Source organism: Muscardinus avellanarius, assembly GCF_963383645.1.
Source record: "Muscardinus avellanarius genome assembly, chromosome: 18".
Taxonomy (NCBI): domain Eukaryota; kingdom Metazoa; phylum Chordata; class Mammalia; order Rodentia; family Gliridae; genus Muscardinus; species Muscardinus avellanarius.
This window is the reverse complement of record NC_137804.1, coordinates 23,973,498-24,045,586: the sequence shown is the minus strand read 5'-3', so window position 1 is coordinate 24,045,586 and position 72,089 is coordinate 23,973,498. Positions and strand designations below refer to the sequence as shown.

Genomic DNA, 72,089 nt, shown 5'->3' with positions numbered 1-72,089 from the left:
CTTCCTTCTGGTCCTATCAAAGAGAAACAAAGCCAGCAGTAGTTAGAGTAAGAGAGTTTACTCAGCACCACTGTAATAGAGCAGGACCTCAGGAGAGCCTGAGCTTAGCTCTACTAACCAAAGGATAGAAGGGGTGTGCTAAAGGAAAACACTGGGGCAGGCGAAGGGAAGAGTACTGAAGGATGTTAGGGGCGATGGGTGGTGTGACTCAGCCACCTGTGTTTGCCCACCGAAGCTTGTTAAAGTTGGGCTCCAACTTTTCCACTAAGACTGGTGGACAGGAAGACCTGTATTTCTTAATGTTTATACTTTAAAATGATGATGGCCTCCAGGTCCTTGAGAAAGACATTTCTGGGTTGTAGAAGATATATCACAAAGGGAGGCAGAAAGGATTTATAATAGCAAGGTGTGTGTGTGTGTGTGTGTGTGTGTGTGTGTGTGTGTGAGTGTTTGGTTGTTAAGTAAATGCTTCTAAGAAAAAGGAGGTCAGGGGCATATGACCAGGCTTTGCAAGAAACAGTATGTTTTTTAAGGCAGTATTGAGCTTCCTTAGGCAGACACTTGTTAAGAGGCCTGGGGTTGTCAACGTAGGGATGTGGCCTTGAACTGTTAAAAACAGTGCTAGTAGCCGGGGCGTGGTGGTGGGGCACGCTTGTAATTCCAGCATTCAGGAGACTGAGACCAGAGGATTGCGGTTCACGGACAGCCTCAGCTACTTAGTGAGGCCCTCTGTAACATAGTGAGACCCTGTTTCAAAATAAAAATAAAATAGGGCAGGGGGTGTAGCTTGGAGGTCGAGTGCCCCTGGGTTCCACCCTCAGACCCACAAATAAACAAAACAAAACAAAAAGCAGTGCTAGTAGCCAGGTGTGGTGGCTCACGCTTATAATCCCAGTGCTTGGGAGGCTGAGACAGGAGGATCACACAGGTTCGAAGCCAGCCTCAGCTACTTAGTGAGGCTCTCAACAACTTAGTGAGACCCTGTTTCCAAATAAAATATAAAATAGGTCTGGGAGTATAGCCCAAAGGTAGAAAAGCCCCTGGGTTCCACCCCCATTACCACAAAAACAAAAACAAAAAAACAGTGCCAGTGTTGGTTCAGGTGTCTTAGTGTGGCAGGTGGGTAAGACAGTATGTGTATCGGATAGACTACAGATGCTGCAGGCCAAGGCCACGCTTGGTTAAGAAGAGGGCTTGGAGGAGCCAAGTTCAAGTTTGGCTGAGATCAGAGTCGTTGTCAGTATCCATGAGACTCCCATCGCCCGCACAGTCAGGAAGTTGATTCAAGTATTTTCCCATAATTGTTACCATAGGTTAGGCTTCTTCTTCCCATTCTTACTGTGGCTGAAACATGGTTTTTATTCTACTTGTCATGGCTCTTCATTATGTTTGCAAACAACCTTCCCCAAACTGAATTTTAAATTGTTTGAAGACAAGAACCACAAATTACATCTTTTAAAAAACATTTCCATTAAACCTTGTAAGTAGTTGACTTGGTAATCATCTGTTGACCTGAATTCCAGATTACATCCCATTTTCAATGGTGCTGCCAAGCATTCCAGGGCCCTCATCCTATTTCTGTAACCTTCTTTGTGATTTTTCCCCCTGAGCCCTCTTCTAACATGGGAAGCCAAAATAAGACCCACTCACCTCTGTGTATTTCATGAACACGCTCTCGTTCACAAAGGCCCTCAAGAACTCAATTTATCAGACCTTTGCTGAGCACCCACTATAGGTTCTGAGTACCAGAGAAGAAGATATCAATAGGTCAGGGCTCCTGCTCTTGAGAAAGCTGGTCAGGAAGAGTGACAATTAGTCAAGCTCTGTGATGGAGGTGTGTCCACAAAACAGGGATCCTAATTTAATGTGGGTGAACAATGGCCAGAGAGTCTCCTATAAGAGACTATTGGCTTGGGTTCCCTAGAAGCAGAGCCTGAGAGGGGAAACCTTCTACAAATGATTTATCAAGGGAAAACCCCAGAAGAAACCTATAAAGAATACAGGGAAGCAGATGGGAAAGCTAGGCAAAGATGTGTTTTCTGCTGAAGTCTCGCTTCAGTCTGATCCCAAGGGGAGATCTGAAGTGTGGCTTGCACCACTGAGTTGTCCCACTTGAGTGAAGCAGGACAGGTTTCAGTACTCCCTACCCATCAGTCATTGGCTCCGGCTGCTCCTGGGGGAGGGTACCTAATGTCCTGCATATTACTGGGAGAGGAGGCTCCCCTGGACAGCAGCTGGAGGTAGGTGTACCTGCCCAGCTAACAGAGCTCTGGGTGGGTCAACACCAGCCTTACTCACTTTTGGAGGTGGAAGACAGAGTTTATTATTTAGGGTCAATGGGAGAGAGGATGATTGAGCAACTTAAGGCAAAGTTGCAGAGGGAAGAGAGAACATGATGTGTTTGGAAAGGGCAGGTAGCTTGATATAGGTTGCATAGGAAGGGTACAGAAGCGTGGGGGGTGGACTGGGCAGTGGTTATCAGTGGGCAAGGATAATTAATGTCTACCCTTCCCCTACTGAGCAAGACTGAGATATAGACAGTGGAGATACTGAACCGAAAATGGAAGAAAGCCGGGCATGGTGGTGTACACTTCTAAGACCAATACATGGGAGGCAGAGACAGGAGGATCATGTAGGTTCAAAGCCAGCCTCAGCTACTAAGTGAAGCTCTCAGCAACATAGTGAGACCCTGTTTCCAAATAAAATATAAAATAGGTCTGGGAGTATAGCCTGGAGGTAGAAGGCCCCTTGGTTCCAACTCAAGTACCACAAAAAAAAAAAAAAAAAAGGAATGGAAGAAAGCTCTAACTGGAATATATAGGGCATGACCTACTGAAGTTCTGTGGCATTTGAGTGGCCCCAATTCACACGGATGAATTGGTTTCACTTCCAGTGGTAGGAGATTTTATCAAATCTTCTCAGGCCCATTTCTTAGAAGAAGCATTTGATTCCTTCACCTGCAACCTAACATCAGAGAAACCTGAATACAGCCATCTATTATTCTGCGAGTGTTTGCACAGCCTGGCACTCACTTCTCAGGCTATCTGCTGGCTCTGCCTTAGAATCCATCTCCTTCCAGCCAAACCGATTGCTCAAGACTTCAAGTTCTGCCTGGTGTTTGCAAGTTTGATAAATTGGTGTTTCTTTCTTATTTTTTTCCTCTCTTTTTTTGAGACGTTATTTCTTCTATTTAAAGATGGACACTGTGGTACCCTTTTCCCCTCCGGGATCTCAGTCTTCCACATGTTCTTGAAAATAATAGCTGAGTATTTTGCAATAATACTTGTCAACTGGTTTGAATAACCACTTTGCTGGTAAATACACTCATCTTCCAACAACTTTTTCTATATGGAGTTTATTTAGACACAGACTTTTTTTTTCCGGGTCTGGGGATGGAACCCAGGGGCATTTGAACTCCGAGCTATACTCCCTGCCCTATTTTTTATTCTTTATTTTGAAACCGGGTCTCACTGAGTTGCAGAGGGCCTCACTAAGTAGTAGCTGAGGCTGTCCGCAAACCGTGATCCTCCAGTCTCAGCCTCCCGAATGCTGGAATTACAAGCATGCGCCACCACGCCCGGCTGACACAGACCTTTTCAATGATGGAAGGTGATACTTGTTTTTGGTATGTGATTATCTTTTAAAATGCGTTAACAAAACTGCACTGACCCTAACTCCCAAGGGCACCAAAAGATTACAAAGGGCTTTTGTTGCAACAGTGTGCTATGCAAAAGTGATTGAGATTACACTAACATATGGTTATAAACAGCCTCCTAAGCACTAGAATTACAAGTGCGGACCACCACACTCAGCTAGATACTATACTATTTCACATAGGAGATGAGTGCATCTGTGGATTTTGGAATCCACAGAAGGTCCTGAAACCAATACCCATAGAGGGATGGCTGTAGTTCAGATTACCTATTACTGCATAACCATCCCAAACTTAGTCTTAAACCAGTGTCAATAAGACTGCATGATATAATGGTCACTCACTCCTGCTCTCTTAATATTAGCTATCATGGCATACCAGCTAGACACTGGAATCATCAAAGACAGACTCATTTACCTGTCTGGTAGTTAATGATAGCAGCCTGCTGGGACTTCAGGTGGGGCTTAGAACACGAACGTATGGCCTTTCTGTGGATCTTGGGCTTCCCCATAATATGGTGGCAGAGCTTCAGAAGAGTAGAGGCCCAAGCCGGGCGTGGTGGCACACACTTGTAATCCCTGTGCTTGGGAGGCGGAGACAGGAGGATCATGGAGGTTCAAAACCAGCCTCACTGGCTTAAGAGACCCTGTTTCCAAATAAAAATATAAAAAATAAGTGTCTGGGAGTATAGCCCAGAGGTAGAAGGGTTTCTAGGAACCCCAGTACCACACACACACAAAAAGAGTATAGGCCATAGCCCTTCATGATCTAGATTCAAAGTCACACCCTGTCACTTCTTGTTACATTCTCTTCCAGAGTGCTATCACAAAGCTCTGCACAGTTTTAAAGGGAGGGGAAATGGACTCTACCTCTTGACGAGGAAATGGTGTATTGGGGGGATAGTATGTGAGAACAAAAGTATAGCTGTGGTGATTTTTAGAAAATACAATCTCTCACAGTGGCTACAAGAAAGCTAAGATCTTATTATACAAAGGCATGGTTTTCAATTTGGGGTCTAGAGGATGGCAAGTGTTAGCCAGATGAAGGGAAAAGAAATGGTGCATGAAGGAACATTCCAGACAGTGGATCAGGGCTCAGAAGGAGCTTGAAGGGAGCACTCATGGCATTCTATTGCCATATAACAAACCTTTTCAAACCCATGGGCGCAGGAGAGCAACATCACCTATTATTTTCTCTTGTGTTTGGCTTAGCTGGGCAGCTCTCCCTTGGGGTACGTCCTGTGGCTGTAGTCAGATGGTGGCTGGGGCTGCAGTCACCTCAAAGCCTTCCTCATGCATATGTTTGGTACCTGGGCTGTTTGGGGCTGTGACAGCTGTGTCTCCTACACCACCCATTCCCTCTGTCACTCTAGTCTCTCCACGTAAATCCCTGGCACAGCAGCTCCTGGAGCTCAGACTTGTCCTAGGACAGCTGATGACTCCCAGGGTAAATGTCACAAGACAAACCAGGAGAAGCTACATGACCTTTTCTAAACCAGACCCCTGGAAATTAGGCACTATCGATGCTGTCACAAGTCACATCCAGATAGCCACAAAATCTCACCCATTTTCCAGGGGAAGGGTCATAGACTTCATGTTAAGAGTCTCAAAGACAGTACTTGAGAGGCGGAGACAGGAAGATCACAGGTTCACAACCAGCTTCAGCTGCTTAGTGAGGCCCTCTGTAACTCAGTGAGACCCTATTTCAAAATAAATAATAAAAAATAGGATTGGGGATGTAGCTCAGAGGTAGAACGCCCCTGTGTTCAATTCCCAGTACCACAAAAAATAAGAGTCTTAAAGAATTTGCAGGAATGTTTTTATTTATTTATTTTAGTTTTTGTATTTGCAGGAGGACTTCATTTATTACATTTTTTAATATTTACTTTTTATTTTTATTTAATATATTTTTATTGGTGTATTGTAGTCAAACATCTCAATGGAATACAAGACTTGTGAGGATATCCAAGTACATATCATCCAATTAGCCTTTATCCAATCCCCATCCCACTCCCTCCCACTCCCTCAATCCCATGCTTGATTTAGTGATTGACTTTGATATATTTGTTTAAGTACATCGTGTGCTTTAAAGAGATTCCATCTTCCCCCATCCCATCCCCTCTGATTGGTCACCTTAATTGCTCCTCCATAGCCCTTTCTTCAACTAGATTTCCTCCTAATCCCCTTTTCTTCCTAGTTTCTGCATATTAGGGAAAGCATCTGATTCTTTATTTTCTGTGATATTTCTCTGTGTATGCCATATTGTAAGTTCTGATCCCAATCTTGAAGGCCCCGGCACCGACCTGGCCACTCAGCAGACTCTGATCCTGGCTTTGCTGGCTCCAGCACCAGCATTGCCTCACGGCAGGCTCTGATCCCAGGCTCGCTGGCCCCGGCACCAGCCTTGCCTCACGGCAGGCTCCAATCCCGGCCTTGCTGGCCCCGGCACCAGCCTCACCCCTCGGCAGGCATGTTTTTAACACCATCACACTGAGTGTGACCACATAAATCACTGTCCTCAGCAAGACACTGTTGGGAGTCAAGATAGGAACTTCTCAGGTGTGAACTAGAACTGTCCTTGAAAAACTGAGACATCTGCTCACCCTACTACAATCTCCACACAATTAGAAGTACCAACTTCTCTCAACTTTTTTCTTTTCTTTTCCTTTCATTTATTTAAAATTTTTCATTGAGGCATTGTATTCATACATCATAATGGGATAAAAAATCTTGTGCATACACATACATGTACACATCGCCCAGTTAGCCCCTACCCAATCCCACCCCATTCCCTCCCCATCCCTGCCTCCCATGCTTGGCTTAGTGGTTGACATTGCTTAAGTACATCATGTGCTTTAGAGTTTCCTTCTTCCCCTTCTCATCCCCTTAGTTAGGTTGCCTTATTTGCTCCTCTATAGGATCTCGTTTTTCATCTAGAGTTCCTCCTATGACCCATTTCTCCTTAGCTTTCACATATTAGGGAAAGCATCCAATTTCTCATTTTTTGTGACTGACTAATCTTGTTTAGCATAATGTCCTCCAGTTCCATCCATTTTCTCTCCCTCCCTCTCTCCCATTCTTCTTCCTTCCTTTTCTTCATTCTCATTATCTCTTCTTCTTCTTCTTCTTCTTCTTCTTCTTCTTCTTCTTCTTCTTCTTCTTCTTCTCCTCCTCCTTCCTTCCTTCCTTCCTCTTCCTCCTCCTCCTTCTCCTTCTTTTTCTTCTGTTGTGGAACTAGGGATTGAAACCAAGGGCATTCTATCTCTGAACTTAATTTTCTTTTGTTTGGGAACAGGGTCTCACTAGGTTGCTATGGTCTCACTATATTGCTGAGGCTGTCTTCATACCTGTGATCCTCCTGTTTCAGCCTCCCAAGTACCGGGATTACAGGAGTACACCATGATGCTTGGCTTAAATTTCTTTTCTTTCTGTTATCATTCTGTCAATTTTAAACCTAGTATTTACTCATTGAAATTTGTGATTTAAACACAAATTCATTTTGCCTAGTTATTTTCTGTTTCTTAATAATTTCTTGCTTTTAGATCTGCCTAGTTATTTTCTGTTTCTTAATAATTTCTTGCTTTTAGATCATGAGTATTACATTTGAGGTTGCTTTTCCTAATGAATCTGGAACTTGAGAGCTCTGAGTCTTGTCTCACAAAATCTTTAATGCAAACTTGGACAGCTGCTGGCACTGTGAATATATGTGCTTAGGGAACCTTCCTAAGATGAGAGAAAGCCAAGCAATGGAAGAATTTGCTTCAAAAAATCCTTTTAGAAACCTCATTTTTTGGCTAAATGGTAAAAAACACAGTGATGACTCATCAGTTGAAATCAAATCCCTCATCCCCTAAAAAGTGTTTTTATAAGAAAAAAAGTCGATGTTTTTTTCTTTCCCCAAAGGCAGACTGCATAATATTTGGTGCTTCTCTTTTCTGAGTAATATATTCCATCTGAGTGGAAAGTGACAGTTTCAGACTTGAGCCAATAACATTTTATTTTCAGAGCTGTGCATAGTACCTCCATATCCAAGGATCTGCTTGTGCCTACAGCCCTAAGGGGACTTCAGTCATGGGTTCATTTCACACTAACTTGACCCCCTTTGCATCCTTCCCTTTGATCAGCTATCAGCCTATTTTCCTAAAGACCCTGGTGTAGAATGTATGCCTAAAGAGAACATTTGGAAATACATCCAGGTACAAATAAGCATGGCATGTTGTTTATTGTCCTTCAAGTTCTCAACCACAGTCAATCCATCTCTTCTGATCCCCATTCTCCACTCCAGAGTCTTATGCTTTTTTAAAAGTTATTGGTGCCATGTAACTATACACCATAGTGAGATTCAAAGTGACAAAATGATATATTCATATGTGAACATAACATCTCTTTCTGGCTTTCTCTCCACACTCCACCCCGCTACCCCTCCTTCCTCCTAAGCATGCTAGTGAGATCCAGAGTGATACCTTCATCTATGAACATAACATTATTTAGATCAAGTATAGTATCTGTTCTTACCAGGATTCTTATTCTTTTCACAGTTCACCACAAAACATTTCTGTTGTTTCTTTCCTAAGACTTTCTGAAAGAAGGCAGTGTGATTTATTTCTTGTCTATGAAAGCAAATATCCCATTCTGTTCCATGTATCTCCTTGGAAGCTTCCACAAATATCTCCTTGCTAGAAAACAAAAATGCAAAACTTATGCTCATTTGTGTTCCAGGCATAAATACATAGGGAAAAAATATTGTATGAGACCTGGGCTATAGCCCGGGCTTCATGAATTAAGAGAATATTTAAGAGTGATACATCAAGAGAGTTAAGAATTGGGAACAGTTAAAAGAACTAGAAAGGGTGGAAACAACCACACTTGACACTGCTCCAGACAAAAGTGGCACAAAAAGCCCACGGGAACGTGTGCCTGTAATCCCAGTACTCAGGAGGCTGAGACAGGAGAATTGCAGGTTCTAGGTCATCCTAATCCACTTAGTGAGATCCTCAACAACTTAGCAAGGCCCTGTTTTAAAAAAAAATGGAGCCTGGGGATAGAATGCCCCAGAGGTAGAATGCCGTTGGGTTCAATCTCTAGTACCATAATAATAATAATAATAATAATAATAATAATAATAAGAAGAAGAAGAAGAAGAAGAAGAAGAAGTAGTAGTTGGACTTAGAGTGACCAACTGCTGTGGACTGGACCGCCCCTCTAAAATTCACACATTGAAGCCATAACCCCAGCATTTGGACATGGGCCTTTGGGGATGCTTAGGCTTTGGTGAGGGCCTCATGAAGGGATGAGTAAGCTTACAAGAAGAGATACCAACTTGCTTGCTATTTCTCTAGCATTCTTTCACTGTCTCCCTTGCCCTCTCCCTCCTTCTCTTCTTCTCTGTCCTCCTTCCTCTCTCTTCTGGAAAGTTAATATCAGCACAGAGTCTTCTCTCCAGGCCTTTTCTGTCTACAAGGAAAAATACTTCAAAAGTTGGGAAAAAAACAGACAAAAAGATGCATAAATTTCATTGTCAAGCTTGCCTGAGTGCTGTTCGACCTTCTAGAAAGATCACCATTTACTCAATTTGATATTTTACAACTCTCTAAGGTAAAAAATTAACTTGTTGAAACCATTAAGAAATAAAGTGTTTTTACCCAATATCAGTGCAAATAATCTTTGTCATAGAGAGATAAAAATGGCTTTGGTTTGGTAGGGAGGATAACCCTAAAATTATGGTTTTATTTCCATGAAGAAAAATCAGGTTTAAGTCTAACTTAGAGATCTTACTCCAAGTTTTTTCTGTTATTAACCACATGCACACTGGTTTCTCCTATGCAATTTGAACAACGCTGACAACTGCGATAAGACTTAGGCAGAACAAAATCCTTCTCTCTGTCTTTAAACTATCAGCCAAGAGCTGCAGCCAGGATTGACCTTGGTCAGCTAAGAATTGGCTGTTAGCCCAGCTGAACACTGTTAAAACCCAAACACCTGCGCTTAAGAAGTTTAAGCTGATGTGGTCAGTATGGACCAATCCCCTTGTGCCAGACCAACCTTGCTCAGAAGTCACCCAATCATGTAGCTACTAAGTAGTTCCCCCACCCCTACCCTAACCACCATAAAATCTTCATCTAGGTACTGCTCAAGGCTCTCTGTACAGATCCGCGGTATCAGTGAGGTCTAAGAGTCTGAGCTTAAGCCCAAATAAAGGCTCTTTGCTTTTGCATATGGTGACAGTCTCCCTGGTGGTCTTTGGGGACTTCTTGAGCTGGGCGTCACACACTTTATTTTCTTATTGATGAGTTAAAATAAACTCTGACAGGTACTCATTATGTGTTTGTCTGAGAATTATGCTTTTCTTAACGTTTTGGAAATTATATTCTTGGTAGCTCCCCCCATTGCACACCCATTTGTGGTTTCCTTTGGGCCCTTAAAAACGCAGGTTGAAGTCATGAATCCTCTGCATCTTTCTGTTCCTCAAACACAGAGAAATCCTGGCCTTTCCTCAGGACTATGATAAGTGGCATCTTTGGGTAAAAATTATTTTAATAGAAGAATTCCTCAATTACAGAATTATAGAAATATCTGGGCACTGAGCTGTCCATCAATAAATAGAAGAAAATAATGATACACCAATATTTAACATTATGCAGCTATAAGTATAATTATGATAAGAACTATGGTAGAAAAATGAACACTTGTGTTAACAGGTTTGTGCAAAGAACAGTACACACCATATGAGCCAGCAGGAATGTATCACGAGGAGGTGCTATTGGGAAGCATTCTTATTCTTGTTTTTCCAAATGACATTTAACATGGTTTTATAATTTCAGTGACAACGTAAAGAAGAAAGTTTAGAACCAGAGCAAGCAGAACATTAATATCATGTGATATTGAAATTACATTCACAGTTATGACCAACATAGTCAGAAAACTATGGTTGGGAGCTGGCCTTGAATAACTGCCCTGAACTCTCCCAACCCTCCATATTCTTTTGCCCTGAAGCTCTTTCTTGCTATATGATGGCAATAAGGAAAGGTGAAATACTGTGATATTAGGCAGAGCTGGGTGGAGACTTGGTGCAAGGGAGTGAGCTTCTGAAGGCTTTCCAGCACATAGAGGACTCCACCTCTCAGATCCAGAGACCCAGCTCTAGGCAGTTCTGCAGACGGACACCTGGGACCCTCTCAGCTCCCCTGGAGGATGTTCACACCCAAGCCCCCAACCCTGATGTTATGGCGCTGTTCCTGGTGCCAGACATTCTACCTGACCTTTGCAAACCCACCGCTGGGCCTGGGTGCTGGATATGCAGCCACCCGTTCCCAAACTGGGCCCCCCCAGGGTTCCCCTCTGCCCACTCTGCTTTGCCTGGGCTGGTGTGGGGCGCCCCCCCTGCTGTGGACACGGCGCCTCGCTGTCCTTTAGAGGACAAACCTTGCCCTCCCCACCCTCTGGGAGGAAACCACAAAAACAAAGCTGAAGCCAGCTTTGTTCCGAGGGGAATGTTTTCACCCAGCTTCCACTTCGTGAAGCTCTTTGGCTCAGAACACGGGCCACGAAGCGTTTACGAGGCTTCCCGGAGGTGCCCACGCAGCCGCCAGCACCTGCCAGCTCCGAGCTCGCCGGAGGTTGCCGCCGGGTCTCTGGCAGCAACTGCGTTTGAGCTGGCTGTTCCTCTCAGCACGTCTATTTATCAACACATTTTACGGATGCTCCTTAGAAACTCCTCCTCTCCGAGCCTCAATTCAGTCCCTGTCCAGTGAGTCAGAATCATGTTTTGTTTTACATGTTGGTGACTTCTTAGCTGTTTTCCAAGCACAGGTCCCAAGCATACATGCCTGAAGGGTAAGGACATATTTTACATTTATTTATTGTTCAGCAGCTAACAGTGCCCTGCATGGAATGAATGTCCTTTGCCAAACTGAAAACAACACAAATGTTCATCAATTGAAGAATGGATAAACAAATTGTGATTTATTGGTACAATGAAATATTATTCGGTAATAAAAAGGAACGAACCACAGGTGCATGCAACAACATAGATGAATCTCAAAAATACTATGCTGAATCCAGGCGTGGTAGTACACATCTATAATCCCAGTACTTGGGAGGCCGAGGTAGGATGGCAGGTTCGAGGCCAGCCTCAGCAACTTCATGAGATTCTCAGCAACTTAACGAGTCCCTGTTTCAAAAAAAAAAAAAAAAAAAAAAAAAAAGTTAAATAAAAAGATCTGGGATGTAGCCCAGAGGTAGAATGCTGCTGAGTTCAACCCCCAGCACAAACAAAACAACAAAATAATAGGCTGAGCCAAAGAGCCAGGCAATAGAAGAGTGGGTGCTGTATGCTAGAGGTCTGTTGAGGACTGATGCTTGTGTTCCCTCCCAAATTCATTTATTGAAGCCCCGGTCCCCAGTGAAGCCTAGACCCAGTTGAAGGAGGTAGGGCATGTTGGGGAATAATTAAAGCTGAGTGAGATCATAAGGACAGGACCCTGATCCAACAGGATTAGTGTCCTCGTACTCTCAAGAAGAGATGCCTGAGAGCCACACTCCATCTCTCCACAAACGTACCCTGAGGAAAGGCCACAGGAGAACAGAGAGAAGATGGCCACCTGCCGGCCAAGAAGTGGGGATGCATGGGACGACTTGGCCGGCACCTTGACCTTGCACTTGGAGCCTCTACAGCTGTTGTATCTTGTTATGACAGCAAGAGTAGACCAAGGTCAGAAGAGTGGCGCCTTAGGACGGGATGCCGCAGCGGAAGAGCAGGGTGCAGGGGCAGGGGTGTGGTGTGGTGTGGTGAGGTGTGGTGGGGGCTGCAACAACATTTACTCCTCACAGTTCTGGAGGCCGACAAGTCCAAGAGCAAGGTGCTGGCAGGTCCATTGTCAGGCAGGGCTTTGCTTCTGGTTTGTAGAGAGCTGTTGTCTGTTGGAGAGAGACAGAGACAGAGACAGAGAGACAGCCAATATAAATGAGAACAAGCAAGCAGCAAGCTCTGGTTCTCAATTCCTTTTCTAAGAACATAAACCCTCTCCTGACTCTGCCCTCATGATCTCTTCCTAACCTAATTACCCCCATAAACCTCTCCTCCAAATGCCCCCACAGGGATCGGGGGCTTCGGTGGACAATCTCAGAGGGGCACAAGCAGTCCATAGCAAGTGCTTGCAGAGGAGAGGTGTTACTGACTGGACAGAAAATGTTCTAGGATGAGAACATGTTCTATATCTCGACAGGGCGGAGGTCACACGGGTCTTTACATATGTGCCTCAAAAGCCAATATTTCAATTGCACGCCAAAGATGGGTGTCGCTGACTGTATGTAAATTATACCTCAATAAAGAACTGGCGGTGGGGGGGGGGGTCTGTGGGAAAGAATGATTATTTCCTCCCTATGACTCACACTTCTGTAACCAAACAAATTGGAAAGATTTATCAAGCACCCCCGTGTGTAGACTCTAGCACCACAGTAGAGCAAGGCAGGGGTGGGGAGAATAGCAACTCTGGTCCCTAGGTCTTAGGGAGCCTTTTTCCAGCTCCAAAGGCAATGTCTGGAAGTCTTCAAGTCACAGCCCCTGAGCCAGATTGTACCAAATGCTCACAGCTCATTAAGAGACTTTTTGACACTTGGGAAAGCCACGTTAACTCCTTCATGTTTCCACCCAGGCAGCTGCTGCCTGGTTCTGTTGGGAAGGAGCCAGAACCCAGATCTGCTCAGCTGTTGGCAAATACCCCCAGGAAACACACAAAGATGGGCAAGCCAGTGCGCAAAGCCTTCGTGAGATTTGAAACTGCGCTTCTGACCTTAAAGATCCTCCACACTCAAGCAAAAGAAGCCGAAAAGCCATTTACTCCCACGCCCGGAGACTGGCCTCTCCACGTTGTGCAGTGTTTGTGGAGCTGTTGGCACCTTGGGACGAAAATGAATTTTCCCCAGGTGGTTCCCGCTCCTTTCTTTCCAGGACTTGGGCAATGCTAATGAGATACAGTCAGGCACCATCTCAGAAGCATTGTAAACTGAGAGTAAGATCTGCAAGATCTGCAGGTTCCTTGCCAGAGAAAAACATGCCATCCCCTTTGGTGATACCAGGTTGTTTGCAATAAGAAACCCTAAAGGTTGTTTGCATAAAATCAGAGCTTTCTAGAAAAGGTAATAAGCAGCACGTGTACCACTTATCTTCCTCCTGTGCCCTGAGCAGACACTGTTCATTGATCACAGACCCTGCTAGTCATCACTAAGCCCAGAGCCAGGGCACATCACTGTGCTGAGCAGCTGGTCCTTGCTTCTAAGAGTCAATTGTTAACATTTTAAAGCCTGTTAAACACCCCCTTTATTGAAAATTAAATGATATGAGATGAAACTTACATATTATGTTCAAAGCAAAGGTAATGGATACTCAGAATTTATCACTCCCTCGCCATTTACAATATTTTATTATCATCTATGATCCTGAGTTTACCTAAAAATACTATAAGGTAGGATGTTATTGTACATCTCTGCCCAGCTCTGTATTCAGCCCATTTCAATTGGTGACTTAAAATAATCACAGTGCTATTGTGAGTGTTTGTATTGCAGAAATTAGCAAATGCTGAAACTCAGGACATCCCCTCTAATCCCCACTGAGAGCCATTGTTAAACCTTGACTAGCACACTGCCAATTCAGGTGGCAAGAGATACCAACCATCCAACAGAGCAGGTCAGCACCTTTTCCATCTCCAGCCCCATTCTCCTCAGCGTTCCAGAGTCTACATCACACACAGTCACACACAGCCAGGACATCCTACAACTATGGCTGTGGCCTGTGGTGGCTAACACGTCTGCCGTGCCCTGGGCAGTGGCCCTCATCACCATCTCTCCATGCACATTAGAATCCCCTGGGGGCTCAGCTGTGGCATCGTTCAAAGCTCCTGGGTCATTCTAGGGTTGAGACCTAGAATACAGGCACTTAATTGTCTCTTTTTTCAGAACAACAAAATCATGGTCCTGCCGATGGCCTCCTGCAGCCTATCTCCCTCCAAGTGTGGGGTGGGTCTAAATCCTGGTTTAAGCAACTTTTTTTTTAACCTGAAAGAAAATAAGCCCCACAATCCATTTTTTGGATTGCCCAAGCATTTGGCACTGCCCTTGCTGATCAACTTAGAGTGTTGTTTTTTTTCTCTCTAGTTTCTTGCCATTTAAAGACAAAAACCGTAGGCTTCATGGACAACAACCAGAAGGATCAAATGACTATTCAATCAAAATGATCTTGTTTTATGAATACTATGAATCTAATGACTAATCATGTTGCTTTTCGTGCATTGGCTGCTAGGAAGTCAGAGTCGATTTGCAGACAACACAGCAGTTGTGCAGACTTTATGATATATACTTTGAGTGCAAACTTTACTTTTGGTTTCCTCTTACTTTCTAAGCTTACTTCCCCTTCTACCCAGTGTCCTTAGCCATTTGTTCTATCCTATTGAATAGAATATATACACAAACTACCACAAATTCTTTCAGAAATGAAGAAGGGCATGATATACAAACAAATACAATGCAAGTGTTAGTGGCAATTAGGAAGAGGCAGAGAAGAAAGGAAAAAAAAACCCACTGGAAAGACTCTACAAAGATCTTGCTAGCCGGGCGTGGTGGCACACGCTTGTAATCCCAGCATTCGGGAGGCTGAAACCTGGAGGGTCGCGGTTCGCGGACAGCCTCAGCTACTTAGTGAGGCCCTCTGCAACTCAGTGAGACCCGGTTTCAAAATACAGAATTTAAAAAATAGGGCAGGGGTATAGCTCGGAGGTCAAATGCCCCTGAGTTCCATCCCCAGACCCGCAAAAAAAAAAAAAAAAAAAAAAAAATCTTGCTGACTCATGTGCCGTGAGGTTTCCAACTTTTAATGCAAAGTCATTCCCCAGAATCGATGGTTTTCTTTCTGATTCATGCAGAAAAGCATTAATACTCAAATCCCCAACCCAGAGAGTGCCCTTCAGCCTTCTCACTAAAGCCGCCTGGCCTCTCCATACAGTTGCAGTAAGGATCAGACAATTACTTTCAACAGCGCAGGGTCCTCCCCGATCAAGGATGACATTGTCTTGATTGGCTTGCCAGCTCAGCTCTGCCTTCTGGAGAGTAATTTCGCTGCTGGGCTGGAGTGCCGCCAGAGTCAGCTCTCATTTATCTTATGGCAGGGTTCTGAGAGGGCTTTTTGAAATCAATATGCAAATGTAATTTAGAACTTAAATCAATATTTTGAGCAAAGAGCCTGGGCATTTTTAATGGGAATGCAAGGTATCTTAAACACCTGAAGTGATGGCTTTCTGTGGGTGGTGACTTGGCTGGCTGTGGAGTTATATTTGCAGGTGTGAGGCAATTGGTTATCCCAAGAACTCTCTTGATTGGAAAGCAGGGAGGTTGTGTAGAATGTGCAAGTCTTCTTCACTTTCCCCAGATGCATGACTATTTGGGGGTTCTGGGGTTCTGTACAGACAGCCTATGAGCTGTATGTCTGCTTTCCATGAGTGAGTTTTAGTGATCTGGGTGGAGAGGTCATCATCTAATCCAGCCCTTTCCTTTTGTGAATGGAAGAGGTTAAGGGATGTGTCCAAGATCACCCAGAGAATGGGTGGCAGAGTTTGGACTGGGCTCCAATTCCCATCACAGTCCTGACCAAGCTAGAATGAGGAGCAGAAACACCAGTTCTAGTCTCCTAACTCAACTGCCCAAAGATTTGGAATTGGATTTCTAATCCAGCTCTACTTCTAACATACTCAGTATACTCAAGGTTCCCCCATAATGCCTCTTGACCTTCTTGGTTGCACAGCCTTCTGAGCACATCCTGGAACATGAGGACTAATCGAAGGCCCCCATGGGCCATGAGTGGGAGCCCAGGCCGGCCTCCTCTCTTAACATCAGAGGCGGCCTGCACGAGAATCCCTGGGCTCTGCTGCAGTGAGCTCTCTCTCTCTCTCTCTCTCTCTCTCTCTCTCTCTCTCTCTCTCTCTCTCTCTCTCTCTCTCTCACACACACACACACACACACACACACCATCATTATCATCTCATATTTTCAAGAAGATTACATAAGGATTTCAAATTCTTTAGAGACAGACCCACCCTTGCAAATGGGGACAGAGTGCACAGAACATCCAGGGAATGAAGCCCGCTCCACTCCACCCTTGGAGGGGTGGTTGTCCTCATTGTCTTCCTTTTATTTATTATTATTATTTTTTGTACTGGAGATTGAATCCAGGGGCATCTACCTCCAAGCTATATACCCAGTCCTATTTTATTTATTTATTTATTTATTTATTTATTTATTTATTTTTGAAACAGGATCTCACTAGGTTGCTGAGGCTGGGCTTAAATCTGTGCTCCTCCTGTCTCAGCCTTCCTTCCAAGTACTAGGATTACAGGTGTAAGCCAGCACAGCTGGCTCCTACTGTCTTCCTAGACCTGGGATTTCCTACAATAAGGCATCCCACCCATTCTAGACAGACAGGTGTCTAGAATTGTGGGTTGGTATATTACATCTTTAAATGTGAGGCTGAAAGGACTTTCTAATCTTTTCAAGAGGGCTATGCCTTGAGTGCTGATACATTCCTCTCTCTTCCCTACCCACTCAGATCTCACACTGTAAATGGTCACAGATTAGCTCTTTCCAAGGCCTCCCCCTCTCAATGGGCAGCTGAAAACAGAAAAGCTAAGGCCCTGCCAACTGCCAGGCAGGCGCATGCTGTGGGCGTGTGACCCACTGTTTTGGTGTTCAAGATTCTAGCAAGGCTGGCTGGAGTGCACTTCACATATCCACCCTGCTATCCCCGGCTGGGATCCAGCCTACAAAAGGGAGGAAGAAGGTTTTGTAAATGATGGTAAACAATGAGGTCACAGCCCAGAGCAGCCCAGCCCTCCTGGTCCCAACCAAGAGGAAGCAGTGTCAGTGGTCACAGAACACTCTCAGTCAACAAATCAAGGCTGGCGGGACCAACCAGGATGGGACTCTCAAACTGGAAGATTCACTTAACCCTTGAAGTCCCAAATTTTCAATTCTGCAACAATCGAAACAATTCTGTTTCAGTGCAATTGATGCAGATGCAAAGTTACCATGAGTCTTCTATTTGTGGCTTACTTCAAGGTTTTATAAGTGTTCCATGTCTGGGATGATGGGACAAAATGAGTTAAGAGCACTGAGTGGCTTAGGACTGAAGCATCTCACACCTGCCCAGACTGTCTTCTACCCTAGGCTGCAACCTCTAGCACCGTATTCAGTGCCCAGCACATAATAGGTGGTCAAGAACCCCAGCTGTCTTCCCCACTTTGACGTGATTCCAAAACCCATCACCTGGAACCTAATAGGTAGTCAATAAATGTCGATTGAATGATCACATTCATAAATTAATAACTGGATAGCAGAGGTGCAGGAGGGTAAATGCATGGATGTTATTAAACCTCTGTTCTAAACCACTGAGTTGAAGCCGGGCGTGGTGGCGCACGCTTGTAATCCCCACACTTGGGAGGCAGAGACAGGAGGATCGTGCAGGTTCGAAGCCAGCCGCGCTGGCTTAAGAGACCCTGTTTCAAAAATATAAAATAGGTCTGGGAGTGTAGCCCGGAGGTAGAAGGGCTTCCAGGAACCCCAGTACCACCATAAATAAATAAATAAATAAATAAATAATAAATAAATAAACCAGTGAGTTGAAAAACATTGACTCAGTTGCTCACAAGGCAATTCCTTCCGTTACTGAATACTTACTCTGCTTGTCACAAACTCTGCCACTGATTGAGCCAAAATGGGTCACTTGCCCTTAGCAGTTCAGTTTTCCCCTCTGCGTCCTCCTGCTCTTCCTAGAGGGACCTCCTGAAGATGAGGTACAACTTCCCTTCTCCATCCTCAGTGTCTTTATTAGCACTGGGACCAAAAAGAAACTCTACACTTCTAGCTGCAGAGTCAGGAGAGAGCAGGTTTTTAATCAGTAAGTCTTTATTTCCTCAAGGAGTGTGTCTGCTCTGATTTCCCTGGGCAGCTGAGCAATGATTTCTTTGAAAACCCCCAGGTCTCGTTCCTATACCATAAGCAGGACTCTCTATGCCAACATGGCAACCACAGAGCACCCCGGCCCCTGGACACTTGTGTGACTTTGTAATGCACCCATCAACTAGGCTGATTTTCTAGAATTTTCTCTCTTACTTGTTTTCAGTTAGGGTGGGTATATTGTTTTCCCCACTTGACTCCACAGAGCATATACATACAAAACTTTTATCTAAAAACAAAGGATACAGTGCAGGGAAGCCCCATAGGTGGACAGATTCTGCAGCATGAAGGCCCGACCTATGTGCGCATAGACTCTGTTGACTCTCTGGCTCAATCTGCCAAGGTCTGTATTAGGAACCTGGCTTTAAGCAACTAACTGCAGAGCAAGGTGTTTCTTTAGGCAAACCAGGCTTGTCAACTGGTAAGGCAGACGCAAAACACCAGTGAAGACGATAATGCTGGGGTTGGCCAAGAGAGCTCAGGATTTAAATTGCATGTCCTGCAGGGCATGGTGGCACATGCTTGTAATCCCTGTACTCGGGAGGCTGAGACCGGAAGATCTTGGTTCGCGGTCAGCCTCAGCTACATAGTGAGGCCCTTTGCGACTCAGTGAGTCCCTGTCTCAAAATGAAGAATAAAAAATAGGGCTGGGGGATGTAGCTCACAGATAGAATGCACCTGGGTTCCATCCCAGTACTGCAGAATAAATAAATAAATAAATAACATGTCCCGCTGACCTTGTCTTAGGAGTAAACCAAACAAAAACAAAACAGAACAAAACACAAATAAACTTTCAGCCATTCCTAGAAAAAAATACAGAGCTTTGCCAGCAACCCTCTAATGACTCATGAAAGATTCTCAGGAGGATCAGAGGGCTGAGGGCATAAGAGCTGTGTCAGAGGCAACAAGAATTGACATGGGTTTTACTCCATCCCTGTGGGGTGCCACCTTGTACTTAGGGTTCTAGTTGTTCTTGTTCTCTCCCCTTCTACACCTACCTTTCCTTTCCAACTGCCTGCCCCATGGACTTAAGACTCCAGCATCACATGTGAAGAAAGCAACCTACGGAGGCTACTTCACCAGCTCCTCAAGCATGTAAGGCCATATATTTGCAACAAATACCTTAAAAAAAGATAAATAATCTGGGTGTAGTGGTACCTAGTAATCCCAGTACTCGGGAGGATGCAACAGAAGGATTGCAGGTTTGAGGACAGCTTCAGCAATATAGCAAGACGCTCAGCAACCTAGCAAGATACAGTTTCAAAATAATAACAAAATTTTTAAGGATAAGGGTGTAGCTCAGAGGTAGAATACCCCTGGGTTCAATCCCCAGCACCATACACACACACACACACACACACACACACACACACACACACACACACAAAGAAATACCTAGGTAAATATATATAGTCATGCACTATATAATAATATTTCAGTTAGTGATGGGTGGCATATATAGTGGTGTTTCTGTAAGATTAGGTCATCTAGTGATATCATAGCCAATTTAGTTTATGCAATATTATGATGATGTTTACATGAGCATGAAGACACCTAATCACATCTCTCAGAATGTGTCCTCCCTGTTAAGTGATGCGTGGCTATATATGTATATGTGTGTAGCTATCCATCCATCCATCTATCAGTATCCTAGTCATTCTGCTTCTCTGGTTGAACCCTGGCCCCTGACTAATACAATTATTCTGCTACCCTCTGGGAATCCAGCCATTGGTATCTTTCTCCTTGTGTGTTGTGGAAAGTTTCAGATGATGGCCAATTCCCTACACTTTGCTTTGGCAAACCACTTGACTTTGCAAGCTCCTTCTGATTATCTGTACTCTAGGTACAGGTGGAAGACTGGGCAGGCAGCCCTGTTCTCCACTATGGAGCAGGCCAGCCAGCTGTGCAGACTAGCAGATGCCAGATGGACAGACCAGTAGGCTCAGCTGACTCCTCACAAGAGGGAAAATCCCAAAGTAGTAGCAAGAAATCACTGGAGAGTCTCACTAGCTGCAAAGCATGGTGACCCATTGTCACGTGGATTTCAGGGCCAATGCTGGGCATCTCCCAGCATCCCCAGAATGCCCTTGTGTGCACATGAGGAAAGATATGTATTCTCCAGGCTTGTACCCAGCAGGTGGAGTTTTGCCCATCTCCTGTCAAAGAAGTTGTACACTGACAGCCCAGGGGCCAAAGCTGGGTTGCCAACATGCTTTGTTTAGCCTTAACAATGTTAAATTTTTTTAATGTGTTGCTAATTTTTATAAATTATTCCAGGTCTTTATAAAATCCAAATTTCCAACTTTTCTTGAAAAATCAGAATATTTGGCAAGTATACACATTTTCCTGCATGGCAAAAGCTGGCTGTGGCTGAGTAACAGCTATTCCTGCTAAAGGGGTAGGAACACTCCAGTTCACGCAGCCCCACCCCGCCTGCTGCCCTTGCTTATGTTACCTGCCTGGCTTCTGGAGGCATCTAAGTTTACAAGCCCTGGTCTTTCCATCTGTGGCCAGTGCCATCTGGAATTCTCTCCTTTCCCACTGTAGTAGAAACCCAGGCTGGACGTCAGACTGCCGGCATCTACACTGCTTTGCTGACAGCTTTCTTTGGCGGCCAGTCCTTGCTCTCTGCTTCCCAGCTAGTCAGATGTGCCCTTTTCTGGTAGTCCTCAACTGATGAGAGTTGGCATGTAAATATTCGACTTTCCTCTTCCCTAGGCTAGGATAAATCTGAGACCCACATTCTACATTTGTTCCCCCAGCTCCTCAATGATACTGGACTGTAGTTACCCACAGTGGTAGCTGACTCGACTATATGCTGTATTTATTTATTTATTTATTTATTTATTTATTTATTTATTTATTTATTTATTTTCTATTAAAGAGTCTCACTAAGTTCCTGAAGGTCTTCACTGGCCTTGATCCTCCTGTCTCAGCCTCCCAAGCGCTAGGATTATGGGCATGCACCACCACGCCAAGCCTATATGTTTTTTAGGGTTACTGACCTTCCCTATCTCTCTTCTCCTCTACTGGTGTTTTTTTTTTTCCATCACAGAATAAATTTCTTGTATAGTTTATTGTACAATAATGGGAATTTATGGTAGTTATATTCTATAAAATTGCATGGACAATAAATTAGTGAATACTGAGCCATTGATCTCAGGATATAGAGGGTTAGGTTCTTATGAACTTCTGGTCATAACTTCATCACTAAATAATCAATACATGGCCATTTTATGTGTTTCTATGTTTAAAGACACCTAGTTTATATAAATTTATATATACATATATACATACACATACATATATATGAATTAAGTGTCTTTAAACATAGGAACACATAAAACCTATATATACACATATATAGGTATATTTAAACATAGAAACACACACATACATTTGTATAAATTAGGTGTCTTTAAATATAAGAACACATTATATATATAAATATATACATTAGGTGTCTTTAAACATAGGAACATATAAAACACAAATGTTTATGTATACATATAATGTATATATGTGTGTATATGTGTATACATAAATCAGGTGTCTTTAAACATAGAAACACATGTATATACATATATATTACATATATATAGTTAATATATATATGTACATATATATGGTGTGTGGGTGTGTGTGTGTGTGTGTGTGTGTGTGTGGTACTGGGGATAGAATCCAGGGGCTTTATATCTCTGGGCTACATTCCCAGACCTATTTTATATTTTATTTGGAAACAGGGTCTCACTAAATTGCCACTTCCCTATACTGGCACAATGGCAGTAAAATTTCAACATGAGTTTTGGAGGAGACAAACATTCAAACCATAGCAGACCCTTCTGATATAATACTAAATATACCCTGAATGAATGCTGGGTTCTACAGAAATGAATATTAAAGCCTCCATAAGATACCACAAAGCTTTTAAAATCATGACCCCTGCCTCTCCCACCTGGCTGGGAGTGGAATTGCTTGTCTCTGTGATGCGCCTCCTCGCCATAGGCCCAGGGGAAACAGGGTCAACTGATCATGGACTGAAACCTCTGAAACCATGAGTCAAAAATAAGCCTTTTCGCCAGGCGTGGTGGCTCACGCTTGTAATCCCCACACTTGGGAGGCAGAGACAAGAGGATCACGCAGGTTCGAAGCCAGCTGTGCTGGCGTAAGAGACCCTGTTTCCAAATAAAAAAAGTATAAAAATAGGTCTGGGAGTGTAGCCTGGAGGTAGAAGGGTTTCCAGGAACCCCAGTGCCACCAAAAAAATTAATAATAATAATAATAAGCCTTTTCTGTTAATCAGTTGGTTATCTCAGATATTTGTTATAGTAACAGGCAGCTAACATACTAGACACCCGGTAAGAGGAATTTCCCTCTCTTTTCTTCTTAATTATCTATTCTTGATCCTTTACCTTTCTGTAAGAATTGGAAGATAGCTTGACAAGATCTACAAAAAGCTGAATTGGGATTTTAAACGTAACAACAGTGACTTTCTAGATGAACGTGAGGAGAGCTGACATCTTTATGACATGAGTCCTTCTATCTCGGGTCATACTCCAGCTCTCCAGGTTTACTTTCATTCCTTCAATAAAGTTTATAGCGTTCCCCATAAACTTTGTGAGATTTATTACCAGGCACCTTAAAGTTTTTGTTGCTGAGATGCCATTTTTTACTTACCAGATAGGCAGAAATGAAAAAGGTCAATAACACTTTCTTTTGGCAAGATTATGGAGAAACAAAACACTCTGGTATTTTATTAGGGAAAGTGTAAATTAATACAATCTCCTTGGAGTACAGTAACTTTAAATCTTTTTTAATGTGCATGGTAATTGATCCAGAAATTCTACTTCCATAAATTATTCACAAATGTATGCACATATATGTGAAATTTTGTATGCATAAGGATATTTAGAGAAATATTGCCATCAACGCATAAAATTGGAAACAACCTCAATGTGCATCAGTAGGAGACTGGTTAAATCAACCAATGATTAATTTATTCATTCAGTGAAATATTAGACGGCTATTAAGTAGAGTAAAGCAGCTTTATAAATACTTAGAAAACCGTGCATGATTTTTTTCTTATTATTTGCTTTAGCCTTAGGGATCTTAAGTCCCAGTGTCTTAAGGTGATAGGTTAGTTTTTTTTTTTTTAATTTCTAGTCAGACCTCTCTTCTTTTTTGAATATATGCATTTATAACTAAATTTACTCCTAATTTTTCCTTTAGCTCCATTCCATAAGTTTAGGCATGTCATTTCTTGATCTTATTTGTTTCAAAGTATTTTCTAATGTTCTGATATAATTTCTTTTTTGATTCATTGCTTATTTAGGTACATGTTGTTTAATTTCACATATTCGAGAAGTTTTCAAATTCTTTCTCACTGGGCGTGGTGGCGCACGCTTGTAATCCCAGCATTCGGGAGGCTGAGACCAGAGGATCATGGTTCGTGGCCAGCCTCAGCTACTTAGTGAGGCCCTTTGCAACTCAGTGAGACCCGGTTTCAAAATAAAGAATAAAAAATAGGGTAGGAGGTGTAGCTCCGAGGTCGAATGCCCCTGGGTTCCATCCCCAGACCCGCAAAAAAAAAAAAAAAAAAAAAAAAATCTTTCTGTCAGTGATTCCTATTTCATTCAGAGAACATGGTATATTTTAAATTCATTTAAATTTATTGAGGCTTGTTTTATGGTTTCTATCCTGAAGAATTGATTCCATGTGCACTTGAGAAGGCTGTGTATCCTGCTCTCTGTGGGTGGAGAGCAGACATCTCTTAAAATCACTTTTTTCTCGGTAGAGAAGTCTCTTCCCTACAGTTACTTCAGAGCATCTCACTTCAAATTTGCAATCTTTCTTTCAGGCCTAGTTCAGAAGAAATTTTTTGTCTTTTCTTTTCCTTTCTCCTTTCTCCTTTCTACCTCTTTATCATATGGATCAACTTAGCTTCTCCCACTGGGACTTTTCCTTTTCCTTCTCTTTTTTTTTTTTTTCTATCCATCATTCAGATTCTCCCAAAACCAGCAGAGCCTAAGAACTGACATGAAAACAAGAATTCACCGTCTCTCGACCCCTTTTCCCTACCCTGCATTACAAAAGTCCCCAAACCAGCTGATAAGGAGAGAACACTCTATATGGTCAGAACAGCTGAACGAAAATGAGCTGGAAATGGCAAAAACTTTTCCTCTAAAACCACCTTTCATGGATCACAGACCCCATGGGAGATCTGTCAATGAAGTCATAGTCCACCGGCAAAATTTTCCTCTTCCCTGAAAGTCATCCTGAAAATTCCTTCACAGTCTGTTCATGTCTAAAAGAACCAAGTTCGAGGCTTTGGCAGTGGTAGCCTCAAAATGGGGATCAATGTGGCATTTGTTCATTATTAACACATTACCAAAAGCCCCTCTGAAGTCTCACACCAGCAGATGCCATGAACACAAGGACCCTGACACCATTCTGAGACCTCACAGCCTGCAGAGGAGTGGAAAGGTAACTGCACTTCTATTCATCTCTGGGCTTTGAGAAATGCCAGCTCTTTACATTCATCTTATTTTCTTCATATTTACCCAGTTATTGGTTTGTGCACATCTATGATTGCTCTCAGCACACTGTGTGGCTATAATCATTCATAAAGTTCACTGGCCACATTTTTTTCATCCCCCATGCCAACCATCATGTCTGGCACATGCTGGATATCCCACAATATTTTGTAATAAAAATACAGCCATTAGGGCATTACAGTGCTTTTCCAGAAGAATGTTTTTCATTCCTGGTCCTCCTTCCTCACTTCTCATCTTTTCTTCACTCAGTTTGGGTTGGCAACCAGAAACAGTGACCGTGCTCACAGCTGTCAATGACAGCTTCTTGTATCACGAGGACCAGGTCTCCTGTTGCATTGCAATGTGTCTATGCTAGTTTATGTCCACATTCCTTTTTTTTTATTTTGGTACTGGGAATCAAACCTGGGGCATTCTGCCTCTGAGCTACATTATCAGTGCTATTTTATTTCTTATTTTGAAACAGGGTCTCACTAAGTTCCAGAGGGCCTCACTACATTGCTGAGGCTGGCCTTGAACCTGCAGTTCTTCTGTCTCAGTCTCCCAAGAACTGGAATTACAGGTGTGTTCCACCACACCCAGCTTCCATATTCTTTAATGTTGAGCAAGTTTATGGCAAGAATTCCCCAATGGCAGTTGACTTCTTCTCTCCTATAGCCATCTGAAAAAAAATTCAGTTCACAGCAATGGTCATCTACCCTTCACCAACCTGCTAGAGTCAGAAGCCCCAGAACTCTAAGGATGCTGGATTCTCTTCCCTTCCCTGTCTGATCACTCCTTTCATGACCTCAAGTCTCATAGCTTCAAACACCATCTGTGTGCTACTAGGCATCCAATGTTACATCCACAGGCCAGACCCCTCCCCTAACATTCAGCTACCATGTATCCCACTGCCCACATGCCACCATTTTTGGGCGGTCTACAAGACATCTCCAATGTCACATGTTTCCACACCAGTCACCAATATGCACCCCTGCCACCTGCTTCTCACCTTCTGTGTCTGTGTTGCTGGCAACTCTAGTCTTCCAACTTCTCTAAGAACTTGAGCCCTTCCTTGACACCTCTCTCACATACCAGATGTCAATTCATTATAAAATCCTATGGGTTCTTTCTTAGAATATACCTGCTAGCCAGGCATGGTAGTACATGCCTGCAATACCAGTACTTGGAAGGCTGAGACAGGAGGATTGCAGGTTCAAGGCCAGCCTCAGCAACTTAGCAAGGCCCTCTGCAACTTAGTGAGACCCCGTCTCAAAGAAAATAAAAATAAATAATATAGAACTGGGAGAGCAGCTCAGAGGTAGAGTGCCCCTGGGTTCAATTCCTATATATGTATTATAATCAGTTGCCCACTTCTCATCACATTGATCAAAGCCAATAATGTCTTATTTGGTATTCCTGGTTTTGCCCTTTGCTCCCTACTGGTTGATTCTCAACTCAGCAACCAGAGTGGTCCAATGGTCACATTGTGTCTCTGCTGCTCAAATTGTGTAAGGGCTCCTATCTCACTCAGAGGAAAAGCCAAGACTCTGCCAATGCCCCAAGGAATGTCCTTCTCAATCCCCACCCTACCTCTCTCACTCAGCCTCCCATCCTGCCATCCTGCCTGTTCTGTTCCAGTCACCCTGGCCCTTTGCCAGGCCTCATGCCAGAACACTCTCTCTCACCCAGCACATTTGTTACTGTCTCTGCCACAGATGCTCACCATCAGGCAGCTGTGTAGCTGTCTCCCTTCCACAAATGCCAACTCTTTTTTTTTTTTTTTTGGTGGTACTGGGGTTCCTGGAAGCCCTTCTATCTCCGGGCTACACTCCCAGACCTATTTTATGTTTTTGAAACAGGGTCTCTTATGCCAGCGCAGATGGCTTTGAACCTGCGCAATCCTCCTGTCTCTGCCTCCCAAGTGCGGGGATTACAAGCGTGCACCACCATGCCCGGCAAATGCCAACTCTTTTTTGAAGCCTTCCCGCACCCCTCAAGGTTGACTTCCAACTCCAGCCGGTGCTCCCCAGCCTCCATCTCTGCTTAATGTTTCCTTCTTAGCCCTTGTCATTGTCTGACCCACTGTGTGTTTTAAATAATCATCTTGGCCAAGCCATGTGGTCATGCTGGGCTTGACAAAAAAAAAAAAAAAGAGAATTATTTTGAGATTTTTCCTCTCAGGAAAATGGGCATGAAGATAGGGTGCAGGGCTCAACAAAAGGTAAAACTTCCTTCTTGGGATCTAGTATTTCAGGAACTTTAGGTGTGAAGATAGGCCATTATGATTAAAAGCATAGGCTAGACTTTTTTGAGGACCCAAGTAAAAAACAGGCCAAATGGGCTATTATTATTAAAAGTGTATAGGCCAGGCCTATTGAAGACCTTTGCCTAAGAAAAGGACAGACCAGGTCTGTTATTGTAATTAAAAGTATAGCCCATTAAAGGCTTTTTTTTTTTCTAAGAAAGGACAGGCTCTGTAAGCTAAAGCTAAGAATTATAAAGTTTCTAGATTTAAAATATATTTTCCCTTTCCTTCCCAATTTGTCTCCTTTCTACTTAATATTTTATTTCTTCTATTGTACTTCACACCCACTTTTATAAAACAATCTCTTTGGGACATCAGGTCTCAAATAGACCCAAATGTAGTAATTTTAGGAGACTTCAACACACCATTCACACCACTGTATCTATTTTCCAGACAAAAGATTAATAAAGACTCTTTAGATCTAAAGAACACTATAAACCAAATGGACCTAATAGACATATACAGAATATTTCAACCAGCAACAGCTGAATACATGTTTTTCACAGCTTCTCATGGAACCTTCTCCAAAACAAACCACATCCTGGAAATTCAAAAGATGTAATATAATTTCCTACATATTCTCAGATCACAATGGAATGAAAGTAGAAATCAACAACGATAAGACCAAAAAAAATTACATAAATACACAGTGACTGAACAATACACTCTTGACTGAGGACTGGATCAGGTGAGAATTTAAAAAATTCCTGGTATTAAATGAAAATAGAGACACAACATACCAAAATCTATGGAATACTTTGAAAGTGGTGTTAAGAGGAAAATTTATAGCACTAAGTGCCCACATAAGGAAAACAGAAAGTCATCTATTGGTGACTAAAGACATACCTCAAGGACCTAGAGAAAGAGGAACAGTCTAATCCCAAAGCCAGTAGAAGGCAAAAGATAATTAAAATCAGAACAGAAATCAATAAAGAACAAAAAATACCAAGAATCAACAAAACAAAAAGCTGATTCTTTGAAAAGATTAACAAAATTGACAAACTCATAGCCAATCTAATAAAAAGAGTGAATCAACCCATATTATTAAAATCAGAAATGCCAGGCGTGGGGGCGCACGCTTGTAATCCCTGCACTTGGGAGACTGAGATGGGAGGATCGCACAGGTTTGAAGCCAGCCTCAGCTACCTAGTGAGGCTCTTAGCAACTTAGTGAGACCCTGAAAGCCTCTGGGTTTCACCCCTAGTACCACACACAAAAAAATCAGAAATAAAAGGAGACTCACCACAGATGGTATGGAAATCCAGAGGACCATCAGAACCCATTTGAAAATTTATATTCCAATAAATTGGAAAACATGAAAGAAATTGGCAGATTTCTAGACACATACAACCTACCTAAATTGAACCAAGAAAAAATATAGAGATAAATATATATAGGGAGAAATATATTTTAAAAAAAAACCTAAACCAATCAATAGCAAGCAAAAAGAAAGAAATAGCAATAAAAGGGCTGCCATCAAAGAAAAGTCCAGATCCAGCTGGATTTCCACCTGGATTCTACAAAACTTTTACAGAAGAACTAAACTCAATACTTCATAAGTTATTCCATGATAGGAAAGATAAAACAAGAATTAATAAAGGGAATAGCATTAAACTAAAAAGTTTCTGTTCAGCCAGGCATGGTAGCACGCACTTTAATCCCTGCCCTTGGGAGGCAGAGACAGGAGGATCGCAGGTTCAAAGCCAGCCTCGCTGGCTTAAGAGACCCTGTTTAAAAAAAAAAAAAAAAAAAAAAAAAAATATATATATATATATATATATATATATATATATATATATATATATGGAGAGAGAGAGAGAGAGAGAGTAGGTCTGGGAGTGTAACCTGGAGGTAGAAGGGTTCCATCCCCAGTACACACACACACACACACACACACACACACACACACACACACAAAGTTTCTGCTCATCAAAGGAAACCATCAAGAATAAAGAGAAAGCCTTCAAACTGGGAGATCTTCTTATAGAGGACTAATAGCTAGAATATACCAAGAACTTAAAAGACTTTATACTGAAAAATATCAAAAAACCCAATCAAGAAATGGACCATTGAATTAAATGGACACTTCACAAAAGAAGAGATACAAATGGCCAATAAATACCTGAAAAAAATGTTCAATATCATAGCAATCAGGGAGATGCAAATCAAAAGTATACTGAGATTCCATCTATCCCCAGTCAGAAGGGAAATCATCAAGAAGTCAAAAAACAATAAATGCTGTCAAAGATTTGGGGAAATTGAAACTCTTCTACACTGTTGGTGGGATTGCAAATTAGTTCAGCTGCCGTGGAGAGCAGTGTGGGGACTCCTCAGAACACTGAGAATGGATCCAGCATATGATCCAGCTACTACTCCTGGGAATCTTTTCACAAGGGCCCAAATCAGAAAACTATGATAATATATGCAGACCCAGGTTCATAGCAGCACAATTCACAACAGCCAAATCATGAAGCCAACCTAGGTACCCATCAACAGATAAATGGATTACAAAATTATGGGATATATACACAATGGAATTCTACTTAGCAATAAAGAATAACAAAGTTGTGTCATTTGCGAGGAAATGGAAGGACCTGGAGAACATTATGTTAAGTGGGATTAGCCAGTCAGAGAAAGTGAAGGGTCATATATTTTCTCTACTATGTGCAAGCTAGGGAGTAAGCGGGACACCAGAGGGTCCAGACAATGGAGGGAAGAGCTCAGTGGAGCCAGGGAGGAGATCTAAGGGAAGGATAAAGGGGAGAGTGAGGTTCATTTTTAGAATTACTACCATCAGTTTTGTGTGCATAAGTGCAAATACCAATGGCAATCTCAGTGCTCTGCATTAGGGTGGGGGGAGATTGGGAAGGGGGGGCACCAAGGGCTGTGTGCATGTATGTTACTGTCAATGTCACTTACATTATGATGTGAGATTATAATGCACCAATAAAAGTATATTAAAATAATAACCATCATCTTCCTTCACTACTAGCATAGAAGCTCTATGAGGCACATGGTTTTGTCTATTTTATTCATTGCTGTACTTTTAGTGCCCGAACAGTTTTAACACAGAGCAGGTTCTCATTATGTCTATGTGAGTTAATGAAGAAAGTTGTATGACTGAAGGAGCATGCCACTCCTGCTTCAGCATGCACACCAGAGGCTGGCGCATAGTAGGCATTCAGGTGCTCTTGGGAGCAGGAGGGGCTTACAAGAGCGTCCCCCCAGCCTGTCATGTTTAGAAGGGCAAGGAGGGAAGGAGAGGCCAGTCTGGCACGGCAAACCACCTGTGGGAAGCTAGCTCCTGCCGACTGCGTCATACTCGCAGCCTCTCTGCACAGGAGGGAATACTTTCCAGCTCCTTTGGGCGGGGAAAAGTTCTTCCTATGAGTGAGATTCAAATCTGAACTCCTGGGACGTTCCTGCTTTGATCTGGTTCTAGCAGGGGCTCCGTGGGGTTGTGCAAAGCCTGGGAACAGTGAGGGCATTAGGACCAGGAGCGAGGCGCACGCTGGACTCCGGGTGGTGTCTGGCAGCAGCTCGCTGAGCAGAGCCCTTGTGAAAGGAAATCAGGCGCTGGCTGCCGGCTTCACATCTGTTGATCTGACCTGACTTGAAGTGTCCACAGGGGGGACTGCCGTCCACCCTGCTTGACTAACAGCCCCCAGACACGGCACCGCAGCCTGACCACGCAGGCAAAGGGGAGAGAGCACGTGGGACCAAACACCTGAACAGAAAGGAATCATTTTTTTTCCCCCAGGAGAAAAACGGAATAAAAGGGAAGAAAGTAATTCATTTTGGAGTCTTGTGAATGGGCTTTCCGAAGGCAATTAAAGAAAGCCACTTAAAGAGGACCTGGGAAGGACCCGGGGTCCAGTGGCTTTCCCCTGTTAGAAGTGGAAGCAGGTCTTATACACGTTGTTGGCCAGTGTCAGGAGCAGGTTAAGTGACTGGCAAACACTTTCCAGGTGGACTGAGCAACGGTGGTGCTGCTGGAGCTGAGAGGCGCTGGCGCGGATGGGAAAGTCAGCTTCAACATGACCTGTTGCACTCGGCCCGGCGCAGCAGCATGCTCCTGAGGAAGCGGTACCGGCGCGGACCGTGCAGACGCCAGTTCCTCCTGCTCTTCCTGATGCTGGGCTGCGTCCTGATGCTGGTGGCCGTGCTGCCTCCTCCCCCGCCGACCCTGCACCAGGCTGTCACAGCCCCGGCCAGCCAGCCCAGTCCCAAAGCTGGGTACCGCCTGGATTTTGGGGAGTCCCAGGAATGGGTGCTGGAGGCTGAGGATGAGGGCGAGGAGTACGGCCTTCTGGAGGGCCTGCCGCCCTTCATCTCACTACAGGAAGATCAGCTGCTGGTGGCTGTGGCCTCCCCCCGGGCCAGAAGGAATCAGAGCCAGGGCAGGAGAGGAGGCAGCTACCGGCTCATCCAGCGTTTGAGCCACAGGCAGGATGAGGAAGCTCCAGAGAGGGACTGGGGGGCCGAGGAGGAGGATGGAGAGGTGTCAGAAGAAGAGGAGCTGACGCCGCTCAGCCTGGACTCCCGTGGCCTCGACCAGGCGCTCAGTGCCCACTTCCCACTTCGTAGGGCCCTGCCTGAGGCGCGGCACCCACTGTAAGTAAGAGAGCCCCGCTCTCCCTCCCTACCATGTGCGCGCCATCAGGTGGCCTCCTGTGGTCCCACTTTTGAGACCCTCGTTAGAAATGCACATTCTCAAGCCCCAGACCTGCTGAATCAGAAACCCTGCGTGGGCCCAGTGATCTGATTTAACAAAGCTTCTTCTTAAATCAGAACCGCATCCTGGAGAACAGAGAGCCAGGGCTCCTGCTCACTCCTCTTCCCTGCCCTGGCCTCTTGCCCTGTCCCTGGATTATCAGGCCACTCTCCTTCATCTGTGTAATGCACAAGGGATACTGGAGCAGATGTTCTCCAAGGCACCTTCGGGTTCTAAGGCTCTGAATCCAGTTAATTTTTATATAAGGCTTTCTGTTAGTGTTTGCTTTTATTTTGGACCAAAATAACAATTTCAGTTAACATGTGTGTGGCTCCTGCCACAGGCCTGGTTTTAATCTAAAAGCTTTCCACATACTAACTCATAAAGTTCTGTAAAGTCCTTACCTCTCTGTAGGATGGCTGCTAGTATTCATAACATGCTAACTTCAAAGTAATGAAATCAAGGCACAGACCAGCCAAGGGCCTGGCCCACAGTCACACAGCTAGGCAGTGCCAAAGCAGGAATTGAATTCAGGCACTTAAGTTCCAGTTTGCCTAAACCATCACTCTATGCCACCCTTCCCAGTCTGCTAGACTCAGGGAATAGTTCCAGTGGCTAGACTCTAGTTCTGATGGCAGATTAGCCTGGCAGGGTGGCCCCCAACCCCAGGAGATAAGCTGGGAAGGATGCGACACGCAGATCCACATCCAGGCAGGTGGAGGCCTCCTCCTTTCCTCCCCGCCCTCCCTCACTACAGCTGGCAGGGGGCGGGGCTAGGACACTGATGACCAGGGTGCAGGAATGATGCAGCTGGTCAGTTTGAGTGATCAAATGCTCTTCCCATAAGCCCTGGCTCTTCCCAGAGTTTGTTTAGAGGGTTTCCTGGAAAGCAACATATCCTCCATACCTTGCAGAAGAGGCTCTGTGGAGCGCAGCTGCTGGGAGCGGGGCACTTTCTCCTGGGATCCTGCTCTGGTCCCTCAGCCTGGCTGCTGGGCACACAGGCTTGGGGGTGAGCAGATGCAGGGCTGCACCTGGGCGCCAGCCCTCCCTATTGTGTCTTGGTGCCTCATTCACCACCTGCCCACCCCATTGCTGTGGAGCACTGACTTTAAGCCTTGGCTTTGGACGCTCTTTGCAGAAAACTCCCGCCCCAGCCCAGTTTTATGCTTTGAACTCATGGAGCTTAGTACAACTGAAGCTGAGTGGTCACCAATATCTTTTTGTCCAGTGTCTGCTCCCCTTGCCACGCTGGGAGCCCCAGAGAAGGTCAGGACTGAATTCTTATTGCATGTCCCACATAGTAAAGAAGCACAGTAAAGAAATAATTACTGAATGAATGGTTTCCAGATTCTTTTGATACATTTTTTCATTGACATGTAGGAGAATGAATAGCTTCATTTTGCAAATAAGAAACATTACTTCAAACAAGAGTCTGGCTATCAAAGAAGTATGCTGTGTGACTCGTGTGTCTGCATAGTGCAAGGGTGCTAGGCACCTGCATGTATGTGAGTGCACGGCATATGTGCATTGGTGCCTATGTGTGCCTTGTATGTGCTCTCTGTTGTATATACATTGTAGTGGGCATGTATTAAACCTTAAGCATGTGTGTTATGTGCGGCACATGGGCATCGTATATATGCATGAGTGTGTGATAATCAGATGTGATAATCAGCAATGAAGACAGACCTGGTGCAAGTGGGTACATTTTGTGTCAGGTATGTTTGGTGTGATCATGTGATTGCATTTGTGTGTGCACCACTTTGGTAGTTGCTTCTTTCAGCCAGGGTAACCAACTCTTCTTAGTTTGCCTGGAACTGTCCACATTTTAGCACTGAGAGTCCCTGGCAGTCATAAAACCCCTCAACCTAGGGGAAGCTTTATAGCCGGACCCACCAGCAGCTTAGTCAGGTTTCACACAGCTGCCAGCAGCGTGCGGAGGTGTGCAGCGCCCTCTGCTGGCCTTCGCCACGGAGTGCAGCCTGCGCAGCCCCAGCCGCACCCACAGACTCCACTCCTCTGCAGATGAGGCGCTGGCTCCCCCTTCCTGTGCCTGGCTCTGGAAGCCCAAGAGTTCCTGCGAAACCAGGCCCCAATGCCCAACTTGGCCTCCAGGGTGACAGCACCCCCACCCCTGTAAAACCGGGTTGAAATACAAGACACAGAAGAGATAGCCTTGTGTTAAGCACCTACTGCATGCGGGCCCTACCTTCCCACCAGGCTGACAGAACACTGGAACACCGGGCCTCTGCCACCTGGGTAGGACACCCCATACTATCACCTGCCCTGAGCCTCTTCCAAACCCATCCTTGACTCCTTGTTCATGCAAGTCTCTCTACCCCCAGTGCTTTCTCTAGAACCCCTGCCCTTCCCCACCCCGGCCCTGGTTTTGTCCAGCCTTCTTGCTCAGCCCCAGGCCTGCTCTGGGTGCCTCTTGAATCACAGCTGAGGGCATGTGAAGTAGGTTACGAATGACACAAGACCCGAAACGAAAAATGTCAACATAAAAGCAGTCAAAAGACAGTCTCGGGAAAGAGAGGCAACTTTATAGTAAACATTTATTGAGCACTCACAATGCTATAGGCTCTACTAAGTGGGTTTCACTTGTTTAATCTTCATAGCAAACCTATAAAGTAGGTTTGATTCTATGCATGAGAAAACCAAGGCATAGAAAGGTGGAGGGACTGGAGCCAGGTCTATGACCAGGAGTGCCTGACACCAGAGCTGCACTCTCACCCATCACACTAGACCTAAGTCAGCCACATCCCGGACCAAGGGTTGGGCAAATCACACAGGCTGAAGACATTTTGAATTTCCCATCTAAACGTGTGTTTGGGGAGGTAGGGAGGGTACTCACAGGAGACCAGAACCAGGGGAGACATGCAGGAAGATGCTTACCACAGCATCCTTGGTGGGACTGAGGAGTAGAGGCTCCTGGTGTGTCATCTAGAGGCCCTGGAGGAGCTGGGTGCACCCTGTGAAATACCCAGATCTAGAAGTTACAGACTCAGTGTCCGCTCAGCAATGAAGACAGACCTCAAAAGTCTGCTGAGAGAAAGATGCAGAAAGGTCTGTAGCAGGATACCGCAGGGCAATGCAGGTTCATGTGCTCTAACCAAACCACTTTCTACAGGACAGCTCAAACTTACCAGTGTGTTTGTGCCACAGGCAGGGAATATTAAAATATGTGGGGAGTGAATTAGAATATGCAGATGAAATCAACAGAAGAGCCCATGATGGAGCCCAGAGGATTAACAGCCCTTACAGCAGCTGCAGGGTAGGGGCAGGGAGGAGTGGTCCTGCCCGTTTAGTCTTGTGCAGCGCTGGCTGCTTTCAAAGCTCTTCCAGGCCACAGCTGGCCTTTGATCATCCTAGCATCTGGCATAGGCCAATGGATTTCTAGCATCAAAGAGTCTCCCAATGAGCGACTGCTTTGTACCTCCAAGTCCTGGGCAGTGGCTCTCCAACTTGAGAGCACATCAGAGCACCCAGAGGGCTTGTTAAGATAGATTCCTGACCTCCACCCTGACAGCTTCTGATTCAGCAGGTCCAGGCTGGGGCTCAAGCACTCACATTTCCACAAGCTCCCGATGCTGATGCTGCTGCTGCTGCTGCTGCTGCTGCTGCTGCTGCTGCTGCTGCTGCTGCTGCTCAGAAAGCACCTTGAGACCTCGCTCTAAAGCAGGCTCAGGGTTCCTCAGACTTTACTATGCCTGCCAATCACCTGAGCAGCTTGTTAAACCGCAGTCTGATCGAGTAGGTCAGAGCTACGGCCCAAGATGCTGGGACCAGCACTGCCGGTCCACAGACACTGCTTTTGAGCAGCAAGAGGCCACACCACCAACGCAAAGCCCCGCACCAGGAGCCCACTCCGTGTGCTGTGGGCTTGCTCATGGAACGCAGGTGGGGCTCACCGAGAGCCTGGGTCTCCCCTGAAATACCCGGTCATTGCTGGGGTTATTTTCAGCTCTGTTTTCCCAGCCCAGCAGTTCTACAAATTCCCAGAGATGTTCCCACAGCGCTGTGTGTGTCATGGAGGCTGTGTAAACATCTTCCCTTGGAAGAGGGGCCAGGGTCCTCTCTGAGCTGCCACCAGGAGACCCACCTCTGCCACATGGGGACCCATTGCCCTCAGGAGCCCAACCACCCCTCCAGAACCCTTAGCAGCCTGTCAGGATTGTTCCATGCATACTCCCTGCCCACCCACCAGCCCACCAACTTCTCTCTTGCTGTGTGAAGAGAAGACACACTTACATCTGTTTATAGAGCCCAAATAATTCAGAAGCAAGAGGAGTCTACGTAATTCTCCTTGGAATGCCTGCTGCTGCTCTGATTTTCCATCTATTGGCAAGGAACCCCAAAGAATCAAAAACAATGAATGTCAAGGCCAGAGGAGCCTTAGAGGTACCTCTTATGGTAATGGTGTGTCTATTAATAATGGCAGCAAATGCATAGTGGTTTTCCTCATGTTTTATTTATTGAGGTCATTTAATCTTCACAGTAGCCCGAGCAAATGAGTGCTCCTGTTCCCCTTCTGGGGAAACCAAGGCACCCCGGAGCTAAGTGCCTCTCCCCAGGTAATTAACACAGCTGATGAGTGACAAAGGTCCAGTGTCCATGTGCTGAATTACCAGGTGAGAGTGCTGCTCTGCAGAGAATGTTTTGGAAGGCTCAAGAGAAGGTGTCAGGTATCTTGGTCACCTGGGGCAGGGATGTATGCAGCAAGTACGACCCCAAAGAGCTAAGGTTTGAACCAGAATTTCACTGAAGGCGTCTCTACTATGTGCACAGCACTGTGCTAAGCATTTGTTTGAATTTACCCCTCACAAGTGATCTGAGGCACCACTGTCGGCACACCCGTTGGTGAGCAAAGCCAAAAGTGCAAGTAGTTCCAGGGGCATCCCAGGCCGTCCAGAGTTGTGTCCGGTAGCAACAGTTTACAAAGATGATCATAAATGCAGGATGTGCGCTAATGACAGCCTATCTTTTTCCAGATGGCAATAAAACAGTCATTGGCTATTGAGTGCCTAGTACTACTCCTTGATTCTCACAACAGAAGCAAAGGGTACATATCATTAATTTTTAATGAGGAACTGATGCTTATATAAATATTGAGTATATTACCCAAGGAAACTCAGGAAATGGTGCGGTAAAGATTAAAACCTAACTATGTCTGATTCCAAAGTCTGAGTCCCTTTGACCACGTAACTACAAGGACACACACACACACACACACACACACACACACACGAGCACGCCACACATCTGTCATGTTTGGATTGGGATTGAGAAAGGGGCCAGCCCCGTGGGCAGGCATGGCAGAGCTCTATGATGCTGCACCACAGGAATTCCAAATCCAGGCTTCTCTGTCCCCGAACTCCTTTCCTATCTTAGAAAACAGCCAGCTTGCCAACAATATGCCCAGGGAATAATGTAGGATTTTTTTTGTTTTTATTTATTTTATTTTTACATCCATTGAATTTGCTAAAGCAAAATGGTCCTTTCATAGCCATGAGCCCCAGTCCTCTGACCCCTAGGTTTTCCTTACCTGGAAAGAAGTGGAGTGAACACAAAGGGTACTCTAAAGTTGCTTGTGAGCAGGCGAGAGCAACTCACGGCAGAGTAGAAATTCTGAAAGTCAGGTGGGTTAGAGGAGGGAGGCTCCTCCAAGAACAGGGAGAAGGTGAAGGGGTAAGAGATCAGCAAAGACTGATGTGTGCACTTGGGACCTCAGTTCTCTCTCCAAAATCTTCTAGGGAAGTCAGTTCCACTTTGGGTGTGTTATTTCAATAGCCCTGAACTCAAAAAGTTCATATAAAGACCATTATTTTATCTGTTTTCAGGATGGTTCTAAGGACATTGCTAACTTAGGAACTTCTTTCCAAAGTCCATAGGAATTTCTTTTAAAAGTTAATGTTAGATGTAAAAACTGGTAGAAATCCAAATCAAGTCGGCATTTGAGTTAATAGCACTGAGCAGTGTCAAGTGGCATGATGCTTTGGTCAGTCTGGATGGTGGGTAAAAGAAACACGAGAATTCGTGTGATTCTCACTACTTCTTGTGTCTAAACTATTTCAGAATAAAAAGTTAGCCGGGCATGGTGGCACACGCTTGTAATCCCAGCATTCAGGAGGCTGAGACCAGGGAATCGCAGTTCATGGACAGCCTCAGCTACTTAGTGAGGTACTCCGCAACTTAGTGGGACTCTGTTTCAAAATAAAGAGTAAAAAATAGGGCAGAGGGTATAGCTCAAAGGTCAAATTCCCCTGGGTTCAATACCCAAACCTGCAAAAAAAAAAATAACTAAAAATAATAAAAAATAAAAAGTTATAAATTAAAAGAAAAAATTGCTAGAGTTTCCTTCTCTAAAACCCCGGCACGTGACCTCTCAGAGTTTCGGTTCTGTTGCGGTAGGTACGCAGCCCCCCAGGCCACTTTGGCGACCTAGAGCCTCAGAATCAAGTTTCAAATTCATTCTAGAAATCCTCTGTGCTTGTGGCCGATATATTTATTTGTGTTCTTTCTTCAAATGGAGGATTTCTACACTTATATATTCTGGCTCCTGTTCTTTTCTCCTGATCTTTATTGTGCTATTGTATCATTGCATGTATTTCTTGGGAGAGGCTTCAAATCCTTTATGGAAAGAAATAACATATAAATTAATAAACTAATGAAATAATTAGCTGGTATACGATTGCTATGTGTGCGTGTGGTGCTGGGGATTGGATTCTGGGGCATGCTACTCTGAGCTATATCACCGATCCTATTTTACTTTTTATTCAGAAACAAGGTTCACTAAGTTGTTGAGGCTGCCTTAGAGTCCTGGATCCTCAAACCTCAGCAAAGCAAGAAAGGAAGAGTAAGGGAGGAAGAAGGCTGAGGTTGATTGATGGAGGAGCTACATTAGAACACGTGTATAAGTGTGAAAGTAGCATGGGTAACCTGGACATTCAGTGTTGGGAGGGGGAGGGGAAGCAGGGTGGGGTACTGTGTGAATGTATGTCATTGTCAATATGACCCACATTATGATGGGAGACTATATAGTGTACCAATAAAATAAAGTAAAAAATATAAGAGAAGAATCTTGGATCCTCCTATTTCAGCCTCCCAAGTACTGAGATTGCAGGCATGTGCCACCACACCCGGCCTGTGTGTGTGTGTGTGTGTGTGTGTGTGTGTGTGTGTGTGTGTTATCATCTAGAAACTCTGTTTTCTGTTACCTTAAAACACTTATCTAGGGTCAGTTGTCCCCTCTGCATGGGACTTTATCCCCAAAGTCACCACAGGTGTCCTGCCCTGGTGGGGCTGGTGCCAAGAAGAGCGCCGCTCAGTTGATGAGCACTTGGTGGCCCTGTTTGAGGTGGTGGGTCCCTCAGGGGGCCATCCTCAGTTGGTTGCCACACTTCCTACGGCTTCACCTGTAGAGATGCCTTTAAGTACTGGAGGTCTGAAGACTTGAAATAGCCCTTGTCCAGTGTCTAAGGAAGGACATGGTTTTAGCAGCTGCTGCAGCTGAGAAAAACACTTTGGAAATACATTTCGGAAGGTGCTTTTTGTGAACAAGTGTGAACTCTACTCTGCTGTACATATGGGATTGTTATTACAATTCTCTCCACAGTGGAGCCACTCAGGGTCTCCATGGGCCCAAAGCAGAGCCGCACCAAGACCCTACTGCCATGGGCTAGGAGGACAGGAAGCTGAGACATCCTCTCCAAAGGGCACAATGCACTCTGAGAGCCAGCCACAGCTCACAAAGGAAAGCACACAGAGCTCTGAAGGCAGACGGGCCACTGCCACTGACCAGTGGGGTGACCTGATGATGACTTTCACCTCCCCCGAGCCTTACTTTCCTTCTCTATAAAATAAGGGTAAGATAATGCCACACGTAGATTTATTAAAGAGAAGTATTATGTGTGAAGGGCCAAGTGTAGTGTCTGACATGGTTGACATCACAACCACAAGGGCTGAATCTTTGTCCCTTCAATACTACAACGATGACGATGAAGAAGGAGGAGGAGGAGGAGAAAAAGAACAGGAGGAAGAGGAGAAGGAGGAGAAGGAAGGCAGGTGTGGCGGCAGAGGCTTGTAATCTCAGTAAGTGGGAGCTGTGACAATAGAATTACAGGTTTGAGGCCAACCTCAGCAACTTAGAAAGATCCTTTTATTTCAAAATAAAAATAAGGCTGGCTGTGTATCTCAGATGTAGAATGTCTCTGGGTTCAATCTCTACTACCAAAAAAATAATAATAGTAATAATAACAATAACAATAAAACAACAGCAATGAACTAACATTCATTAAAGTACTTACGTAGGACCAGTTGTTGTGCTAGGTTGTAGGAATACAAAAAAAAGGAATAAAATAGTGTCTCTGCCCTTGAATGGATGCCAGTGTTTATGGTGATATAGTGAGCACTGTCCTATTGAGCCTCACAATGGCTGTGAGGTTGGTGATGTTGTCATTCATTCACATTATACCTATATAGGTATATATAGGAAAGTCATCTGCTGAGAAAGGTGCCAACACCCCTCAGCTGCAATGCCAGGATGTGGATTTAACATAATAAAGGAGGTTTTGGGATTGAGGGTTGGGAGGTAGCAGATGGCACCGCCATAGAATGTGTTGGGGTCTCATTATGGGTAATTTTTGCACATGCACGTGTGTGTGTGTGTGTGTGTGTGTGTGTGTGTGTGTGTGTGTTACTGGGGATTGAACCCAGGACCCAGGGGCATTCTACTTCTGAATTACACTCCCAGTCTTATTTTATTTTGAAGTGCTACGTTGCTGAGGCTGGCTGCGAACCTGTGATCCTCCTGACTCAACCTCCCAAATACTGAGATTACAGGCATGCACTGGTGCACCTGGCTTCATTAGAAAATGTTAAGAAAAGCCAAGAAGAACTGTTGGGTTGGTGAGGCATAAAACTGAAGCAGGCCCATGGAGTGAATTCAAGGATGTGGAATGTCTCCCGCAGTCTTCTCCTCTTGATGGTTCCCTGGTTCTCTCCCCTTAAGGTGTCTGCAGCAACGACCTGAGGTCAGCCTGCCCACGGCCAGTGTCATCCTCTGTTTCCATGACGAGGCCTGGTCCACCCTCCTGAGAACGGTGCACAGCATTCTGGACACAGCACCCAAGGCCTTCCTGAAGGAGATCATCCTCGTGGACGACCTCAGCCAACAAGGTATCTGGGTTTCTCCCAGGCATCCCGAGGGCTTCTGGGGGTGGGGTGGGGCCTGTGCAAAAGATACGGGTTTGGAACCTACTTTAGGTAAAGTTCCCCTAGGATGCAGAGCTCCAGATGAGGATTCAGGTGCAAGGTACTTATTAATGAAGAGCCCTGGTTTGGGGGAGGGGATGAGTAGGCCAGAGGGGAAGAGAGAAGAGGAAGACTTAGCAAGTAGAAGTCCGAGGAGGGTCCTAGGAGCTCACTTCAGTCCAATCACCTTTCCCCAAGGCACTCCAGAGTCACAGAGGGTGGCTGATCCATGAATGCTCATGGCACCCGAGACTCTAGACAAGCACTTTCCAACGCACTGTCTAGACCAGTGCCCCCTCTGTCCAGCTGAGGAGTCCAGGAGAGAGGAGAGAACCAACCAAAGTCCAGTCACCCATAGCCCTCTACAGGAACTGAGAGGCTGTCCCTCTGCAGGCTGTCCTCAGTTCCTGCAGAGGGAAACGCATCCCTCTGCAGGAACTGAGGACAGCCCCCAAAGAGGTGGGGCTAGAGAAGGCCCACCTGACTTGGAGACCAGTGGCTCTGCAGAACCCCGTGGTGGGCAGGCTTAAACACTGACTGCCAGGGGTTTGTCAATCCTATTAATCTCAAAGAACCAGCTTTTTGTTTTTTTGATTCTTTGAATTGTTTTTTTTTGTTGTTGTTGTTCTCTATTTCATTTATTTCTGCTCTGATTTTAATAATTTCTTGCCTTCTGCTGACTTTGGGATTAGACTGTTACAGTCTTTCTAGGTCCTTGAGTTGTGTCATTAGGTAAAGAGAAAACACCTCTTTTGAATTTCTTATGTATAATATATATGTATAATGTGATGATATATATTTGTGACATATAGTGATATATTGTGATATATATTATATGTTGTGATATGTATTGTGATATATATATATATATATATTTGTGATGTTTCAACTTTATAATGGAGGAATGGTATACCCATATAACCATATGTTTTTCATTTTCATAATATTATTCAGTAATCTACATGAGGCATTCGATACTGTTTAAATAAAATAGACTCTGTGTTAGATATTTGGCTCACCTGTATGATACTAAAAAATATTTGGAGTATAATTAATATAGACTAGGGTAAACTGTCATATTTGCTAGTTTAGGAGTATTAATTACACCAGAAGTCAAGTTGTGTTTGAGTGTATAAATATGTGTAAAATATATAATATAGATGAATATAGGAGCTATAGATCAATACCTGAAGTTACAGTTATTTATTTAAATAAACATCTTTAAGGCTAAAAAAAAAAAAAAAAAAAAAAAAAACAACCACTGACTTCTGGGTCCACCCTAGAGTTTCTGAATCTGAGGTTGGGCCCAAGATTTTACACTTATAAGAAGCAATCAGGTGATGCTGATGCTGGTGGCTTTGAGAACCTTTGCTTTGGTCTTTGGGCTGGGGCCTGAGTGCTACATTTCTGGCTTAGCTGGATGACCCCTGGAGGCCCCTTCTGACTTTGTGGGACGATAAGGATACTTGGAGGGCAGCTGAGTACTTGCAGAGTTCTGCAAAGCACATTTCCACAGGAAATGATGGAATAGCGTGACCAGGGCCTTTCTAAGGTCTCACACTGGGAATCTTCCCAACCTGGCCCTGGCAGGAAGTTGGAGGAACTGAAGGCTCTAGAGTGCCTGGGGTCCCTGAAGCACATCTGGCTGGGGATTAGGCAGAACTGACAGACAGGCGGCTGGGCTGGGCGAGCTGCTAAAAGTGCCCAGAGACTCGTTGAACCCTCGAGAGCACACCTGTGCCCCCTTCCCGTCAGCTGCTCTGCCAGCGTCCCTCGGTAGCATGGGAACAATATAGGAGCGGGTGCTTGGGGCAGTGGCTGCCCCCACCGTCCTGGGCTTTCAGCAGACCTGCAGGGATATCTGGATCTCATGCTTGGCAATTGAGTAGCGGCCAGCTTGCCAGCTCTCCTGCCCCAAACCACCACGCTTATTCTCCGTCCCATGGCCTCATGTTTCCTTCTAACACTAGAATGCAAGGCCCTCCCCACAACCCAGGGTAGCTTTGGCTCCCCTTATCCCAAGGCCACCCCTCCAAGCACCTGCTGAGACCCAGAGCTCACCCAAGGGCCACCACACTTTGGGCTTTCTTCTCATTGAATCCCTATAGCCACCCTGAGCGGCAGGGCTTATCAACCCTGCTTTACACGTGGGGAAACTGAGACAAAAGCTGCTGGTGCCGCCTGCAGCCACCCTGAGGCATTGACGAGATGCCGGTCAGAACAGTAGTAGAGTGTGGCAGAGTCAGCTAGACAGGCTTCAGGCCGCCCATCTGAGGAGTCACTTCCATATAGTGATTCATCAAACCAGAAAATTCCTGTGGTGCCGAGCCCAGGACAGACCCTGAAGTGGAATTCATTACTGTTGCTGTTTTCTGGAAGGAAAATAAAAAAGATAATACTAGCTCCTTCTGAGCACTACACCTAGTCACTGGGCTTCTTACCTGCTTCAAAAGCTCTGAGAATAATCAGGCTGTAGTGGCGCATACCTGTAATCCCTGAGGCAAGAGGATCGCAGGTTCCAGGCCAGCTTCACCAATTTAGCGAGGTCCTCAGCTCACTTTGTGAGAACCTGTTTCGAAATAATAAATAAAATAGGGCAGAAGGTGTAGCTCTGAGGTAGAATGCCCCTGGGTTCAATCCCCGGAACCAAAAAAATAAAAACTCTTAAGAATATCAAACCACCCCTGCAGTCTGAAAGTTCTTCCTTAATCTATTCAGGCCCTCTCTCGCTGGATTCTATCCTAAATAACACTAGCAAGGGTGCTCACTGTGGCACCTAAAAGAATTGCTGAGGTGACCCTACTGATGGTCATCACATTGGCTAGCGCATTCGTGACCCCATTGACCATAACTCTTTCAATTACAGGACAACTCAAGTCTGCTCTCAGCGAATATGTGGCCAAGCTGGAGGGCGTGAAGTTGCTGAGAAGCAACAAGAGGCTGGGTACCATCAGGGCCCGGATGCTGGGGGCCACCAGGGCCACAGGGGACGTATTGGTCTTCATGGATGCCCACTGCGAGTGCCACCCTGGCTGGCTGGAGCCCCTCCTGAGCAGAATAGCTGGTGACAGGTAACTTGCCCCTTGCTGTCTGCAGAGGAAGAGGTGAAAATTCACATGATCAGTCAGTCGCACACAGAACAGAGCATCCACCCATGATTTTAAAAAGTGCCTAGGTCCCCACTATTAGAGACTGATTCATTCCTTTGGGGTTTTTAGATGTTTCTGCCTTGAAAGAGACATAGGGTGTTATAGCTGGGAGGTTAGCAGTCTTTCTACAGAACAGCTTCTATTAAATTGTAAATACAGCCCTGGCATGGTGGCACATGCCTGTAATCCCAGCACTTGGGAGGCTGAGATAGGAGTACGACAGGTTAAAGGCCAACTTCAGCAACTCAGCAAGGCCTTCACCAATTTAGTGAGACCCTGTTTTAAGATGAAAATAAAACAGGACTGAGGGTCTAGTTCTGAAGTAGAACCCCTCTGGGTTCAAGTCCCAGTACCTCCCCCAAAAAAGGCAAATATTTAAAATTCCATTAAGTTGCATGGAAAGGTCAACACAGCATGTCTATCACTACCCTTAACTTGTCAACAATTCCAATCACGATTGTAATCTATCCTGGCAGGGGGATTTCTAAACTATGCTACATTACTCATCCATTTAAAGAAAAATATTTGATTCTGTGACTGTCGAGATTTTACCAAGAACTAGTATTATCTGCTTCTCTGGTTTATAGAAGGGGTCGCCCTGGCAACTGTTGCCCTCCATCTGAATAGTTTTAGTTTTTGTAAAACCAAAACCTGGGGATTAGCCCACCTTGGACCACCTCAACCTGTGTCTCTTGGGACTCCAGTAGGCCTGTCTCACTGTGGAACCTCAATAAATAAGTGCTTGATGGTGCCCAGCCAGAGAGGGCTGGTGCCAGAACCGAGCTATATCACTTCTATTCTTGCACTTCTACCCATAGTAAATGTTTGTTGTGTCATCTGAAGTTGGGAGTGATTGCATATAAGAAAATAATTCCTGGTCCCCATTGGAATGGATTCTGGAGCCACGGGGAGTGAGCATCCTGCCAGATGGAGGACGTTTCAAACAACACAAAGCAAATAGTTAATTGCCGAAGAATTCATTGTTTCGTAAGGAAGAGAAATCAGAACTCTAAATGAAACCAAAGCAGATAAACTTTGACCAGTTCTAGGGTACAGACTGCTCCCACCCTTGGCTTACATCTCATGAGAAAAAGAGATATGCACAAATCCATCAGAGGTCTGGGACAAGAAACTCACAGACCCTACAAGGCTGCCCTGTTTGATTCTGTTCTACACAAAAGACTCTTTAAATCACCATGACTGGACCTCACCTTCACACTCTAAAGCTGCCTTACCCATTCCCTAGTTCCCACTGGTCTCATAGACCATGGCTATCAGAGGGACCTTGCAGATCATCTCGTCCCCTTTCGTGATGATTTGAGTGCTAAGGACAGTGACAACATTTTGGGTCACACAACCACTTGCAGCTGGACTATCAACTGGGCTCCTTTATGAACCTTAGTGACCCAGTAATTACTATTAGTAAGTTGTAGGTGTGTCTAGCCCTAGCCGACTTCTTTCAGACACATATTTGTCTTTATGAATTGCTGGTAGTAATTCCTCTGTAAGGTGGCTCAGGCTGGCATTTTTGCTTCTATTTCCTACAGGGGATAAACTGAGACCCAGAGAGTTGAGAGGGTACGAAGGCACACAGAGACGGGATAGCTGAATTGGGTTTTCTGCCAATATATCTAAAATATCATATCAACATGTACTCAATATAAAAGCTGTCGAGTTTTTTATATCCTTTTTTTCCACACTAAGTCTTCTAAATCCAGTGTGTATTTTACACATATCACCTCTGAATTCGGGCACACCCATTTGTGTCTGGTGGCTGCCATTATGGGCGGCACATGTGTAGATTTTGTTTGCTTTCCCCGGCAAGGGCATGGTCTCTATCCTACAATCTCTCAATTCTCTCCAGGAGCCGTGTGGTGTCTCCAGTAATAGATGTGATCGACTGGAAGACTTTACAGTATTACCCCTCCAAAGAGTTGCGGCGCGGGGTGCTGGACTGGAAGCTGGATTTCCGCTGGGAGCCTCTGCCGGAGCCTGAGAGGAAGGCCCTCCAGTCCCCCATCAGCCCCATTAGGTGAGGCCCCTCCACGCCTGCCCTCCCTTGGGCTCCAAGCTTTCCTCCCAAGATACTTAATCTGTGCCTCATGTCCCTTATCAGTTAGTTGGGAATAATAAGAGCATCTAGTTTACAGGATTGTTATGAAAACTGTGTGTTAATATCTAGAAAGCATTTAGAGTTCCGGGCACTCAGAGCTAGGTGTTTTGTTAGTAGGGTCCAGGGGAGCTCCTCAGGAGAGCCCCAGGAGATGCCCCAGTGTGGGAAGATGTGGAAGAAGCTGAGCCAGACTTGGCCCTGTCTCTCTCACCAGCACCTTGGGAATTCCTTGGCCTCAAGTTCCTGCTCAGCAAAGAGGAAGAATTCAGCTGGGTGAACTAACGCTAAGACTCCCTACGTCTCAAAACACATCCAGCTTTATGCGTCTCGTCCCACGTGTTGGTTTTGTGGCAGCTATCTACTTAAATAGATGTTCTAGATATTCCCCCCGCCATAAACCACCACAAGCTTAGCTGTGTAAAACAACAGCCATTTTACTAAGCTCACAGATTCTGTGGGTTGCAAATTCTAAAAAGGCAAGGAGGGTGGGGTTTGCCTTCACGCATCTTGGGGGCACGTACAGATGAAATAAGTTGTCCGATGTCACAAAGCTAGTGAAAGGTAGCCCCAGAGTTACAACCGGGACAGCCAGCTCCCGAGACCACCTGCTTCACCTGCCATGCCACCTGCTAAATGCAAGTCCATAGCCCGTCGTTCATACCTGCAGAACCCAGAGAACGCTGAAACCAAGCACTCTTCCACAATTCCTGAGGCAGAAGAAGCTGCCCTGAACTGATGTGACTTGTATCAGAGGCCTGATTGATCCCACTTACTGAGACTTCCTGGAGAAATATCAGTATGTTTGACTAAAGAATGCTGCCCAGATTCCACCAGGGCTAATATGTCATATATGAAATGTGCCCCCTTTTAAAATAAAATAATAAATGAATTTTAAAAAGCACACTGTAAAAAAATAAAAAATAGGGCTGGGAGAGTAGCTCGGAGATAGAATGCCCCTGGGTTCCATCCCCAGTACTGCAAGAGAGAGAGAGAGAGAGAGAGAGAGAGAGAGAGAGAGAGAGAGAAAGAAAGAAAGAAAGAAAGAGGGAGGGAGGGAGGGAGGGAGGGAGGGAGGGAGGGAGGGAGGGAGGAAGGGAGGAAGGGAGGAAGGGAGGAAGGAAATAGAAGAAATCCCGGTGTGCGGGTGTGGTGGTGCATGATTGTAATCCCAGCATTCGGGAGGCTGAGACAGGAGGATTGTGGTTTGCAAACAGCCTCAGCTACTTAGTGAGGCCCTTTGCAACTTAGTGAGACCCTGTTTCAAAATAAAGAACAAAAAATAGTGCTGGGGGTGTAGCTTGGAGGTCGAATGTCTCTGGTTTCCATCCCCAATACTGAAAAAAAGAAAAGAAAAGAGAAGAGGAGGAGAGAAGAGAGCAGAAGAAAGCTTTTATCTAGACTTCAAGCCACCGCTCTTAGAGTGTCTTATTTTAACCAATGCCTTCTTCCCAAACATCTCTCCGCAGGGTCTGGGAGCCCTGGGCATGGTCCCTGGGTCCTCCCTATGGGAGTGACACCCAAAGACAGAATATGAAGGCCCAGAAAAGCTCAGTCCTCTTTCCACAAAACACTTGGATTTCTGACATTGCCATTTCACTCTGGTCTTGCAGTCAAAAACATTGAGGTCCACTAAGCCCAAAGTTAGCCCTCAGCCCCTGGCGCTCCCACCTGGGACACCCCAGCCCCAGCCTTGCCAGATACACTCCCGGCTCTAAACTGTGGTTTCTTGTTCATCTCTGTCCAGGAGCCCTGTGGTACCTGCAGAGGTGGTGGCCATGGACAGACATTACTTCCAAAACACTGGAGCTTATGACCCTCTCATGTCACCGCGAGGTGGTGAAAACCTCGAACTGTCCTTCAAGGTATGACCTGAACCGAGGGGGGATGTGGGTGGGACTCTTGGGTGACGTATGTGGTCACAGGTTACAAGCAGCCATCGGCCTGACCTGGGGGCAAGGATGAGAGTGTGGGCAAAGTATAGGTCATTCCAATGAGGTGTGTCCAGCCTCTCCTGTCTCCCCCTTTTCCATCTCTCTCTGGGTCTACCTCAATTTTACTCTCAGCCTCCCTCAAGAACTTGGCTTTCAAAACCTGCCATCCAGAAAGGGCATGCCCTTAGTCCTTGACACCTGAGTGCTAGGATTCCAGAGGTTCCCATGCATTCCCTGTTCATAGGACTCTTCACTTCTCTGTCATTGTTTACCACACCCAAGGCCAAGCAAAAATACCAGACCACTCTTTATGTTCAGTAGTTTGGTCTAAACAGCTTAATAAGTATTTGTCCTAACAACACCTGCTGGGCACTGCTCAACTTCTCACACCTTGGAAGCATATTGCATGCCAACCGCTCTCGTTTTCTGTTACACACGATACGTGCTTTATATCACAGCAACCTCTGCAAACCCAACCTGGCAGAGATGTCCATCATCAAAAGAGCAGAGCTCTAATGTTGAGCAGGAATCACCCCCAAGTTTGTAGTTTGCATGGTGTGCCATAGAGGGCGCTGTTTCTCTTGAAAATTAAAAAAAAATAAATAAATAAAAGCCCAGGTGCCCTTTAAGTTCTTGGAGGCGCCCTGGGGCACCTCGGCACACAGTCTGGGAACTGCAGCATTTCCATGTTTCAGTCCATATGCTGCCTATCCTCACACCATTGGGTTTTGGGGGGCTTTGTATTTATTATTTATTTAATTTGTGGTACTGGGGATTGAACCCAGAGGCATTCTACCTCTGAGATACATCCTCAGCCCTATTTTTTATTTTGAAACAGGGTCTCTTTCTAAGTTGCTAAGGGTCTCACTATGCCCTGAGGCTGGCGTTGAACCTCCTGTCCTCCTGACTCAACCTTCCAAGTACTGGGATTACAAGTGTGCTCCACTGCACTCGACCCTTGCACCAGTCACTTTAACCTCTATGTCTGAACGTGGACCAAAAGCTTCCCCATGAAGTGAACTTCAGGGGGGCACGCTGGGGAGCAGGAAGAACCTGGACGGAGCAGTGGAGGCCGTTTACGGCAGGCTCACTTTCACCTCCACCACGCAAGGCCTGATGCCTTTGCAGGAGGAGACTGCATGAGCTTTGAGAACTTCCTGACCACTCGAGACATCTTTCTTTCCGGGAAGCATCCTTTGGGGAGCAGGGTGCCAATCCACACGCTGTGTCTCTTTAAGCACATCCAGGTAGTTGCGGGGCTGTGGCTCCTTGCCCCTCTGCTCTATCTTGGAGTGACTTCTCCATTCTCCGCTGCCTTGTCACTCCCCTGCCCAGACTCCTAGACCTAGACACCCCATCCTAAGGGCTCTAATTATCACGACCGTCTTGGGCTCGTTGCTTCTACGTCATGGACAGGCTCCCTTCCTCCCCACCTTCTTGGGAAGACTTGCTCACCTTCTTCCTCTACGGCAGGCCTGGCTTTGTGGCGGCTCCATTGAAATCCTCCCCTGTTCTCGAGTGGGGCACGTCTACCGAAATCAGGATCCCCACTCCGCTCTTGACCAGGAGGCCACCCTATGGAACAAGATCCGCATTGCTGAGACCTGGCTGGGCTCATTCAAGGAGACCTTCTACAGGCACAGCCCCGAGGCCTTTGCCTTGAGCAAGGTAAGGAGAGAGCAGGAGGGGCTTCTGTGCCCAGCACAAGGCACCAGCTGGAGGCTGGGCCAGGACCCCCTTCCCACCTGGAGGGGCAAATGGAAGCTTCTGGCTTGAGCTTCCTGAGCTGCCCTCTTGTGGGTTTCCTCTACCTGACGGGGCTGTCCTCTGTCTCTCCAACGTTTCCACAAGGCATCACAGTTGGTCTTCGCATAGAACTCCTTGGTATCCAGCCTTCGGCATGGTCCAGAGGAGACTGGACACAGATGAGTGATGAGACTTGCCTCTGAGGCTCTTTTCATTCTGAGCAAAGTGCTCGAGTTATAGACCCATGCAAGACATGCAACAAATATAAGTATAAAGATAAAAAGTCCAAAATGCCATAGAAAAACCAAGATTTTAAATATTTGATGAAATATACACACAAGACATTATCAGTTGGTCAATTCTATGGAGTAGCACATAAATGCTATTTAATGTGAGCTGTGGGTTCTCACTATTTGCCATGACAGGAATGGGGCCCCCGAAGGTAAGATTCTCAGGACCCATAACAGTCCTGGAACAGCTCCTCCAAGCTCTTCACTAGCCCACAATGCTGGGTTGTGAGCTGAACGTGAGGATCGCATGCCATAGATGAAGGCTGGGCCCCATAAAGGGAGAAACACACCTATGCCTCGAACAGCCTTAGCCTGCATGCAAGGGCAGGCCTCACAGGGATGCCCTGTGAAGGAGCCCCAGTGCCTGCCCTCCTCCTGGTCCTAGGGGCTTTACTCCTATCCATCCTACAGTCACCTCTTTTCCTACAACAAAAGAGCCCCAGGGCCTGCGCATTGGGTTGATTCTCTCTCTCTCTCTCTCTCTCTCTCTCTCTCTCTCTCTCTCTCTCTCCTAAAAATATCCAGGAATTGGTACTAAACTTATGGGTTGGGTTCTTGGCATCTTATCAATATGGCTCCAAGCACTAATTTATACTACTATTAAGGATTTGTTTGAATATCCATCCTAATGAAATTATAGTATAAAGGAGACTCCCCAGAAGCCAGGATAGTATAGCCCAAACAAATGATTCGTTAATGGAAGAACCTTGGCACCTAGAGGGGAAGAAGATAAGCTTGCCTGCCTGGTCCCGCACCCCACAGCCTCCCTCTGGGCCAGTTTCTGCCTCCGTGAGTCGCTGTGATTCAACACTACATTACATCAATTTAGACGTGGAGCCCCACTATTTAGCCAGCATCCACAGAAACATCTTTACAGCAGAGACTTTATGGTCTTTGAAGTCTGAAGATCTGGGAGGCTGTGGGCAGGGGCTGATGTCACTTACAATTGCGTTGGTTCCACAACTCTCTCTAGGGAAGATGCGTTCTAGACTGTCCCTTCCAAACACTCTTATGCCAACACATGACCCTCCCCTCTGCCTGCAGCCTGGGAACTGTGATCTTGGGTCCTGACTTTGTGCCAGTCTTTCAGCTTCTTCTCAGCCAGCCTCATCCCTGTCCTACCATGTGAATTCTGGTATAAATCAAGCTTTCCTAACCTTTTCTCCCCAGGCTGAGAAGCCAGACTTTACGGAACGCTGGCAGCTGCAGAGGAGACTGGGGTGCCGGACATTCCACTGGTTCCTGGCTAACATCTACCCTGAGCTGTACCCATCAGAACGCAGGCCCAGGTTCTCTGGAAAGGCAAGGCATGGCCCAGGGGAGACATGGAGAGAGGAGGGCAGAGGGAAGCTGCCAGAGACAAGAACTACATCCTTAAAGGTTCTTCCATCACCCTGGCCAACCAGTCACAAGCCTGGCTGAGCCTCAGAGGGCTTTGGTCCCTCCCCTCCTCCAGTGCCAGCCTGAGAGAGGCAGCTGGGTTGCCCTAGAACCTGTCCCGAATCCCCTCATCTGGACACAGGTGGTCTGCCTCCCCCAGGAGACTCATCTCGGGATCAGTGGCTTTAGCCTGCGCCCACACATCGTGGTACCTTGAGCTGCAGTCCAGAGACTAAAGGAGAGGAAGGGTGCCTCACAGAGGGGTTCTTTGCCATGAAGGCTTTGGACGATGGGATTCACTCCAGTGTGGATGTCTACTTTCAGCTCCACAGTACTGGACTTGGCTTCTGTGCAGACTGCCAGGCAGAAGGGGACGTCTTGGGCTGTCCCGTGACGCTGGCTCCTTGTAGAGACAGCCGGCAGCAACAGGTGGGTGTTCAGACTTCTCGGGATTGATCACAGGCATTCACATCAGACACGGGGATGAGGGTATACACATAGAGAACTGAGTGAGGAAGCCAAGAGGAGGGTGGAAATTGCCCAGACTCTGTAGTCAGACCTAGCTGAGTTTGAATCCCAGTCCCCCCACTTGCTAGCTGTGTGTTCTTGGCAGGCTTCTTAACCTCTCTGAGTCTTGTTGTTTCTTGTGTGTGTTTTTTTTTCCTTCTGTAAGTGGGAATGATGCAACTTCCTTTGTGCAAACAGAATATTAGTTCTTTTTTGTGCATATATCTTGAGGAAATTAGTGAGGACTTCTGGGTCTAGCAGTATTATAAACTAGAGGAACTAAAAACCCTTCCCTAAAACCACCTAGCTATGATATGCTGGATTAAAAATAATGTGTAATGACTTTTAAAAAAATTTTTGGTGGTACTGGGGTTCCTGGAAGCCCTTTTACCTCCGGGCTACACTCCCAGACCTATTTTATTTTTGGAAACAGGGTCTCTTAAGCCAGCGCGGCTGGCTTCGAACCTGCGCGATCCTCCTGTCTCCGCCTCCCAGGCGCGGGGATTACAAGCGTGCGCCACCACACCTGGCGGTGTAATGACCTTTTTCATGAATAAGTAATTTAGTTTATGAGAAAGGAGAATCTCTCCAGGAGTGATAATCCTGAGGCAACTGAAAATGGGGCCCGAGGGCCTGGGCGGAGCTGCCTGCAGGTGAGAGGGACGCTGGCCACCATCCTGGGAAACCGAGGTCTCCATTCTTGCAGGGATAAGCAACAAGCCATCTTCAGCCCACGAGATGAGAAGTTGCCAGTGAGCCTCCCATATAGAGCCAATTTGACCTTCAAACAGGGACTGTGTCCTTGAAAAGTTTAGGTCCACCCACGGCCGCAGGGAAATGGCAGAACATTTATGTCACTCCGGGGGCTTTGAGGAGGAAAAATGTACTCTCCCTGAGAACTGACCACAAGCTCGCCTCTAACGTGTTTAGGATTCATGCTTATACTAATTGTGGCATTTGGGAATCCTCCAGCAGGACAAGCTACCTAATGTGCAGGGCCCAGTGCAGATCAAGGACGTGGCATCTCTAATTTGACAATTACGAACTTTAGGATAGTGAAGACAGAGGAGGTGTGTTAAGAGGACGGTTAAGCCCGCCTAAGCATGAGGCCCCATGTGACTGCACAGGTTGCCTGTCCAGTCTCTAAGCCACAGAATTAACATAAAAATCAGTTCAGGCCACATTTGGCAGGAACAAAAGAAAGTGGTTTCTCAGGATAGGTTTCCCAATTAGTCTACGCAAGTTCCTCACAGCTAAAGCTCCTCAGCAAGGCAGGATCAACCCAACACTAAGAGACACAGAGGCAGTCGTGACCAGGAATGAGAGTCAGCAGATAAGACCACACACTACAGGGACAATAGTTTTGAGGGCAGGAGATCAACTTGGTCAGCAGTCTACTCACAAAACACGCGCATCACTTACAGCTTTGACTATACAGTAAATAGAACTATGGGGGAAGGTGCCAAAATGTATAAAGATGAACATGAGCTGGGCGTGCTGGCACACACTTGTAATTGCAGTAGTTGGGAGCCTGAGACGGGAGGATCCGGGTTAGCGGCAGCCTCAGCTACTTGGTGAGGCCCTCCGCAACTTAGTGAGAACCTGTTTCAAAATAAAGAATAAAATAGGGCTGGGGGTGTAGCTCAGAGGTAATATGCCCCTGGGTTCAATCTTCAGTACCGCACAATATATGTGTGTGTGTATAGTGTATATTGTGTACACACACACACACACACACACACACACACACACACACACATTTGAGCAGTCCAGATCAAGAATAGGTTTGCAGCACGTTTGTGGACATGACCATAAGATAGGGTCTTGCAGACCCCAGTAGAGTGAAGATGGTCCTGGATCTCAGTCCTAGTGTGAATTCTTCCTGCCTGGTCTCAAGCTCTGGCAGGAGTCTCTTTCTAACTGTTGCTGACAACCGTTTCCTCTGCCCCAGCACTTGGAGCACCCGGGCAGGAAGGACATCCACGTGGGCAGCTCGCCACACCTGTGCTTTGGTGTCAGGCAAGAACAGGTGATTTTTCAGAACTGTACCGCAGAGGGCCCTGCCATCCATCAGCAGCACTGGGACTTCCAGGAGGTGAGTGAGGCACTCAGGCGGCTCAGCATTGCTACGCATGCTCGGAAAGAGCCTCCCTTTGGCTCTTTCAAGAAGTCGGGTATTACCTGAAGGTCTCTGCGTCTGTTGTTGCATTTAGTGGCTTAGCATTAAGGCCTTGGGGCAGGTAAAGGCAACCCAGCAGGGAAGTTGGGTCACCAGCATCATGAAATATACTAAGATAAAGATGTAGATGTATAGCTGTAAATATATAAATATCAACTTGTGAGCATTCCATCATTTTAAGTAAAGTTTTAACTCCTATATCCCTGAAGCGGAGACGTTCTAGATCCTTCCCAGAGGTTATATAAGTACTTAGGAAGAGTAAGCAGGTCCCAGACATTGAGAGAGGAAGATGACCGTAACCACAATAAGTACCCGTGCACAGCTTTTTCTCTACCTCAAATTCTTTCTGAATTTAGTTAGGGTGTTAACTATATAAACAAATACACTTATTTTTAACATTTCTTCAACTTCTGCTTGGGAGTAAAGAGGATAAAATAAACAGAACTCTGTGTGCTGTACTCTTAAAGCAGGCTGTGAAGGAAGAAAATCACATAACAGAAAACTTTAGCTAATCTTACAATAAGCAGTTGAGAACAAAGGTCTTGGAGCTTTGGTGGTAAGTGAACCCGGGACTCCGCAGCCCATGCATGTGCAAAGAAGTCATAGAAATCAAGTTACGGACCTTTATGGATGATCATAAAGGGTCATTCTAAGCAAGTTCTGTGAATAAGGAACATTTTAGAAACGGCCTTTTAAAACAAGTAAAAGATTAATGAGACACACCATATTATTTAAGGCATTAATAAGTTAGACTTTTAAGGCATTAATAAATTAGACATTTTTGGCGGTACTGGGGGTGGAACCCAGGGGCTTTTCTACCTCCAAGCTATACTCCCAGACCTATTTTTTATATTTTATTTGGAAACAGGGTCTCACTAAGTTGCCGAGAGCCTCTTTAAGTAGCTGAGGCTGGCTTTGAACCTGTGTGATCCTCCTGTCTCAGCCTCCCAAGCACTGAAATTACAAGCATGAGCCACCACACCTGGCTAAATTAGACTCTTAAAAGATACTATCATTCAGCCAGAAAAAAAGAATGAGCTATTGTTCAGAGTGGCACTGTTTATAATAACCAAGAGCTTGGAAGCAATCCAGTTGTCCATCTACAGATGAACGGATAAAATGTGGATGCACATTTATCCTAAATATGTATTACTTAAGTAGGGATTACTTGCCTTCTGGAAGTGATTTCATAGAATGGAATATTATTCAGCCTTAAAATGGGAGAAAACCCTGTCCCATGCTACAACATGAGTGAATGCTGAGGACGTTGTGCTAGGTAAAATAAGACAGTCACAAAAAGACATAAACTGAATTCTACCTGTACAAGGTATCTAAAATAGTCAAATTCATGGAAGCTGGAGGTAAAATGGTGGTTATCTGGGGCTGAAGGGAGGAGGAAAAGTGTAATTATTGTTTAATGATATAGAATTTTAATTTCTTACAATAAAAATGTGATATGAATGTATCTAATGATACTGATCACTTGAAATTATTAAAATGGAAAGTGATGTTTTGTTTTTACTACAATAAACAGAGGAATGAGGTACTCATTTGTGCTATAACTAGATAAGTCTTGAAAATATTATGCAAAATGAAAAAAGCCAGTTACAAAAGGCCACATATTATATCATTCTTTTTATCTGAAGCGTCCAGGAACAGCAAATCCCTAAACACAGAAAGTAGAGTGACGATTTTCAGTGGCTAGGAGGGAAGAGAAATGGAGAGTGATTGCTAATGGGTAATAGATTTCTTTCTGCGGTGATGAAAATAATCTGGAATTCGATAGAGGTGATGGTTGCACAACTTTGTGAATGTACTAAAAACCACTATTTTGTGGATTTTAAGAGGATTATATTATGGTATATTTAAAAACAAATAGGTATTTTCAACATTGCAAGCTTCCTTTTTTTTTTTGGCTTCATAAACAAATCAAATTTTTCTTGAGCGAGAGATGTTAGATGGTGGATTCTGAGCAGGGAGCAGCCGCTGTGTACCGACATGGCTGACTTAGGCCTTCAGTATATCATCGTGGCTTCATATCCGACTGCAGCCTTGTGGCCACAGAACTAAATTGCAGGCTTAACAGAGAAGAGAACTGATCAAATCCATATGAAAGTCCAGTGATAGCAGTGAATGCCACAAATCTGGCATAAAGACTTTACATGATTTATTCTTGGTAGTTATTCTAACCAGAACTTTCTAAGAAGTGCATAATTACACAACCACAATAAAACACTTAGATGATGCTGGGTGTGGTAGTATTCACCCAAAATCTCAGTACTTGGGAGGCTGAGACAGGAGGATTGAAGGTATGAGGCCAGCCTCAGTCACTCAACAAGGTCCTCAACAGCTTAGTAGACCCTGTTTTAAAATAAAAAACAGACTTCCGGGAAGATGGCGACCGAGAAAAGCGGGGCTTAAGAGCCCCGCTAACAACTAATCTCCATTACCACAAAATCAGCGCCTTTCATAGCCAGAAAACACCATCACCAGAGAAACAAAAAAATCACCAGGCTTCAGAGAGAAAGCGGACTGAGAACAGAGCTCAGAGCCACAGAGGAGATACACCGGCCTCACGCCCGAGGCCGCGGCAGCGGCGATTTCACCAGACAGCTACAGCAAGCCGAGGTGAGCCGTTGTGGAACAGCCGGGCGGGATTTCTCGCCGCAGGTAAAATCTAAAGCTCCCAGTGGCTGAGCTCAGCACACGCTGCAGGGATTCAGAGTGGAAATCAAAACCAAGAAGAAATACGCCAGCCTCACGGCCGAGGGCGTAGCAGCGGCGCCATATTGCCACCGGCGGCAGCAGCACCGAATTCAGCGAGGCCAGTACAGCTACATCTGCGTACTCAAGAACAGTGAGTCAAATTGCAGGCCACAGAGGAGAAATCCCAGTACTGTACTCCCTGGGACTTGACCCAGTGGGGGAGGGGCGGTGGCAGAGATATCACACCATAGGAGAACTTGCAACCTGGCACCCCCCACAGTCTAAAGCAGCCTCTATCGACTCCCTGGGTCGGAGACTCTGTGATACAACCCAGTAAAGGAGTAGTGGGGTCAGAGATACTACTGACTCAAGATCCAGAACACCTTAAGTGAAGTCATAGTGACCCAAGGGAAGAACCCAGAGAAGGCACAAACTTCTGAAATCATGGGAAAGAGGAATAATACTGGAGCAATGAATGCCCACAACCCCACAACATCAGAACCCGATAAAACAGAAAATCAGAGATTTCTAGAAGATCAAATCAGGAAAATAACTGTAGAAATAATAGAGGTGCTTCGAAAAGAACTCAGAGAGAGCCAAAAAGAGATAAAGGATGCAATTAATGAAGTAAAGGCCTCAATTCAAAGCACAAACAACCGATTAGACCACATGGAGAACAGAATCTCGCTCTTAGAAGATGATCATTCCAAAAATGAACGCATAGTTTCTAATCAAGGAAAAAATATCCGACAGCAGGAATCTGATATTGAAGAAATATGGGCTCATTTTAAGAGAGCTAACCTAAGAATAATTGGAATAGAGGAGGGAAAAGAAAGTGAAACCAAAGGGATCAACAATCTCTTCAAGGAAGTAATAGCAGAAAATTTCCCAAACATAGACCAAGAGGTTGATACACAGGTCCAGGAAACTTATAGAACTCCCTTTAGACAGGATCGGGGAAGAGGATCCCCACATCACATAATTGTCAAAATGACCAATGTGGAAGCCAAGCAGAGAATCTTAAAGGCAACAAATCAAAGGGCCAAGTGACATTCAGAGGCAAACCAATTAGAATCACTCCAGACTTCCCAAACCAAGTCATGAGAGCCAGAAGGGCTTGGAGTAACATATTCCAAACTCTGAAAGAAAACAACTTCCAGCCAAAAACTGAAGGAATTTATGTCTTCAGAACCAGCACTAGAGAAAATACTCAAAGAGATTAACTACAAAGAAGAAATAGGTAACACTCACCAGAACCAGAGAAACAAGAGTTTCCATCCAACAGACAACTAAGATTGGTTATCTGTGGAGATTCATTATTTATGTTAGTCTTTTACCTATCTCTAAATGGTATTGTTTGCCTTTATTGTTGTTAATTTTTAGGATTTCTAGTTGGAATATTAATATACCTTCAGATATAGCATTTGGAAATATTTTATCCCATTCTATTAGTAACTTTTAACTCTGTTTACATTGTCTTTGGATATACAATATGTTTTTTATTTTTTAGGGAGTTTGTATACTCTTCTGTTGCCTGTGCCATTGAAATCATATCCAAGAAATCACTGCCAATTTCAATGTTGTGAGGTTTTATGACCCAGATTTTCTTCTAAAAGTTTATAGTCTTAAGATTTATATTTAGGTCTTTTATCTATTTTGAGTTAATACTTGTATATGGGATTAGGTAAGGGTCCAACTTTATTCTTTTCCATGTAATTATTATGTTTCAACAATATTTAGTTAAAAGATTATTATTTCCACCACCAAATGTTCATGGAAACCTTGTCAAAAATAACTTGACAATATAAAGAAGAATTTAGCTCTAGGCTTTTATTTAACTCCAATGGTTTATATATCTGCCTTTAGAATAGTACTACACTGTTTCAATTATTGTAGCTTTATATGGTTTGAAATCAGAAAATATATATCTTCTAGCTTTGTTCTTTTTCAAGATCGTTTTGGGTATCTAGAGTCCATTTTCCATATTAGGATAGATTTTTCTTTCTGAAAAATAAATATATAAATATATGATAGTTTCACCTAAAAAAATAGAAAAAATATTTTCTGGTAAGAAAGAAAGTAAAAAGAAATATTGAAATGTTATCTTTAAGTCATCAAAAGCTTGGTATCAGACAAATGAAACTGTTATGTGAGATTATCATTTTTAATTTTGGATAAATTGCTATAATACTAGATGTCAACCACTAAGCCAAGCATGGGAGGGAGAGATGGGGAGAGAATGGGGTGGGGATCGGGTGGGGGCTGACTGGGCGATGTGTGCATGTATGTCTACAAAAGTTTGTATCCCACTATGATGTATGAATACAGTGCACCAATAAATAAAAAATAAAATAAAATAAAAAACAAATAAAGAGGGTTGAGAGTGTAGCTCAGAAGTAGAATGCTCGTGGATCCAATCCCCAGTACCAACATAAAATAATAGTAATTAGATTAATGACCCCCAAGGTTTTCTATCACATATAAATTTTAGGGCTACCTAAACTATATTTTATAATAACCATAAATACTAGTGTTTCTTTCTAAACCAGTTCACACTACTTTCATTATTTTCTTAATGATCAGCACACACCTTAAATATATTCTTTGTTGACATTTGTGAGGAACCGGTTTCCTTTTTTCTTTTCAGAATGGACTGATTGTCCACATTCTCTCTGGAAAATGCATGGAAGCTGTGATTCAGCAGAACAGCAAAGGCCTGTACTTGCGCCAGTGTGATGGAAAGGCCAGCCAGCTGTGGCGATTTGACCAAGTCCACCCTGTGGATGAACGATGACTGCCGATGGCAGGAGAAGAAGGGGATTCTGACCATCACAGTCCTGCCCCAGGGGAACTCAAAGTGCATGTGCATTTCATGAAGCAGACCCTCTTGTGCTTGTGTTCCTAATGCAGAGAGAAGAAAGCTCCGGGGGACAATATAGGTCACACTTGTTTTGTTGACCGCTGGCTGTTTTTAAAAACCAGAGAAAGAAAAAATGGATTCATTGTCCCACTGTCTTCGTCACCAGAGATGATTATTACACATTAATTTTTGTTCACTGAGCATTTAACAGATGCTTTTTTATCTCTTTCAAGGGAAAGAGTCCTGGCCGTTGTCTGGCAGTGCCTCCAACACACAGCAGTTTCATGAGTCAATTTCTTTATCTTCAAGTAGCCTTAACTTGGGTTGTCTGTTTGGCCAACCGTGAAAATTAAAGAGTGAAGAATATATAATAGCCTGATGGTCCCCAAACCTTGGATTAGGTCTCTTAGCACAATATTCACAATATTCAATTGGTTGGGCCACATTTCAGAAGGAAGTGAAGGTACAGAGAGGAGCAAGGTAGGGTTAGAAAGAAGATGGAAGACTTTGGGCCCAACTCCCGGCTCAGCATAGCCAGCTGAAAGTCAGTAGACCTGGGGTAAGGCGTTTTCATCTTCATGAGAATTTTGTCAAAACTTTCTACCTCTGTTCACCCACCCTCGCCCTTCTTTAACTTGGTTAATCACAGCCAGATTCCCTCACAATAGATTTCTTTTTAGTTGTTGGTATTGGAAGAATCAGTACAGACTGAGAATTCTCATGAACGAAGGTGTTTGCAGTTGATAAATTCTTTTTGTCCTCTTATGAGATTTGCATTGACTTGACAAGAAATAACAAACTTTGCAAAGGGGCAAATCTCTCCGGAAGGGAAATTCTACAGTGTGTGCCAAAATTCTTACAAGAGAAAACAGGGTTGAATGTTGATATCTATGAGATCTGATAAGACCCCTAAATGTGTCTGCAGGTTGAATGCTACATGTTTGGAAAGAATAGACCTCAACTAGAGGTGCCAAGGCCAACAAAAGTGAATAGCTCTCCTTGCTGTGACCTGGCTGACCTAGTTTGGTCATAAAAATTCCTGAGTGAGGTTTGTTCTGCTATTGGGAAAACACCATCTATGTCCATTTCTCTCCAAGATGGAATTATCTCTCTACATGGTAAACTTGGAAATCTTTCTTTAAAGAAGCTCATCTTTTTGGGGATGTCTCAAATAAAAAATAGATATGAAGTGTGGGTTTCTGAATAATACCTATTGCAATTATGTATACATTCTCTACCTGCCAAGTCAGTGGCCCATGACATTTCTCCAGCCTTAGAATAACCTAGGCTTGTGCTATCTAATGTGGAAGCCACTGACCAAATGCGGGGCATTTAATGGAAATCCATGAAAATTAGTCAAAACTCAATTGTGCAGGCCATATTTCAAGAACTCAATAGCCATGGTGGCTAATGGCCACTGCACTGGAGAGCACAGACGTAGAACATTCCATCATCACAAACAGTTCTAGACAGCATTCGACTCGTCATCCTACCCAGAGAAGAGACTTTAGCCACCCACCATCTTCTTGCTTCAGCTCTGTCTCTAGTTAAAACAAATTCCCCTAACATCCTGAGATAGAGCTAAAAGTCTTCACGTGACAACCTTGTAAAGCATATCAATGGTTAAAGAATAAAAATTAACAAGACCTCTATTTTTTAATGAACCTTGTTATTGGCATTGTGGGTATTTGAAGTTACTGGGATAAATTAATATAATTAAATAAAGGCTGGATTCAATTGTGTAAGTTGTGTTTGGCAGTCATTAACTAAAGGACCCAGATGGCTTATTGCTTAATTGGTTGACTAAAGCAAGAATGTGGTGTTTCTTGCTTCCTTAACCATCTCCATGATTTATTACTTTATTACAGAAGTGGCTGTCAACTCTTTCCCTGAATGATACTTATAGACCTGTAATTTAAACAAAACAGATGCATCCGTTTAGTTCTAAAGGAGTCTTTTCCTTATAATGCAACCGGTGTTCAAATTCCCTTCTTCTCTATAGACTCAGCATCCTCTTATCTACAGTGATCAACTGGAAAGTAGAGAAATTTGGCAGTTGCGAGATCTGATGCTGGAGCCTGATTTCACTTGCTGTCTGAATTTGACTTTGTGAGATTAAATTTTGTCGTGATGCTCACCAGGTTCACCTGTTAGAATGCGGGAGTCGCCCCTTCCCCATATAACGGAGAACTCACCAAAGGATGTAAATCAAAGGCAGGGTTTATTGCAGCACCGCAGAAACTGGCATGCCAGGGTCTAATCTCCTTAACCAGCACACAGGCCAGCCCTCAGAGAAGAGACCCCGACCACATTTCAAGCTCTACATTTATAGTCACAGAAGAGGTATTCATGTGGGGTTCATATCTATTCAAAAAAGCTTGGGAAAGGATGTCAAGAGAGCTCGGGGCAGGATGTTAGGATGTTACCTCCCTTTGTACCGGGTGTGAGCCCAGATAAGGGAGCGACACAGGCAACATTTTCTAATGACAAAGCAGGTATGGAATAAGCAAACAGTTCTACAGAAGCAGTTTATCATGCCAATAAGTTTCCTGGGAGATGTCTATGCCGGGGAAGGACCTTCAGCGAGAGGGCCGGGGCTGCTTCCCGACCTTGAAGGTCATTTGGCAAGACTCATAGCTCACTGATTAAAGTATGCTTGCCTCCCAGCTTGGCATTACAAGCTGCTTCTCAGGAGTCAGAGTTGCTTCGTTAACCCTTTAAGCAGGAGCCTGCATCTCAGTGCTTTTACAATGTATGATTACAATTCACCAATTAAAAGGGGGGGCTGTTTCTCACAGACAGCACTCTACACACCGTGATTATGAAGTATCCGCTGTAGGGATAGAGAAGTGTGAAGCCAGCAGTCCACTTACGCTACTTCACAACAGAAACGGCAGATCTCATCCTTGGAGAGGCCAATTTCCTCTGTTGCCTCAGTGTCATAGATCCCACTCTATGGCATTCACACTATGGGACTCAGAATCCCAACCCACAGGGACTGCAGAGGCCCCCCAGGCCCGGGATGGTAATGCTGTCACTGTATCAGAACTTGACATTCTCAAGGTCATGTACCTCCCTTGAGGGGGTTCCATCCTCTACTGGCAATTCAACAAGTGATCTGTGACCAGTCACAAAATCTAGAGAAACAAAATGCAAACAAGTTGCATTTTTAAAAGAATTCTAAAAGAATAAGCATAAATAGTTTACATAAAATGTAGAGTTGTGCAAACTTTGTGCAAAACATTAATGTGGGTTGCCTTGCTGGGTACAACTCTACTTGTCCTACACAACTCTATTCCTCTTCCTCCTCCTCCTCCTCCTCCTCCTCCTCCTCCTCCTCTTCCTCCTCCTCCTCCCCCCCCCTTTTTTTTTTGGTGGTACTGGGGATTGAACCCAGAGAATTCTACCTCCAAGCTATACCTTCAGGACCTTTTTTTTTTTTTTAATTTTGAAACAGGGTCTCACTATGTTGGCGAGGTTGTCCTCAAACCCATAATTCTCCTGGTTCAGCTTCCAAAGTATCAGGATTACATGTGTGAGCCACCACTTTATGCTTGTTCTTTTAAAAGCCCTTTTAAGAGTGCAGCTTGGCCAGGCGTAGTGTTGCACACTTGTGATCCCAGCATTTGGGAGGCTGATACAGGAGAATTGTAGTTTGCAGGAAGTCTCAGCTACTTAGCGAGGCCCTTGCAACTCAGTGAGACCCTGTTTCAAAATAAAGAATAAAAAATAGGGCTGGGGATGTAGCTTGGAGGTAGAATGCCCCTGGGTTCCATCACCAGTACCGCAAAAAAAAAAAAAAAAAAAAAAAAGAATTGCAACTTTACCAACGCTATTGGCCAAAGCCCATAGCCCTGACAAGTCCTTCTCTATCATTCAGACAACTCTATTTAGTCATTTCAAGGATGTGTCAAGCACAATAACCAAAGGGATAATATTTCCAGAATTCTAGAAACCTCTGCTGTTTTCCCATTAATAAAAAATTCAGCCGAGCATGGTGGCGCATGATTATAATCCCAGCATTCGAGAGGCTGAGACTGGAGGATCGCAGTTTGCAGACCGCCTCAGCTGCTTAGTGAGACCCTCCTCAATTTAGTGAGACCCTGTTTCAAATTAAAGAATAAAAAATAGGGCAGAGGGTATAGCTTGGAGGTCAAATTCTCCTGGGTTCCATCCACAGACCTGCAAAAAAAAATTCAATAAAAATAATTGGATTAATGATTCTCAAGGCTTTGAATGGCATCCAAATTTAGGGGCTACCAAAATAATACTTTATACTAAAAAATTAGAATAGGAGTTTCTAGGTCATTGTAAAGAGAAAAAGACTGAGGGTGAGGCAGTAGAATTAGTCCTTCTCCTAAGTGTGTGTGTGTGTGTGTGTGTGTGTGTGTGCGCGCGCGCGCGCGCGCGCGTGTTGCTGGGAATTGAACCCAGGGGCTTTCTACCTCTGTGCTACATCCTCAGCACAATTATATTTTTTATTTTGAAAATGAGTCTACCTAAATTACTGCATGTTGGCCTTGGATCTGCAATCCTCCTATCTCAGCCTCCTAAGTCCTGGGATTACAGATGCGTGCCACTGTGCCTGGCTCCTAACTTATCAATAGCATTACACAGCTTTTCTCCTTGCAGAAAAGTGAGCGAGGGTGGAGAGAAGCCACGAGTGTTCCACTAACTGATGTTCCTCCTTGAAGGAACCAGAGGCCCGGGAAGCAAGGTTCCTCCCACATAACACAAAAAATTTCCCCCTCATATTCCAGTTATTTTCCAATAACTGATATATAATGATGATGGAATACCCGTGTTAGAGGGTATTCCATTATCACAGAAGTTAAGAGTAGAGCACATGTTTGCTTCCCAAGATAAAGTAAAGGAGATTCAGATATGTGGCGGGTCAAAATTGAGGAAGAGACGGGGTAAAATAATATGGTGGAGACCTAAAAAGAGTGAAATGGTCAAGGAGATTTCCTGACGAGGCAGGACAGGGTTCCCGGAGGGATTCTCAGAGCCAGGTGTCTAGTCCTCAGTAGAGTCATTTGCTTGATTTCCATTGGCTCAGAGTTGCAACCTCATCTTCACCTTCCTGATTTGTGTGGCAAATGGAGGGATGGGAATCAAGGTGCAGGGCTGAGCTGCCTCCAGGACGAGGAGGAAAAAGAGCAGCCGAGTACTTTGCTGCATCTGGAGAGACTGAGATCCAGATGACAACAGGGCACATGCCAGCCTGGGGATGTGAAGAAAACTCTCCGGGGAGATGATGCAAGAACCCAGCCCTGTGTAATGGATAAGAACAAGTTGTGAAGGAAGGGAAGGGCACTCTGGGCAGAAGGCACAGCATGACCAAAGCAGAGACGAGAAAAAGAATATTGCACTAGGAATGGCAAAGCCTGATGTTCAGAGATAGCGACTGGTCCTAGAAATGCATCCAGAGAAGCCAGGTGTGGTGGCACACGCTCGTAATCCCAGAACTGGGGAGGTTAAGACAGGAGGGTCGCATTTCGCAGACAGCCTCAGCTACTTGGTGAGGCTCTCAGCAACTTAGTGAGACTGTTTCCAAATAAAATAGAAAATAGGTCTGGGAGTATAGCCTGGAGGTAGAAAGCCTCTGAGTTCCACCCCCAGTACCACCAAAACTAATAATAATAATAATAATAATAATAATAATAATAAAGATTAAAAAATAGCACTGGGGTGTAGCTTGGAGGAAGAATGCCCCTGGGTTCCATCCCCAGTACCACAAAAAATAAAGTGAGTCCAGAGGGTGGAGGCCAGGTCAGGGAGGGGTGTGTAGCCAGGCTGTGTTGGGGAACTGGAGAATCTCTCTGAATCTTATGGGAGGTTAGGGTAGAGGTTTCAGTGGGGGAGTGCCTTCCAGGGTCACTTGGACTCTAGCATAGTTTGAGGGTGCTTAAGTGAGCCAATCCGACGTTTGGGGTGGTGAGGGAGTCAAGGCTGGACATGTATGCGGGAATTATCAGAACATAGGTGGGTTGTGACTGCACAAAGATGTCTTTTTAGGGTCTCTATATGATGAACATGTCCTCATGGCAATACTGGAAAAATAATTATCTTTTAAAAACCTGGGTCTATTTTGTGTCCCACTTCACAAATGCATCAAGAGCCACGTTCATTTGCTTTCCTGGAATTGTTTGTGAAATATCTCTGCCTTCCCAGAAACCAGAGAGTACATATTCAACTCTGGATCTGTATTGGCATAAAATTCAGCGAAGACAATATTTTGCAATTTTCTGATTCATGGGTGACTCATCAAGTTGTCCGAGCCAGTGACTCAGAAAATATATGAGAAAAGGACCTAGAAATGTCCTTGGTACATAATAGACATTCAATAAATATTTATTAGTATTTTACATCTGGAAAGTGATCCTAAGAACTAGAATTTACTCTGGCAAAAACACAAACATTTGGGTTGCTAATAATAAATATGTCACCCAGGAATTTTGTGCTCTTCAGATCACCCAAAGCCCAGCCACTGAAATGAGCTGCAGCTCAGTACCCAGGTCCCCGGGTGTGGGCCAGATCCTGTTCCTGCTGTGGTTACTGAACGGATTGAGAAGGGAAAGATTAGGAGCAAAGGGTTGAGGATTTTATCTGAAGTACCTGCCCTATGGGAAGGCCTTGAGGAAATCTAGGGGCCCCTGGACACTACGTTGTAATGACTTTTCCCATTGATGGAAAGCAAGTGAGATTAACAGGCTGCCACTGTTGTTTTAAGCAAGATTATCAACCACTTTCTATGTCATATGCTCTCATATGATATACAAAAAAGGAAGACAATCATCCTAAACCCCGTGTGAATCCCCTTGGCCCTTAAGTTTCCTATTTCTATGTGGATGGTCACTATTTTGCTTCCCTTTCTTTACTCACTTTTGTAAGCCATGATGACTTGCAGTTTATGTTTCTTTTAAGAAGCAAATAGAAGCCTATCTCTCGAGGACAGAAATAAAGAGTTTTATCGATTGTCATTTTTAGGCTACAGTGTTTTATGGAATGTGTTTCATAAAAGAGATAAGAATACTTTTGCTTCTTAGACTGTTTGGCCAGCTACGGTGGTGGTCTCTGCAGGAGAATAATCATGTTCCTAATGTTATGGTTTAATGCACCAAGAGACCAATATGGAAGCCATCACTCCTCTTAAAGGCCAACCTGGATCTAATATAGCATCCCCTCCACCTTAGTCACAGCAATCAGAGGCCAGCCACGATTCAAGGGGGAGGGGAAACAACCTCACCTACCAAAAGGAAAAGTAGCCAAAAAAAAAAAAAAAAGAAAAGAAAAGAAAAGAAAAGAAAAAAGTGCAGCCATCTTTAAACCACCTCACTAAGAGGCCCAGTGACCCAGACTGAGTCTATGTCCCAGAATCTCCATCAAAAGCCCTGAGGTTCACTCTCACCAAACAGACTATTCCTGCCCTGAGCCAGTCTCTGTGACCAGGAGAAATGGGAAATTTTGGGTAGAGCTGGAGGCAGAAACAACCCCAGCTCACAGTGTGGTTTGGGAATTCTGGAGGAAGGAAATGGGGGTGAGAGATTGCTGGGCAGGTGACTTGGTTTGGGGTAACCTAAGAGCAGAATGCAGGTGGTTTATTCAGGAGGTGATTCCAGGAAACAAGAGCGAGGGGGTATGAAGAGTGAGAAGGGAGGGGCGAAGAAAAGCCCGGGGTGTTGTAAGCGGCAGGGTTTGATTCTTCCTACTCTGGGATGCTCACAGGACATGTTCCAGAACTGTCCAACTCACAGGCAGCAGACTGCAACACTTTTAACTGGCTTGCATCCCTTATTGGGTGAAGTTTAGGCTTTGCAGGCTGCCCCTGGAAGAGCAGAGCAGATTCTGAGACTTCTGGGAAGGCCTCGAGGTGGAGAACAGAGAAGGGCTTGAGCCTGACCTGGGCCTCGTGCAAAATGAGTCTGAGCCCACATAAAACTATCCAGAAGGGCTGGGAATGAACCAGGGACACTAAAACATCTGGTTCCCTCAGGGTCAGAACCCAAATTTTCTTGTCAAAGGGCCCCTGAGGAGCACTTCTACAGCTGGGTGCACACCCAGGGGATACTTCCTTCTTTTGCAGTAAATCAGCACTAGCTGCCTTCTTGGGCTTATATGTATCCATCACTACCGCTACCAGGAACACACTATGGTCGATCCAAGTTGGGTCCATTGGCTCTCGTTGCAACAAGGGAGACCGCAGGCCGTCAGGGACAATGGGTGAGTCGTGGGAGGGTGTCCAGAGGGCCTTCTTAGGACATGCGGGCTTGGGCTAGGTGGCCTTGGGAAGGCTTTGGACTGGATGCTGTCAGAAAATGGAACAACCTTATGGTTGGGCATCGTGATAATTGTTACCTAGGAGGTTGTGGGAGGAATGAAATGAGGCTAGAGCTGTAATTGATTCGCAGGCACCACTCATGTTTGCGAGGAGAGGGTGGTTTGGTCATTTTCTGTAGTTTTCCTGTGTTCTTGGTTTTGTCTTTGCTCAGACATGATGACACTGGGTTTTGCAATTGTCTTGCTCCATCATGGTCCCATATCTACCTGTATGATGTTGGTGTTCTGTGCATGTGTGAATCTGAAGCCAGGCCTAGTGCTCCATGCCTTTCCCTTTCCCAGGTCTTACACGGCACCTGCTCTGTGCTCTCAGAAGAGTGGTGGGTGACCGAGTCAGCCCCGCCACATGGTAGGCAATAGTCAACTCAAAAAGTACATGAAAGCTAAGTGTCATGGTGCATGCCTGTAATCCCAGTACTTGGGAGGCTGAGACATGAGGATTGTAATTCCAAGACTAGCCTCTGTAACCTAATGAAACTCTCAGCAACCTAGTGAGACTCTGTTTTAAAGTAAAAAATAAAGCCGGGCATGGTAGCACATGCTTATAATCCCAGTACTTGGGAGTCTGAGACAGGAAGATTGAAGGTTTGATGACAGCCTCCGCAAGTAATGTTCATCAACCTAGCAAGACTCTGTTTCAAAATAATAATAAAATAGGTCTGGGGGTGTAGCTCAGACTCAATACCCAGTACCACACACACAAAAAAGGAATTAAAAATATCTTGGGGTTATAGATTACAGGTATAATGTCCCTGGGCTGAATCCCCAGGATGACTCATACACAGAAAGAAATACATGGAGCGTAAGAATAGGTGCTCTCTCTTCTATCTGCCCCAAAAGCAATTTCAGAAACTGGCTGGGACGCTTGAGTGGCTTCTCTCTACCTCCTCGGTGACTCACAACTGCTATGCCATGGCTTAACCTTGGAAGTGAGAGTGGCCAGAAGGCAGGCAGCAGGGCTCACGGATCCCTGTTGTTCATTGGAGGGTGACAGTGTACGATGGTGGCAGCTCAGATAATGTTCCTGGCCACAGAATCTTTAAACGGATCCTGGCTGCCAGGGAGGAGACCAGCAAGCACTCTGTGTGTTACAGACTCTGCTGCTGGCTGCAGCCTTCATGGGGGGGTCTTCAAGCGGAACTCAGAGCCTGCAGAGCGGTTTCTGTCGTGGGATTTATGCAGACTGCCACATTCAGCCATGACGAGAGGAGGCCCAGGCTGGAGGACAGGCCCCATGCCCTAAAACCCTTAGGCAGATCAAAGGTCTAAGGACAGGAGCAGCTGGAGCGCACAGTACAGAAGTCAACATGTTCCCAAGACTATGCAGACTATTTATTTACTTATTTATTGTAGCACTGGGGATTGAACCCTGGGGCATTCTACCTCCAAGCTACACTCCTCAGCCCTATTTTATTTGGAAACAGTCTTGCTAAATTGCTGAGAACCTCGCAAGGTTGCTGAGTCTGGCTTCAAAGCTGTGATCGTCCTATCCGAGCCTCCCAAGTACTGAGATTACGGGCATGCGGCACTGTGCCTGGCTCGTGCAGACTTGTTGGGCCTCAAATCAGCCTCATCCTTGGCACTCGGACTGTGCAAAGTCAAGTGAGAATCTCATCACAGCATCTGGAAACTCAGCTCCTTCTCACAAGGACCGTGCCTCAGCCTCAAGTCCTGTGCTATTCCGGATATGAGCCAGAGACCATCTCACCTAGGTCAGAGCCGCACCACCCAATCTGGGGCCGTATCATTCATAATACGACCACTGGTGGTAAGGTACCAGGAAGACACCGCAGCACCTCTCACATGTCCTTAGGAGCCTCTGCTCTTAGCCACAGCCCCTGAGCAGCTCTGTGCCCGCTGAGACTCCTGTAGCCCTGTGCTAAGGGGCTGCTGCTTTCTGCTGTGGTGTTTTCTTTTAATCCTTTTCCCCTCCTCCTCCTCCTCCTCCTCCTCATCCTCCTCCTTCTCATCCTCCTCCTCCTCCTTTTTCTTCAGCACTGGGGATTGAATCCAGGGGTATCATCCCTAACCCTATTTCATTTGAATTTGAAAAAAGGGTCTTGCTAGGTTGATGAGTGTGATGGCCCGGCTTGGTCGGAGCACTTAGGGACTCTGCTAGAGTACCGGACCCGTTGGGACTGATTTCTCGAAAGATGGGCAAAGGCTTCAGCTGTGTTCTGCTCTGCAGCAATTTCCCTCTCTTACCAAGTAAAACTCCTTCAAGTCCTTGTTCGGCGCTAAACGTGGGGGTTTATTCCCGGGACCTGGGAGAGAGAAATCTGAAATGACTGACATGGACAATTGCCTCCTCTCGTGCAACTGACCCAGTTTATTTTCCAAAATCAAGATTTGAACCCTTCCAGTGAGATTCCTAGTAGAAAAGTGTAAATACCAAAGAACAGTAGTGAAGTATAGAGTGAAGGACATGTAAATCACCAACCATAAACAAGACAAAAGTAAGGCCTGTGATGTCACAGGTCTTTTGTGATTGAGATCAGCCCCCTGACCTTGCAGGTAGGTCTTTATGATTAAGATTAGCCCCCTGACCCTGCAAGTGGGTCTTAGGGGACAAATTCCAGAAATGATAAGAATTACACCCAGAGTTGTTTTGAGATTTTGGCTTTTAGAATCTCTTTTAACCCTTTCCGTTCCTTAGGCTTTGTCCATGTCTTCCTCTATCTAGTAACTTCTTTGAGCTGGATGGGGACGAAATTGGAGGTTCCAGCTTTCATGCATGTAGTTGGCATGGGGGAATCCATGCCATGTACGTCTATGACGATCCAAAGGGCTGCAATGGATGTCTGACAGGTTCTGTCTGCAACACCATCCGATGTCTGAAAACCTCAATCCTATGAAACAACACTCACAATACAGTTTAGCAGATAGGGCCCAAAAAGCAACATGAAGTTTTTAAATTTAATTGTCATATGTACTCCTTTAGCCTCTACCATCCTCTTTTAATAATCCATCTTCATCACATATGCATACCACAATCCTTCTGCAACTTTGCTTTTAACCTTCTGCTTTTTATCCTGGCCCTTTCTTTCCCATTGGGACAATCTTAGGATAAACTTTACTTCATACAAAATGCTTTCTTATTCTCACAAGATTTCCTTTCTTTATAACCACCAAAACTTTATACCTGCGCACTTATCATATCTGTCTTTTATTTTGACATACATATTCCTTAGCCAGGTGGTGCCTCTATTGTTGTTTTTGGGGTTAATGGCCTCAGCTGACTCCCAAGGCTTCTAGTATAGGTTAATGATTAGAGTCAAAGGCAAAGATAGAGAGGAACTCTGCATTGTAATTGCTGCGGCCTGAATGCTTGCACAGCACCTAAGCTCTGACTATTGCAGCTTGGAGCAAGGCAGGGGGAGTCTAAGGGCCCAAACATAGTGCCAGAAAATTTATCTTCCACGGAATCAGTTTC

The 72,089-nt window shown here is 44.9% G+C and overlaps 1 protein-coding gene across 1 annotated transcript; it reads left to right on the top strand.

Moving 5' to 3' along the window:
* Window positions 1-31,555: 31,555 nt before the first annotated feature.
* Window positions 31,556-60,250, top strand: GALNT15 (polypeptide N-acetylgalactosaminyltransferase 15; the record flags this gene model as incomplete). The annotated part of the gene is made up of 10 exons (XM_080714952.1): window positions 31,556-32,100; window positions 41,214-41,380; window positions 44,322-44,526; window positions 46,469-46,636; window positions 48,462-48,579; window positions 50,122-50,316; window positions 51,855-51,986; window positions 52,389-52,493; window positions 54,523-54,666; window positions 60,104-60,250. 10 exons carry the CDS (start codon window positions 31,556-31,558, stop codon window positions 60,248-60,250), a joined length of 1,926 nt encoding a protein of 641 aa, XP_080571078.1.
* Between the last annotated feature and the right edge of the window lie 11,839 nt (window positions 60,251-72,089).